The sequence below is a fragment of the Haemaphysalis longicornis genome, unplaced genomic scaffold (assembly GCF_048455015.1).
Source record: "Haemaphysalis longicornis isolate Haplotype H1 unplaced genomic scaffold, Haemaphysalis longicornis Haplotype H1 scaffold_197, whole genome shotgun sequence".
In the NCBI taxonomy this organism is placed as follows: Eukaryota; Metazoa; Arthropoda; class Arachnida; order Ixodida; family Ixodidae; genus Haemaphysalis; species Haemaphysalis longicornis.
In genome coordinates this window covers 373,276-437,116 of record NW_027526292.1, presented here as the reverse complement: position 1 = coordinate 437,116, position 63,841 = coordinate 373,276, and the positions used below count along the sequence as shown (strand labels likewise).

The 63,841-nt window shown below is 49.1% G+C and overlaps 1 protein-coding gene across 1 annotated transcript; it reads left to right on the top strand.

Annotated features, from left to right (window-relative positions):
* The first annotated feature begins 6,272 nt into the window (after window positions 1-6,272).
* LOC144166899 (cytochrome P450 3A29-like) lies at window positions 6,273-59,738 on the top strand. The gene is made up of 11 exons (XM_077696350.1): window positions 6,273-6,364; window positions 15,788-15,904; window positions 17,983-18,071; window positions 19,720-19,865; window positions 23,598-23,710; window positions 41,390-41,531; window positions 42,379-42,539; window positions 44,107-44,198; window positions 45,020-45,163; window positions 54,252-54,414; window positions 59,584-59,738. The coding sequence occupies exons 2-11, from the start codon at window positions 15,821-15,823 to the stop codon at window positions 59,671-59,673; spliced, it is 1,224 nt and encodes a 407-aa protein (XP_077552476.1). The 5' UTR covers window positions 6,273-6,364; window positions 15,788-15,820; the 3' UTR covers window positions 59,674-59,738.
* The last annotated feature ends 4,103 nt before the right edge of the window (window positions 59,739-63,841 follow it).

Genomic DNA, 63,841 nt, shown 5'->3' with positions numbered 1-63,841 from the left:
ATTTCGGGAAACCAGGAGGGAACTACATCTATGGGTACACTCGTTATTGCAGCGGCGAAGAGAGGGCGCAATGGGTGTGTTTTGGCGAACCACAAAATACACGACACCACAGCACAGAACAGGGAGGATTTTAGAGAAGCAAAGGTCTAGCTTAAGGCCCCTGTATTTTGCAAAGGTAGCGCAAACCATTGTAAAAAAAGGAGAGGAGAATCTCCTCCTCGCCATCTACGTCTCTCCTCACCCCGTCGCCCTTTTCTGCTCCCCTATTGGACCAGGCTCGACACGTGACCAATCACCTCCGATGACCCCCCCCCCCCCGCGAGTTTCCCTTTTACCGGGCAGTGACGCCATTAGGGAGCGTAGGACGACGGGCGCGCATGTGCGCTGCACGTGAAGACAGACACAGGTATACATATTTTTCAAGTTGGTCTCGGCTGCATCGCGATACCGACTTGCTGTGTCGTTGGCTGCTTCGTAGCGTTGCAAAAGGCGACCAGCTGTTGTTGTTCCAGGAGAGAAAAATGACGTTAAACGACGAGCGATATGGCTGCACTGCACCGGGAGAAAAAGCTTTTATTTTTGTTTTATGTTTTATAGTTGTTTTTTTTTATGGGGTGCTTGTTGTGAACGTACTTGTCAGTGGTGAACACAGGAGTAGGGGGGGGGGTTCATTCGCGTCTTGACCATAAGACATTATTTCCAAGTTAATGTTTCAACCGTTCCTTCGGAACAGGGTCCTCAGTAGACGTGAGCGATGCAGCATACAAAATAGCTGTGATCAAAAAAAAAAATTCTGAGGCATTGATAATAGGGAATAGCACCGGCATACGAAAATATTAGCAATTGAGCAAGGAAGAAGTTTCTGTGTAAGCTCTGCTGGGAATAAAATGTCCTATTTTTGCAACAAGAATGTCAGCTTTATTTCCCATAAAATAAGGACGATAGATAAGTCGCAAGTAAAACTACGATGCAGAATGTGCCCGCGCACACGGGAACAAAAACATTTGTTTTAAAACTGAACGGGAAATGGAACCAGGTGAGTGCATTTTCGGACCTTAAAAAATTAAAGCTGCACGTATATAGGCAATAAAATCCCTGCCATGGAACATGCATAGACTGATGCAGTTTCTTTTCGAAACGCGTCCACTAAACAGAACAACTTGCTTTGTAATATACACGGGGCAGTAACGAAAACTGTATAGGAGTGTGTTTGTGCCAGATCTATGCGGCGCCGATTCTGCTTTGAATTGAAGATTTGCGTATGCAATAAAACTACTTTCCTCCCACTGAACGGTTTCAGTATTTTTTGAGCAAATTGTACACACACGACCAGGGCCGTAGCCAGGAACTTTTTCGGGAGGTTTTAAGGGGTATTGGAAGGGAGGAGTTTTGGTGAAAGCAACACTAGGTCCTCTGTACGCGCTGCCTGAAAAAAATGTCGGAAAAAGACCTAACACCCCCCCACACCCCCCCTGTCTCCTCTTGGCCACGTCCCTGAACACAATTCTGAAAGTACACGTGCATGTTCCCACTTTTAGTACGGTTCTGCGGTTAGAACTCTGCTGGCGCTCATAAGTTTTTGACGTGCCCTTCCGCACATCTGTGAAGTGAACGAAAATGTATAAATGCTAGGTTTTTGATCTCTTAGAATGGTCCCAGATTTTAAATCTCCGGTGAGATACCAGAAAAGGAGATTGAAATCGGCCGGCACGAGCGCGCAGTTTGTTGCCCTCAAAACGCGGCATGATAGCTAAGGCACTGACCAATCACAAACTGTTCTTCCTACACATTATCTGCGAACACCGCTAAGGATTTACGTCCAGAACTGTCGCGTTTTAAGCAAGCACTTCAACGCGCCGCGCATACGAAACGAAACTGTCGGCCGGCGCGCTCCGCTGGAGTCGCTCACTAATGGCGGCCGAGAGAGACGGGTGACGAGGAAACAGCGCGGGGAAGAGAGTTTGCGCTACCTTTGAAAAATACAGGGACCTTAGTCTAGCTTTGCCTGTACTGCCAGAAAAGCGTAGTACTGCCAGAAAAACCGAGGACGCCCGCTTGATGGCGCTCTAAACAAGGCTGTGAAGTGAAAGGAACGGAGACAACGACCTGGAAAAAGAGGATGGATGCGAAGAAGTCCTTAGATATCTACAGGATCGGGAAGCAGGAGATCACAAGGGAAAAATTATTCGATAATACCAAAGGGAGTGCATTGCTTTTTGAAGCCCGGGCGGGTTGCTTTTGGACAAAAACACTTATCCGCGAGCCGGTACAGAAAGAACTATGCGCAGGCTGCGGAAATGAGCCAGAAAGCATGCGACATATTGTAACGGAGTGCAAAAGTATCCGTCCAGTCCTCACTGATGGAGCCTGCCAGCTTCCGGAAGCCCTTGGCTTTAAGATTAGCGGAAAAGTGAATTGGACAGTAGTAGAGGTTAGTAAAAGAAGGTTAGAATGTTGGTGGGAAAAGAGCAGAGAACAATGTGGGAAGACATTCGAACAAAGAAGTCAGTCTAGCACAAAAATTTCGTAAAAGTATCTTTTTATTTTGACATAACTTTTCTTATTTATTTTGATTGTATTTTTTTTGGCGAGGTGATTGTACAGTGGCGTTGCGACTAAGGCCGCTGTGCAACGCCACTCCGTTACAAAGGGGAAGCCACTAAGCATCATCAGCATCATCATCATCATCATGCAAACATGACGGATGCTTTTTGCACAGGGCGCCTGAGCTCCTTCAGTTGAAGTTGATCTTTATTAGCATCAAGTAAATACATGATGCTGGAGGTCCGCAGAAAATAGCCGACTAGATGTCAGCTTGACGGAGCCGCAGCCCCCCCCCCCTTTCCCCCACTCCCCCACAGGAAAACTGCGCTCTACAGGAGGAGTACGAGGAGGAGGAGAAAACTTTATTTAACAATGAAATCAAGCTAGTTAGTGGGCCGGGTCCTCAGTCCAGGACAAGAGAGTAAGAGTAATTTTCTTCAATTCATAGAACGCCATCATTTATAATAGGATTTGTTCGTTGCGCCTCGAAGAATTGGAAACCAATAAAGAGCTGCTTGGAAATATTCATCAGTTTCGATTCTTGTAATATATGCACGTATACTATTTATTACGCTTGTTAACGAGTATCTCGTGCCTTCGACACCGTAATCATGTTATCATTGTTCTGGGTGAGAGTCAGGTCATTATAATAACAATGGTTACGATAGAAATTCGGAGCACAAAAGCTGCCTTCGAGTACTCTGGACAACCTTGTCTGGGGCGCGATCGCGGTTGCGTAGAACAAACGTTCTCATTGTATTTGCGTGTGAATAACAACGCACGTTGCGGATATGCACCTTCTTGCACGCAGCCGTAACGAAAGCTAATTTGTGAGGAAGGGAATGTATTCCATACAACCTAGAGAAAATATCCACACTATCTTTGTGAGCCTCCCAAACATCTCCAAGCCTCCTAATAAGACGTTTGTGACGGTGCAGAAAAATTAAAGCGTTGGACACAGAAAAAAAACATTCATCTGATACAAGTCAACAACAACGACAGAAATAGAAGACAGCCGTTTTATTTCGTGCTGTGTGATGCGCGTGTGTGCTTGGTGCGTAGCATTAGACTGTTGAGTCTTCATAAGAGCATCTCAAAAGTACTGCAGGGAAGCCTACGCATTTTGAATACTTATGGGGGAGCTCTGAGCGCTGATCTTCGCGAATGAGCTAGAAAGGACGAGCTACACACGATCTTCTGACCGATGCTCTGAAGAAAGATGTTCTCTACCTCCTCGTGTGTTGCAAACTTGAGGGGGATGCAGCTTGAAATTATTTAGATGTGTCAGAGTGTGGCAAAAATAACTCAGTTACTAGAACTATGATTTTAATGCCCAAAGCAACAAAGCGGGCGATTTCTAGCACAGACACTGCTGCCCCTCACAAGCGGAGTGTAGCAGACGACAGCGGCGCGAGTCCCTAAGCCGACGTCAGAGCCAGGGGGCGCCACTCAAACATCTCACCGCCAATAACCACGCCTAAGCAGCGTGACGTGATTCCCGGTAAGCGGCTTCCTCCTCGGAAGCGCGGATCTTCTTCGGTCTCCCCATCGGTACGTCTGGCAGACCACACCGCTACGAACGAGCCTCTATACCATGTGTTGCGCAGTGACGTCACAGCTTGGCAGGCGTTTCTGGGGCTCGGCGGAGCCATGCCTAGGCGAGCGAAGAGAATGCACACAAGCGCCAGGGGTCGCTAGGCAACGCGAGGTGACATCATCGCTCCGCGAGGGTTTTTGGTGCGACGGACGGATAACGCTCGGCTTAAACAGCTCGACAGGTAAAACGACCGTCACGTTATTCTAGTTTTTTCCGAGCAAGATCGAATACGCCTTAGCCAATACTCTTCACGAACTGGTGTAATGACCTGAACCGACTTTCCTCACGTTGCTACATATATTCTACAAGAGCTCTGGAATCTCTAGAGCTGTGGGAACTTGAATACCAACGAGAACCTTTTGTACGACCTTGGATGTTTCTGAGGTGTCTTGCCTTCCCCCACGCACTCCCCCACCAACAGCTAGAGCGCTTTTGCCCCCTTTAGAATAATAAAACTATTAGTGCCAAGCAAGCAAATAGGTGACTCAGGGGGCAAGGCCAGCTCTCAACATCGTGAAGCAGCTACCCAACAATGTACAGGTGGAAGCGATCAAGTGAGCGCAACTTGAAAATGATACTGCACGAAACTGGCCTGGAGAAAAGTTGACACAGGGTTCAATAAAAAGGCATGAAGCAGTGTAAATTCCCAGCCTGCGTTCACAAACGCCCGTCGTGTAAATATTGTGCGCCTGAAGTAGCCGTCCTGAACATCCAACGTGCGCGTTGCAGGTGCGGATATTAGCCACGATGTGAGCGTTTTTGACTCTGTGGGTTTGTGTGCAGGTGAAGAACCAATATGGAGGCACACCGCCGGATCCAAGGGTTCTTCGATGTAGGCAGTTGCGAAACTCCGCCTCAAAAAACGGCCCGCACATGGACCCCCCCCCCCTGCTTTGGATCGTGCGTACCGTGGCGCCACTGCGGCCGCCGCAAGCACTCTCCAAAAATCAAAATAATTACTCAAACTGGCAAATTAACGTTAAATTTTGTTTTAAAGTGCATAATTCCTTATTTTTGTGCTTTCGTAAGTTACTAAAAGCTATCTTAACTCCGGTATTTAGACTGCGATTGTTTCTGCGTCGGCGCATCTGCCTCGACCGCACTACGGCACAACATAGGTCCGAACGGAAGTACTAAATTTTGCAGTTATCGTTTGGCCTAAAGCTCATGGTATGCCAAAACTAATCTAGTAGCTGATAAAGCGGCTCTAAATAATCAATTTCAGCTTGCCTAAAGCTGTCGAAGCTACTTATTTATTTTTTGCCGCCAGATGACCGAGTAGGACGCGCAGCAGACTACAGTGCGCAAGCGACGGTTTACCCCATGGTCGCATTTCTTTTTACTACTTTTGCTTCGTATGTATTGCATATTTGAGCACATTGGGCTCCTTTGGCATAACAAATTTACGTAAGCACTCAAATACCTTTTTTCGCCCAGGTCGTTGCGCGGCGAAGCAAGTTGTCTAGTTTATTTCGCCACAAAAAGATGGCGCCACTGTAAAACAAGATCCAAAGCAGTGGACCAATCGTAGGGCCACGTTTTGATGCATGGGGCCTATGGGGAGTTTCGCAACTACTGTATCAAGTAACTCTGCGCCGGATCATCGTGTCCGAGGTGCTTTTGTAGTTCCCGCTCTTTTCAACGGGAATTCAAGGTCCGCCATTTGTGTGTGTGTTTCGTGCTGAAGGTTGCCCCGCTAAAAGGTGGAAAGAGGATGTAGCTAGTGCCGTTATTGGTTTACGACGCCGTCCAACTCACAAATTATTATTGGGTTGCATTAGTGAAGTTTAGAATATAGAAGACATCTACAACTTCCACATAGAGGCGGTAAGAATCTGCAGACTGCATATTGCCACGACTTTGTCGCTTTTTGCATTACCAATAAAATTAACCTGCAAGCTTCGGCCAGTTGACGGGAAAAATTAGGTGACGCTGGCGCACATGTGTATATTAAACGTAGTAGATTGCCTGGACCATTTTCTGAATTCTGCTGCTAATCTGAGTTTGGCTGCGTCCTGGCAAAGTTGTGCATGCGGATCTTGTCTTTTTTTCCAATCCTGAATGATACAAGTGCTCGCGCTTGTAGAGAAAATGGAAACATGATATTGTTCTCCTTCAAATTGCAGAATCTACGAGGGAGGCAAGCCGACATTAGTGGTTGCAGATCCTGAACTTGTGAAGCAAATCTTGGTTAAAGATTTTACGGCGTTTCCTAACAAAAGGGTAAGATGAATTTTTCGTCCTGATACCGCGGCTGTGAATAAGCGGCATGTTGTGAGGCGAGGCGGCACATGTATGAATAACACATGTATGCCACATGTCTGAATGAAAGACGAGGTTTATATATATGGGCTCAAAAGTTCTAAAAAAGTTCACATATTTTCTCTAGTGATGATACAGAAAATAGCGCCTGTTTATTTATTTATTTCCATTTCCCCTCGAGGCTTGAGGTATTAAAGAGGGGAGTGGATACAATGATACAACGGAAATACAAAATTGATTACAAGAGTACAGGCTTCTTAGGTTCCTGGGTATACAATATTGGCTCAGTGCGGGGCGAAAAAGTTGGTGTTCGAAAATGGTGGATGTTTGTCCGGGAAGGTGGTTCAATTCTTATGAAGTGCGCGGCATGAAGGACTGAAGGCAAGCTCTTGTTTGGAAGGGATGAATTCCAACTTTATGAACGTGATCAACTCGTAGAGCAATGTACTTTGTTGGAAGTATGAGTTCGGTGCGAAAATGAGAATTGTCTTTGAATATTTTACGAAATTGGCATAAGCGATCAAACTGTGGATACGATGCAAGCGAAGGAAGGTGCGCTGGGTTTTTCATGAACGTTATGCGAACGGCACGATTGTAGTTATGCCGTATGAAACGAGCGGAGTTATTCGGTAGCAATTCTAAGGAGCTAATTAAGTTATCAGTACCAGAATCCCTTATAGAATAGGCGTATTCAAATTTACTACGGACTAATGTTTCATGTAACGTTAGTTTCTATGACATAGTTGCGGAAGAAAGATTACGGCGAAGATACCCTGAAGTTCTGTTAGCACTGCTGATAATCGTGTTAATATGAAGTGACCAGGTAGGCAGGAAATAATGTGAACACCAAGATAGCGGTGAGAAATCACTGACTCTAACGGGGAAGTATTAACATAGTACGTAACTGGACGAGATAAGGAGCGAGAAATTCGCTTTTCTTTACATTTGGTAGTGTTAAGGTCCATTAGCCATGTGTCACACTAGTTAGAAATTGCGTTCATGTCAGTATTCAGAATGTGAACGTCGTTTATATCATTAATCTCTGTCTAAATATTACACAGTCGTCCGCGAAAAATTCAATCTTAGAAGAAACACAAGAGGGAAGGTCGTTAATGTATATTAAAGGAGTACTGACACAACATTTCAAACCTGGGATCACTATGTAAATGCTTAATTTTTATATAGAGATGTATCCCAGCAAGTTTGAACAGGAACCGTTCAGCATACCGGATTGTAAATTCATTTTAATCTTTACTCGCACGGCGAAGCTCAGACCGGATACCCTCGGGCAATCCGCCTTTTTCATTGCGCTGTGGCGGCCTCTGGTGGCACCGCCGAGAAGCGATATGGCAGGGGTGCAATTGGGCCGCCACTGCAGCGGAAAGGGAATCATGGCTGCGTTTCCGGTGTTTATTTGTTTTACGTGAATTGTATTGGCGGTGAGATGTTTGAGTGGCGCCCCCTGGCTCTGACGGTTGCATAGGGACTCGCGCCGCTGTCGTCTGCTACACTCCCCTTGTGAGGGGCAGCAGTGCCTGTGCTAGAAATCGTCAGCCTTGATGCTTTAGTGCATTAGAAAGCGCATTTCTAGTACTTCAGGTATTCTTGGCAGTTTCTGGCACATCTCAATAATTTCAAGCTGTATCCCCCGCAAGTTTGCGACACACGAGGAGAGAGAGAACTACTTTCTTCCAAGCATCGGTCAAATGATCGTGTGTAACTCGTTTTTTTTAGCTCATTCTCGAGGTTCAGCGGTCAGAGCACCTCGATAAGTATCCAAAACGTGTAGGCTTCCCTATAGTATGGTTGAGATGCTTATGAAGACGGAACAGTCTAATTCTACGTTCCAAGCAGTGGGCACCTACACGCGCATCGCATAGCAAGAATAAAGCGGCTATCTTCTATTTCTTTTGTTGTTGTTGACTTGTATCAGATGAATATTTTTATTTTTTCCGTGCCTTACGCATTAATTTTTCTGCACCGTCACAAACGCCTTATTAGTAGGTGTGGGAATGTTTGCGAGGCCCGCAAAGATCGTGTGGGTATTTTCTTCAGGCTGTATGGCATACACTCCGTTCTTCACAAATTGGTTTTCGTTATGGCTGCGTGCAAGAAGGTGCATACTCGCAGCGTGCGTTGTTTATGCACATGCAAATACAATGAGAAAGATTGCGCTACGCCATTGCGATCGCGCCTCAGACAACGTTGTCCAGATTGTCCAGAGTACTCAAAGGGGGCTTTTGTGCTAAGAATTTCTATCGTAACCGTCGTTGTCATAAAGAACCGACTCTCAACGAGAACCATTATGGCATGATTACGTTGTTGAAGGCTTGATATATTCGCCCACGAAAGGAATAAACAGTATACGTGCGTATATTACAGGAATCAAAACCGATGAGTATTTCCAAGCAGCTGTTTAGTGTTTTCCAACCTTTCCAGATGTAAAAAACAAATCCTGGTCTACTCGGGATGGCGTTCTATGAATTTAAGGGTAATTACTCTTACTCTTTTGTCCTGGATTGGGGACCCGTCGAACTAATCAGCTCGATTTTACTTTTAAAAAATAAGGTTATCTCCTCCTGCTCGTCTCCGCCTCCTCTTGAGTGCAATGTTCCAATAACGCATATCTGAATATTGGAATATTGGGAAGATATGGCTTTAGGAAATGTACTACAATATCACCCCAGGTCTGGACAAACATAGTGTTACTGTGTCTTTAGCGTAGACGTGACTCGTTTTACTCAAAAAACCTCCATGCTGGTTAGAAGACTGGTATAAAACCACCACGCTGGTATAAAACCACCACCAGGACGCAGTGGGTTATTTAGAACTCAACCAAAAGTTTTTGCAACCCACAATGCATGTCGGCATACTCGCATATAATGACAACGCCAAGTGATATGATACCACACTTCGCGCGTTCGGCTAGGTTGCAAGCTGTTTTGCCTTACATATGATAACCGGGAATTGTAATGCCTTCTGCCAAAGCCTACAGCACCGAAGGCCTGGAATTCGTTTTGGTTTCCTATTTTCGCTGTTGTCGGTTACTAACAGCTGGCTGTCCTATTTGTTCGAAAGATTGCTTAATACAGAAGCTGACGCCTAGCTACGACTCTTCGCACTCCGCACAGGACCGGCTTCGCAAGGAATGGGACGACGCCGCCAATGTTTCATCTCTAGCTGCATCCAAAACCATACTTTAACTCGTGCCTTGAGCTACTGTATGCGATTTTAGGTCTATTATTATAATAAAAAGTTACCCACACGCAAAATCGCGCGGACAAGCATCAAAAGTCAACCGAGCGCGAACAAACAGCACGGAGAGCGAGCCCGAGCGAAGCAGGCGACAAATGCAAGTATCCCTAAGCCGACGTCCCGGAGGCGCGCTTTGCAGCGCCGCCCGTGGTCGCGCTCACCTCCAATAGCCAGCCTAATGCTGCAAAAGGACTAACTATGGTGGAAGACGTACGTTTTCCACGTGGGATACATATGAACAAGCGTGCGACGCTCGTTTCTTTTTTGCAGTGGTTCTGCAAGAGTCAGTACCGGAGGGTGGCCATCTATCTGAGGCCGTGGAAGCGATGGTCTCACGTCACTTGTTTTCCTTTTTCTTTCTGGCTCGTAAAAGAGAAAGGAGGGGGACATCGGCATCATTCAGACAGCAGCATAAACGCACGCACCTAATGTGGCATTTACAAAAATCATTGCTTGATGCTGGTATGAGGAAATTTCAGCTAAGGGGATAATTATACGTGGCTCAAATCCGTTCTTTTTTTTCTGCTATGTTTCTTATCATAACGGGCATAACTGCATGTGCAGATTACTTTTGTGAGCGTTTTGACTGAAGCAAGCGAAGTCCAAAGCAACGGACGTCCGAGTGTATCTCAGAAAATTGATTTTCGTGGTGCATTTCTATTCGTAACTATAGTTGTTCATCCTAATCACACGATTACCCTTTCTTCTTTAAAAGAACTGTCAGTTTGGAAAGTTGGCATTGGTTCATTCCTTTTAAACAGCGACAACATCACGGCCGAAAAAAAAATGGTGGTCAGGAACTACATTTCTACTGAAATCACACGCTCCTCGTCATTTGTATCAATACATTTCCCAGCATTGAAGGGCTGTATGCAGGTTACAATGAAAAAAAAAATACACCACTTTCCGCGAGCATGCCAGGACAAGAGAGAGAGAGAGAAAAAACGTTTATTGCAACAACAGGGACGGGGTAGGGGAGAAAAAGAGTTAGGAGCTTTGGGGGCCATCCTATTCCGGTACGCGGCGTGCCGCGGCTGCCATCCTCGCCCGAGAGATCAGGGCCTCCTGGTCTTCGAGCTGGCAGCTCTGCAACGCGGGACAAAAAAAAAATAATACAGCCAGCACGATTCGAACCACCCCATTCGAGCGGTGCACTGTCTGACGCGCTAGACCACTCGGCCAAATAAAACCGACCACAGGATTCGAACCACCACATCCGAGCGGTGCGCTGTCGGACGCGCTAGACCACTCTGCCACGGGGCAGCAACTGAAGCCGCTCGAATGCCACAGACACTAAGCTGAAGTTTAGCTTATATTATGTTTTGCACCTCTCCGAAAAAAGTTTTTTATAGTATGACTGGCACAGAAACTGATCATGATTGGAATAGTGCTTTTCCATTTAAAGTCTCTTGACCCCCCCGAATACTTGATACACGGAGACTGCGTGCGTTACTTATTAAGCCAGGAAATACGATCGCAAATTTGAGCTCGCCAGCAGATCGCGAGTCCACCCGTCGAAAAAATTGTGCTCTTCATACATTTGTTCTGCGCTTTACGATGAAAACATCGGTTGATTTTGATTCTTCGGTTCCCAGATTAGTTGGGTAACTCTTCGTGTGGACTTGACATGCCTTACATTTTCTACAAGCGTGCCAGCCGTGCACGCACATGCAGGTAGCGAAGTCAGAGAAGCGTCGCTAGCCACGAAATTAGGAACGCATACCTAGTATAAAGGCACTTTCGCTTCGTTGACCTTACGAAGGGAATTATGCTGTACGAGATTATAAATAGAAGCACATTCATCGCGGCCCGAATCTTGTCGGGGCCGACTGGCCGCCTTGGTCAACGAGCCTGTCATACTCCTGCAACTATCGCTCGGCCGGTGTGTTCGTATTGTGCTCGGAGTAATATGACAACCCGATCTCGGAATTTGGCGTGCCAGCAGGTTGTCGTCCCCGCTGGTGTGAATGAGTGGCATGACTGCGACGGGACGCAGAACGGGGCGTTTCTGCATGGTGCCGTGGCGGACAGCTCCTGATTTGTTCCCTCCTGTTTAGTGGTTGGCGTGTGTCCATAGAAACAAAAATTTCACCGTTCATGTTATGGTTTGTCCGACAGTTTCATTTGTAAAACGTACTGTATTTTGTTTTCTCTGTGGTTGCAAAACCCGGTCGCATGCTTTCACTACACGGGCTCAGTTACAACAGCCAACGCTGCCTGTATTAACATTGCCTGACGCGTCGCGCGCTTTTCAATGGGAAGGGTAGGTACGCTTAGTTCAGGCATTGATCCGCTATGTGGCGCGTGCCGGCGGACATCTCGCCTTACGTCACTGCTCGCGAGTCGCGAACGCTGCACCCACTTCTACGGCGTGTGTCTGTCAGCTTGCCTGTTGGGCTTCAAGGGCCGTTTCGCTTACATCTTAGCCGTGACGGGGCGCTAGTTCTGTGGCGCACTGGGGATCTCGTTCAACGTGTCGCTCGCTTCATACTTGCTGCATTTTTCCAAAGATAAAGACGGAGGCGGACTGAAATAGTCTAAGAACATACTGATTGTCGGGTAGACATATAGCTAACAGAAAACGATATTTTCGGATGGGGCAGCCATTATTTTACTGATATATTTATTTCTGGAGTATTTAGAGAAGAAAAAATTGCGTGCACGTTTTTTGTTCAGGCGCTCACTTCTACGATTACTTTCCAATAATATCACGTGCTTTTAAACTTCAGAAAATTATAGGAAACAAAAGGATAAGCAGCTGCGATCCTGCCACGCTGTCCGAGCGCTTCTACAGTACAGTCCTCAATTTTAGAAGTGCGTACCGATGCGGAGTGCGAACAGGGGGGTCAAAACAATACCTGAATGCGGAGGGGATAGAGGGGGGATGCCCCACTCAGAAAATTTCAGGGCCTGTGATGCGAGTAGATAAGCGCGCAAAGCCGGCATCAGCCTGCGGCAGCGCAAGGGATTTTGCTTCGTGACAAAGGAAGTTTTATCAGTGACAGACCAAGACAGACAGGCATGGTGAAAAACAAGAAGGCGTAAGAGCGCCGCCTCGGGAACGCTAAACAAACTTTCCACTATTTTGCATAGTTTCCGAGAAGCGGCGCTGGCTGGCGGACACGAAAGCACGCTGGAAGGCTACGGAGCGGGGAAGGGTAGGAGAGAGCAACAGGAGAGTGGCTGTTTGGCCATATTTCGCTCACGCGTTAGGCACTGTTTATACAGGCGGCGTTGCAACAGCAGACAGCAGTCGGGTCACCGCGGAGCAAACCGACCGACCCCTGCCAGACTCTTTCCGGCCTACTCCGCCAGGACCATGCGCATGCGCAGTAGCGTTGTGAAAGAGGTGGATTGGCATCAGCATGACGCTATCTGCTCCTCCTGGCCCTAAACTGTCGACGTTAGGGCCTCCGGGACGTGGCCAACGCGGTGGCTGCGGTTGGCGCGCTGTTCCGCCGTGCGTACACGTCACGGTTTTTTGACTGACGTCTTGCAGCCCGGCGCGTGGAGATAGTGCAGCCCTTGGCCGGTTTGGGTGCGCGAGCGCGCGCGCGTCCACACCGGCAGTGGTGCGAGGAGAAAGGCGACGTCGTGAGCGCTCTCCTGTCATGGCGTCCGCCTCGGCGTTCGTTTAGTCGAAACCGAAACTGACCTAAATAAACGAGGCTGTAAATGATTATTCACGCTGATATCGACCGTATAGTGTGCCATTCTATGATTAGTGGGCTGGTAGGCACCCATAGAAGTGGAAAAAGCTTAATACAAAAATTTCGTGTCAGTACTCCTTGAAGAACAAAAGCGAGCCTAGAACGGAACCCTAAGGAACGCCGGAGTGAACAGTACTAAAGGAAGAGTTGAAATTGTAAGCAGTGGCAAACTGTGTTCACTTGCAAAGAAACCGCTCAAGGCACAATAAAAGATCGCGACAAGGATTTAATTTGCTTAATTTAAAAAGTAATAGCTTGTGTGATACCTTTCGAAAAGCTTTAGGAGAATCTACAAAAATACAATCTACCAGCGAACAACGATCAAGGATGATGTTAAGTTAATGAGTAAACGAAATCAGTTGGGTTTGACAGGAGAAGGTTCAAGAGAAGCCATGTTAGGCGCTGACAAAAAGAACTTAGATTCAAGAAATTTTGGAATGTTTGAGTAAGGAATGTGCTCCAGTATTTTGCAAAGAATGCTAGATTGGACGGAAGTTGAAGGGCGAGTTTTTAGTACCTGACCTATGAATGGCCACCACCTTCCCGACCTTGCAGTCCACAGAAAGAGTGGAGCTCTCAATAGACTGCTGGAAAATGTTTGACCAAATGAGAGAATAGTACAATTTAGTACCTTTTAAAAATTTGGAGTTAAATAAATGAACACCAGGGCTCGAGGAAACGTTTAGTTCTTCAATTATTTTGTCTTACTCTATTGGGTTCGATAGTTATTGTTTATCAAAATCCGCGTTGTTATAATCGCGAATAAGTTTAGTTCTCTTTTCGGGTTTTACTACGGGCATCACTATGTCAAAAACAGAATTCGGAATCCTCTGTTCTTGCGGCAAAAATTACCTAGCCCTGCCACCTAAATTCAAGTGAAATTTGTTCAGCTAATGCCCACATAGCACAAGTTTATTTGTAAGGTGTTGTTAGGTCAATGCAAATTTCTGGTGCTGGTGTGGTTACAGCAGACCAAAAACTATTTTTGAGGACGAACAAACCTAACGTCTCCCCTAAACCTCAAACAAAGTGCTTAAAGGAACAGTACACGGTGAAAAGAATTAGGCCTGTATTGGCAGGTTACGGTGGCGAGAATCTGAGTAAACCGTTCTGGCAACTGGAAGATCAAGCAGAAAATTCCAGAAACATGAAAACAGGCGTCGACGCCAAGTATGCTATTGGGTACTACGGTTTCTGATGCAACAAAAGTTGTGAACTGCGAGAGCTCATTGGAGAACCATCTATACATGTTTTCCTAAAATAAACAGTTGCGAACTTGTTGATCACGGGAAATAAATGTAAAGCAAAGCTTTCCGTGAGCTCATGTTATTTCAAAAACACAGACTACAGTTTTTTACGTTGCGAGGCAGGGCCATTTCGAAGAAGAATTGGTCCGCAATAAGCGTAGTCAGTAACCTACGAAGGTGAACGCCCTAGATTCTGCAATCAATTTCGCCGGCGGGAAGCGGCTAAAGTTCCTTCATTAGAAGCAACAAAAGGAACAAGATGCACTGCAGGTGGTTAAGCTACCTGGCCGAGCTTCCAATCTTCCGTTCTGCGCAAGCGGATGTTGCTATCGGTAAAGCGGGCACGCGCCCGGTCAGAACCTTATCGCCCGTGAAAGGTACAGGAGGGATTAAAAGAAGTACTAACAACGGAGCACACAGCCTCCGACGCATGCCGCGTAAACTGCGTCAGTAAACTGCGCGCATGCGTAAGTCTTTCGGAGCGTTTGAGAGTGTGGCCTAGTGTGAGGGGAAATGCTTGATAAAGAAGCGACTACGGTCATTTGTGTTGCGGCGTTTTTTTATGGTCGGTCACCACTGAGCCTCCTAGGTTCCCTAGGTTAGTTCCCTACATTAGGGAACCAGTTAAGCGAGCAGGAGGCTGATTGCAGATAGCATGAGGCCTTCCAACGATCATCCTGCTCAGTGGCAACGCAGTGTGAAAAGGCGTCTCAAAATAAACGACCGGTGTCGCTTCTTGATCAATCATTTCTCATAAACGCAGGCCACACTCTCAAACTCTCTGGAATAAGTGAGCATGCGCGCAGTTTACTTACTTTGGAGCCAGATGGTGCAGCATGCGACGGAGGCTGTGCGCTCAGTCTTTCGCATTTCTTTTAATCCCCCCTGTACAGTACTTACTCCGGGTGGTTAGCTGGCCAATCGATCGATCGATCCATCAATCGATCGATCAAAACCCAATTATTGTGATGGTCGACCGCACCAAATACGTGCTTGCACTGTAAATCTTGTGCGCGTACAGTGAAGATTACCACAGTGTCATATACTTACAGAGCAGCACTTGCCCGCCGTGGCATATTAAACAAAGCTTTATTAGCAGCTATGTACGCTACTTTCGCATGGTACTGCGCGGATGGCGCTGCAAATCGCATTCCCTTTTTAATGAATTACAGCTACGTCAATTGAAGGATACCATTCTGAGCGATATGATGATTTTTGCATACGTCGATCGCTGGAGGAAAATTCGCCCGGCAGCCAGCCCTGCCTTCTCCACTGGAAAGCTTAAAAAGGTATATTTTGCGTCAATTTCTTTAAGAAATGTGCAATGCCAGTGAGCCCTTCCTTTCCTTCCGAAAGGCATTTGGTGCCCTTCTTTTAGATGCGACTGCATCTCATTCACTCGCGTTGTCCATGCAGCATCGTCGGCGTTGATGTCGGCGTCCGCCCCTCCCCCATTCTCCTCGCCGCGCGAGCTGCGCGCTTCGCCGCTCACCCCCTCTCCTTTCCAATGCCCCTCTCTCGCAAGGGGCATTGGATTGAATTAGAATGGATTGGCTTGGCTTGGCTTGGCTTGGATTGGATTGGATTAGATTAGATTAGATTGGATTGGATTGCATTGGATTGGATTTGGATTGGATTGGATTAAATTGGATTGTGTTGGATTGTGTTGCGTCATAGCAGCGACAGACACACTGGCGCCGGCGCATGTGCAGTACTCTCTCTTCAACGGTCTCCTCTCCTTCGGGCTCGCTGCGCATATAACCGGTGTGCCGCTCTCCGGCGGCCTTTCGGTCGACGGTTGCTCTCCGTTTGCGCTTGAACCCCCCTCAGCGTCGCATCACACCAGGATTCCAGCGAGGGGAGGTGGGCGTAATTTTTTTTCGCTGGGACCCCTTATTGGCGTTCGGCTCAGGGGGAATGAATGGGTAAACATTTGCGTGCTCCACGACGTGCGCACGCAAATCATGCGTATGTGATCGCTAATCCCTATTCGGGGAACGGAGGCGACACGCTGTCCTGTCACACGTTGATGCGTTGTGCAAGAGAGCTGGGGTTCAGAGGCCATCTTCTCCCAGATATGCGGACGCGGACTCGCGCCGCACCAATTGCAATGCGTTGTGCTGGCAAGCGTCCGGGCGCGTTGTCTCATGGCGGGCGACTTCGTATTGAATTTTGGCCATTCCGGCTGCGTCGAGGCTTGGACCTCACGTGATCTGGAAAACAAGCCTTTACGGCAAGTCTCCGTTCCCGTGTTTTGACTCTTGTGTCCGGGAGAGGAAATAAGCCTATATGAGCGTAGGGCGCAGTGAGTGGTCCGAAAATTGGCAGCCGACAAATTACGCCTGCCACGCGGCACGCATTGTGCGGGTTAGAAGACCTTATTAAAGAAGATAGTCTTCCTTGGGCTACTCGAACGCGAAAATTTTGGTCTGTCTGACTTTCCGTCTGTCTGGCCCGGGATTTTATCCACCCGGTCAAAAGCTTGGGGACCCGTACAGAGGGAGAGAGAGAGAGAGAGAGAGAGAGAGAGAAAGAGAGAGAGAGGAAATAATGATTGATTGGAGAGTTTAGCTCCAACCTAAAAAGGAGCTGGCTTTTTATATAATTTAAAGGATATTTTAATTAGACAGCGTTCCAATGGCTGATATTTCCCGTTTATGTTTCCGCATAACGTTGACAAGTGAAGACGGAATGATAATAATCCTAATTCCAGAACCAGTCCTGGTAATATGATGTTACTGTTACATTTAATATGTCCGATGACATAATCTACACACATATCACGGACTGTGACAGGAGCATATAACCGGTTGCAATTTTACTGCCTTGTCTCCAAATTTTAAAACCCGCTACAGTGAGAAGAGAAAGAAGGACATAGATATACGGCGGGACGATCGCTGCCTTCGAACTGAATTTCATGAGATTCTAATAAGTATAAATATTTAATACGCAACTACGTAGATTGTGCCAAGTGCGTGAACGCGTGCTGATGTGCTGGTGTGCTATCAGGGGTCCTTTGTTGTCGGTGTTTTTTCGTTGTTCCTGTTTTGTCTTTAACTTTTCCCTGGTGTTAACACGAAGAGTGCGTATTAAAATGCGTAAGGTTTCTCTTATCAAATTTAGTTGCAAGTCAGCATTCGTCCGGTCGTCTGTTTATGTCCTTTTTTTCTATTTGCGCTGTAGCTATTTTTAAATGAACTACCAGCTAGCCAAAGAGAGCAATTTGTTGTCCTCAAAGTTATGTTGCCAGTAGTACGAGGATGTGCTAGCCCCCCGTTATCAACTATCTGCAATGATATCGAAGGCAAGGGAACAGCAGATAGTTCTGGCGTTTTTGAGGTAGTTAACCTCTAGTTGGTTTTCGCAGATGAATGGCCTAATTCAAGACTGCGCGAAAGTGACGTGCGACCACCTCAAACTTGCCGCCGAAAAAGAAGCCAACATTGATATCAAGCAGTGAGTATCAGCCGTCGTGCTGGAGATTTGAAGAGGCTAGTGGCAGTTACGGCTTCTCTGGAAATTATTGGCTGCATTGGTTATTGCTCGCACTTTTGGTCCTGTCGCGCCGGCTTAAGGCCCCAAATAGGCCTCAAACCGTATGTCGATAAATGTGTCATTGTATTCTTAGGCCCATGTCGTAGCCATAAGCCGGTATTATACACGGCGAGTGGCTTTTCGGAAGTCTTACAAAAAAAACCTCTTTACGTTGTTCGGTTGTCGTTTCCAGTCTATAGAATAGCAAGCTCGTGGAAAGTAGTTCCGACTGCGCAGCCACTGAAAGCGTTGGTACCGACATTCACTACAAAAACGAGTAGAAAGTGCCCGTTCACGATTCGTGCATAACAAAATTCATATTCATATAAACCTGATACTGCAATGGGCCTAACTCGCGCAAACAAGACCAAATCGCTATAACCATGCCCAAGTAGTGAAAGCTGACATTTATCTCTCTGATCGCTTTCTTAATGCCTTCTTCCCAAACGGTAACAGAATAAAACAGAGTTAATACTTTGGCTGCTAACTTCAAGTTAGGAGAAGAATTTCTGGCAGTGGTTGAAAAGCGCTCCTTGAAACAAAAAACAATGCGTAAATACTAGTGTATGTTTTATAGAATACGGCGCGGAAGAAAGCTGGAATTTCAAAATCGTTGGAATTTGAAAGTAAGCTTGCTATTGATATATCCTATTTTAATTCTCCACTTCAAGGTACCATGAACAGAAAATAGAGGTCTGGTTCATCCGCATGACTTACTTGTCTCAATAACAATAACAATGTCAACGCAAACTTCCAACAACTGATATGCATATTACGGAAAAAATGTGATGCAGTGAGACTCCCGCGCAACTGTCTCGCCAGCCTCATGACGTCATTGGCAATCACTCGTGCGATTGGCGGCCGCTGACCAACGAGCAAATCCACCGCCATGAAGCGATTAAAGTGGTGCTTCTAGCTCTGGTTGATCGTACCACTTGAACCTTAACATAGATGCCACTGATAACTATGTTTCTGGTAGTTCTCCTCTTACGCCAGTGCTTACGTTTGTAGCGTGAACTTGTAAAGTTTTTGATATACTTTATCGTTTTATTCGGCGATAACGTGTTTCAGGGTGGCAATAGAAATGCTTGAGTTACTAAAGGCCACTTCGTTTAAAGTTCTATCTTAGTGGTCGCTTTAAACGCACTTGTTCATATGCAGTGTTGCGTGGAGAGTTGCCCCAGAAGTGTTGCTATTGTTTCGTAAAGGAGAACATTTCTCGCTTGATGGGCAATTTTAGTTCACCTTCTTCTTTCGTTTACTTTACTTGGCTTATTCCTTCTCCTTTTTTTCCCCTTGCCGCTCACCGATAGCTGTGATTTTAAATTACCATGTTCAACTTCTCTTTTCCTGTACAACCGTAAAAACAAACGGTTTCTAACTATGCATTCAAAATCAGTATGTCAGCCCACACTGCGAGCCGTAATTCTAAAAAGGAATGACGGTGGTATGGTGAAATAAATAAAAAACTAAATAAAATATCCAAGATGGAGCATGACAGCACAACCTGATTTCCCTCCATGTTGTTTGTATAAGCGATGAGCTGCTCGAAGAGGCCAAATATTTTCAGGTTTTACGGTCACTACTCCCTGGACGTGATCGCGAGATGCGCTTTTGGCACAACACTCGATTCACACACGGACGCCACCAACGAATTCGTGACTGAGGCTCGAAAGGCATTCTCCATTTCCGTCACACCAAAGATTCTTTTCGCAAGTACGTCTTTCTTGATACCATTTTGCTCAGAAGCCACTTATATACTGCACGGATCTTCTTCGTAAAGCAGGGCCACTGAACAACATGGCCAGAACAAAACAAAAACGGACGGGTTATATGATTGTGAATGCATGTGACTTAGCATAATGAATTCGTCAGAGTGTACATTCCCAAGCCACTATCACCGCAACACGTTTTTATTAAAGAAAAACGCGATAGTGCTGACATCTACACCTTGTTAACACAGGCAATGATTTCTGTGATTAGGCCCAATTGTTTTGTGTTCACCCCTGAGTTTTTTCTTTGCGGCTCTGAAAAACGTTCAAAAGCCCCCTGGCCTTTACTAAGCCAGACACGCATTGAGATGGGAGCAGCGTCGATATAAAATCTATGCAATGAAACCTTTGTGAAAAGTTGGCCCGCTGCAGCACTTTGGCTGAAAGTGAATTCGAACATCGCGTTTTCTTATGCCTCCACTGTTGCGTGATAGCAAAGCAGATTATTGAACGTGCGACCGTGGCGTTGCAGCAGAAACGGCACACTTCGGTTCCACAAAAACAAAATTACAGCGCTCTGCACAATCCTACAGTAAGTATAGTGTTATTACAGAAATGGCTGAATTTAGAAAGAAGGGCAAGGTTAAAGTGCAGCCCCCCTGACGAGTGCCGGTGGGTTTTACAGTGCAGAGTGATTTCAGAGGGCAGAAGAACTTTGTAACGAGTATGAACGTTTTAGCGAAAACGCATGTTATGGGACCAACGTTCGTTGAACGTAAATACACCAGTCCGTGCGTTCATGGAGGCTATATAAACTGCCCGTAGTGATGTGTCGCATTGGAGGAGCGCAGACAACGAGCTGCCACATCAAAGGCCCCGCAAGAAGGCTGCAAGCTCAGTTACGACAACAGCTGAGGGAAATCTTATATACGCGGTACAACAACCGGAATTGACTTTGACAGTATTATCATGACTAGGAATGGTGTTATAGACGTATAGGGGGCGCATTAGGCTATGTTAAAGATGGTGAGTGGCGGAACCGCGGATATCTGCCCCTATACATAGGCTGTGTCCAACCATGGTGGTGTTTTAAAAGATGGAGCGTTGAAAGCAGTAATGTAGCCGTCTGAGCTTTCGTCCGGGTTGCTGGTCTATCAGACAGAGGGCTCTACAACCTTGCTGAGCATGAGTTAATAGCCGACAGTGTACACGCTCTTCTTTTCTATGTGCCGTACGGTATTTATGCCGTACGCTACGCGTTAAGCGCTTCGCTACGAGGCACACCGTGTATTGGAGAGCTAATGAGTAGTTTATACGACAAGGGGATCTTCCTCCTTTGTCGCAATCTCACCGAACAGGTAGTTTCGTTTTTCGCCTTCATCAGAAAAACGGCCAGCGGGAACGAAGATCGAACTTACGTTCCTCTGCTAAGCAGCGAACGGCCTAATCTCGGAGCCATCCGGGTGGGTCACACTTGCCAAGTATCGACACTTCGGGAGTGTGGTCTTTTAAGCGGTAATGAAATGCAAGAAGTAGGTGCGATTGGTCTGTGAGCCTTTGGAGTTGAGAAGTGCAGAAGTATTGCAGCCTTATTGCACCAGGCTTATCGCAGCGAGGGAAAGGCAAAGTCGATGTTCACACCGACTGCCGGCTGGCGGGAGGTTTCCTCCTAGCTGCTCATCCCACGCGAACAGCCTGCGTCATACTACGGTAGAATCTCGACAAACAAAAATCGCTTAAACGGAATTGCCGCTTAAACAGAACAGTAGCGTGTGAGTTGGTTGGTATTGTGTTCATATAACGTAAAAAAACCCTCGGTAATCGGAACTGCAATTTCCGCGTCACTGCATAAAGGGAACCAGAAATGGAACTTTTTGTGAAATCCATTGGCATGAGAATCAGTTTTTTACGGTTCCGGATGTTTCGTTTTTGTTTTTTTTTCTTCCTCCGTGTTTTTTTAGCCTCGTTGGCCTCGTAGTGGTCAGCCGTGTTAGCGTAACGAATGCAACGTCGCAGTTCTTGTTCCCGTCGTTCGGTCTAGATTCAAGACCCCGAGGTTACAGGGTTCAGCTCCTGCAGCCTCGTTTGTGCCATCGTCGTGCTATCCGCGCTTCATTACCGCTTTTCCGTCTTTTGAATTCGGTGGCTCGTAAGCACGCGCGAAGTTGAGGCTTTTAGCTTCCGTGAACATGCAGTTGTAAGGACCCAAACAAAAACAATGGATGCATTCAGTAGTACACGACTACTCATTACTGCCAATCAACTTTGTGAATGATGTGCCTAAACCTCTTGTACTTTCCTTGTTTTCTGAAAAACCATCCGATACATTCGCCCTCTAGTGCTTAGAGTTCCATGAAATGGTGTTAAAGAGTGTCTACGCATATAAATTTGCATTTCCACACATCTATCTCAGTAAACGGAACTCCTGTTAAACAGAACCAATTTTTTAGGTCCCTTGAAGTTTCGTTTATCGAGAGTCTGCTGTACTGCGAAATATTGGCGCCATCCCTTTTTCCTCGTTGTTAGAAAGCCGTCATTTCTTCTGTCTGTTCTGTTCAGCTCAAAAAAGTAACCGGTCAAGTTCTGGTTCAGGTGCGGCAAAATCACCGGTTCTGTTCCGGGTTTCTGTTATTGTTCAGCTACAGTTGGATCTCCTTGTTAAAGGGCGACCTAAATACGCGCAAAGAAACATGTCTGTGCCCAACGATATATGGCATCGCTTGATAGAACACTTCTTTTTTTTTTGTCCAGCGTTTGTATATGAACCAGAAAGCAATCAGTACATTACCGCACAGCACAAAGCTTGTATAACAAAATTGGCTACGCAACTGGCTGCGTAATTACTGTTCCATCCGATAAAAAGGCCGCACTAACCTTATGAAAGCGATAACTTCCAAGTAATCTTGAAATGGCTAAACAAAGGCGCCATTTAACTAAAGTGCAATAGCATGCGACGTACTACAGTAACGCTCTTGTGACCAGCCACATGCACTCGCGCAACACGCTCACGTGTGTCTAGGTCTGCCCACTGCCCGGACTCAATGGGTGATACGATGAAACAGTAATCCATGCAACCAGTGCAGATATACTAGATAAAACGGCCTGTCCAATAATACACCTCTAGGTAAATACAATATGCCAGAGCTCGTAGTTGTTCCTTGGCGCGTGTTAGTCTTCAGCGCCACGCGAAAGTAACAGCGCTCGCACTATGGTCCAACACCTTCATAGGGACACTCTCGAATTACTAGTCAACAAGATGCGGGATTGTTTAGCAAGATAGGTTTACTTACAATACAGGTTTATTTAGTTAACAAGATATGGCTGGCGGTACACTTTCGTAGTGCCTAGAGAGAGGCGATTGCACCGGCGGTACGCGAAGTGCCTTTATTACCCGCAAATCATTGGCTGATTGCTCGCTTATGAGTTTTTTGTGACTGGTTTAAACAAAAACCAACACGAATATAAGAATATTTCACGTTATTGAATACAATAGCTTTCCGAGCACCCTTTACTACTTTCAGGTAGGTGTCCATAAATGCACGACCGACTAGTTCAATTGGAGCTTTCTCTCAAACGTGCTTTTATTCTTACGCAACACTAAGTATCCGTATTGTTTGACTTGAAAAAAGCACATCAATATACTTGGCATTACGAATTTGTACGTGGCTAAGATCTTACGAACGTTCTTGCTGTTTTCAAAGTGAACGGGTAAAGCTTGTTTATTTTTTGCTCGCAGTGTTGTTTCCTGGTGTGGTGAGAGCGTTGCAGCTCAAAGTACTGAACGATGACTCCTTCATCTACTTCAAAAAGGTCTGCCAGAAAATTATTGGAGAAAGACAAGGACAACAGGTCGGTTTTTTCAATTAGCCTGTTTCTGCTACGAAACTTAATTATTGTTTTTTCGATGCGCACAACGTGCCCTGAGGCATTTTTAAGCCACACCGGCGCATGACCGGCGTTATGGATAGCGACCTGCCCATCGCAGCAGGCGACAATGGGAGCCAGCGTGCCAAAAAATCGCCGTGTAGGGACGGCGCGCTCCGTCAGGTGGCTCTAAGTTCAATCCCCACACTTGCCAGCTTAGCTTCGCTCGCAGTGGGCCCTGCGACTTCTCGCATAAAGAGGAGCGGTCGTACGAATAAATGCCGATTGTACCGATCACTACCTATAATACCGGCCAGCAGCGAGGATTCACGGTTAAGTCTAGAACCGTTTCTTAGCGATGCAAACATCAACAAACACTACTAAACCACACTGCTACCAGAAGCCCCTGCTCGAGTGGCGTTCTTTAGTTTCGAGCTTTTTTTGTTTATTTAGACATGCGGAAACTTCGTCCACTTTCGCTCTACGTCGAGGAGCTTTATTCCCGACGGGAAACACGTCTAAGCACGTTCAAAAATTTACGGGGAAGACTGGAAGTTGTATAAACACGACAACAGGGCCATTCTGTGCGTAGAAGCGCAGTCATTCTTGCGGGAAAACATAACGTTGCTCCAGCGAAGGAAGGAGTAGTCCACGGCAACTTTTTCAGCGACTGCGGCGTTTTCCCCGTAACTTGGGCTTCACGATTGTAGGAGCTCCGTCGGGACGCCTTACAAGCCCAACAAATCGCAAACTTGGATATGGCAACCATTTCCGTCGATGCTTGCTGTGAAAACCGCAGTTATCTTCGGGATGTCTTTTGGAGCCACTCTCTCCGCACCGAAGCGATGGGACCTGGTGCGCGGCCGCTTGGTAACACCCCGTCTCCCCTCCCTCCTGGGAGATCGAGTGGCGGTGCCTGGTGGAAACTAATTGCCTCTACCGTGCACCTGCCGGGCTTGCTCAGCTGTACGCAACAAATACAATCGCCGAGGATATCTGAAAGTACGCTAAAAATATTGGAAGATTTTTCCGCATATTCTTTCGCGAACGCGTTTTTTTTTTTGGCTAGGTTTGTTGCCCAGCCTGCTGCCTAAGTCGACTATACCCTGCAGCCACGTTTTGAGGAATCACTTTTAGTGCTGCTGCTATATGTCCTCCACGTACGCTGAAGGCCAACCAAGAGTGCGGGAGAAATTTCTGACGTAGGCTGTTTTTTTTTCTTCTTGTTATACCCGTGCTATGCCTTGTAAGGCAATGGGAATTGGCCGCGCGCTGGGTGTTTCTTTGTTTTTCCTTTGTCGCTTGATGCACTATATGAAACAGTACGCGCAAGGTCCTTCTTCCTGCTTATTTCTTCTGTTCCCTGCTATAGAATAAAACGTTCTGAGTATTTTTCGGTGCGTTTAATTCTTTCGGATGTACGTGCGCTATCAAAGGCGTGGACCGCCATGGAACACGTTACCCAAGAGTTAGCAGCTGTGGACAGTTTTTTGCAGGCCACATTTGGGTGGGTGCGCGTTCAGGTCACGCCGGCCGCGTGCGTGGTTTCATCAGCCTAGACAAGTAACAATTTCGCGTAAAAAAAGTCTTATTTGTGCACACCATGGAGCCCACAGAAGGTGGGCTCTTCCCTTAATGTGAATCGGCAAAGACTGACCACAACAGACCAAGAGAAAGACAAAATAACAACGATGGCAGGCTGAGCAATCGCGTACACAGCGGAAAAATGGGAATGAAACGCAGCGCCGGCCGGTGCAGTGGCGCCGGAAAGAACTAAAAAAGCAATAAAAAATTCGGCACGCGGAATCCACGCGCATGGGCAAGTCGCTATCTATAAAGCCGGTCGTGCACCGGCGTTGTAAGTGTCAGGTGTCATAAGCGTTCATGTTCGCCTAAGATTGAAGCTAACCTGAGTGCACTGGGACGTGATACATGAATGTGGGCTGCAGATGTAAAAAGAAGCAAGAGGTGCCGAAAATACCCCTGAATGCAGCATTACTCTGTTGAGAATCTTGTGGTACGTGAAACAGTCTATGGGTCTTTCACACGCAGCTTGAAACATGTGTTAAACTGAGGAGCTCGATTCCCTCCCACAGTGGGAGCCCGACCCAGGTTAACTAAACGGGTTCGCTCCCTTTTAAGTGCAGAGAACTTTAGGCGCTCTCCTTGTCATCCTAGCTCGCTCACTGGAACCAAGCATATCACCACGGCGTTACAGTGTAGCCTGCCACGGTCCCTTCGCCGCGGCGTAACCCAGAGGCTTCGAAATTCAAGCGGCTATGCCAGGATATACGCTTCGAGCGCTGCCTGTAGGGGCGCCACTGAAATCCCCCTAGCGGCCCATTCCGTAAGCAGCCGCGGGAGTCACCGTCCCGCTCCTCACTGTCACCGTTGCTTTTGCGGCACGTTCACGACTAAGATTTGCCGTTTGTGGGCGCTGGAAATCCATGTTTATGTGGAGCAGTCACTCTGTTCGCAAATGGGGCGTGCTTGCGAGAGTGTAAATGTTTCTGACGCGATCTTAGTGTGGTGCATTCGGCCTGCATAAGCGCCAAGTGTGTTTCAGAGGACAGCGTCGCGGAACCGACGTATGCATGGAGCTGATTGTAGTTACACTGCCCCGACATTTACTAACAGTGTCTCCGTAGCCAGCATTTCCTCATATGTTTATGCTACGGCTATACACTATGATGTAAATCGGTTTTGTGCGCTTACATAATCTAGCCGAGCACTCATACCTGAAAACACGCCAGTTACGTTTGCCAATATCATACCTCATATATTGAACACAACTATTTACAAGCCAATGTGTCTTAATTTATAGAACATTCAACGAAAGTACGATGGATAATTAAGAATTATACTCGGGGCTTCACCTTGCGACAAGACGAAGGATCGTCTTTTTTTTTTGTCGCAAGGTGAGCGCCCGTAAACATTCATCTTTTACATATATTCTCCGGGAGCAGCGCTGAAACAGGGTTTAGAATATAATCCGCGTTCGCGACTAAACGCTTCTTCGAAATATCGTCATATGGCACAGGGAACCTGCAGAATAGAGCACAAACTGAAATCAAAGGGGCTTATCAGATACCACACCATTCCAATGGCACATTTCATCGCTTGTGAACTGCCTACTCTGTGTGCTTCCAAAAATGCGTCCGCCGAACGGTCAGCTATTCGTTGAAATCGAAAAACAAAAGGACAGTGAACGCGAGACTTGTGTGTGTGATTACTAAAACGTTCATTGCTTGATTTCGCTCCGCATTTGTACATGTACAACGTCCTCTTCCCTTCCCGCGCCCATGTCTCGCGAAATAGCAGTGCATTTGGCGTCTAGTTGGTCTGGGGAGTACAACCTGGCTTAAGTTTCGACGAACGTCTTCAGCATATCGGAAGCTGCACTGGGTTTTTTCATTCCCGTTAAAGCTATTCTGTTTCTTCCGGAATTCCACAGCATTCATTTTCCCGTAATTTCATTAACTTTCCTTGGTTCTTGCTATAAGGCGTGAGTGGGCACACATTTAACGAAGCACAGTTTTGTTATATTCTGTGGGCCTCACCTGTCCAATGCAGTGCAGCCTCCCAAGGTGCCCACCATGGGTTCGAGCGAGCGAAGCCGTAAACGGTCGTGGCGGCCCTCGCCACGCGTGCGCAGTCACTCCGCGAAGACGAAGTAGCTCCTCAGAACTTGGTTCAATTCCGGGTAATCCATGGTACAGCCACCAGCCCTGGTATTACACTCCTAGCCCTGGGCCAGAGAGGGGGGGCACCCGTCGACCGTACGCTTCAAGCCACAGAGCCCGACGCGCAGGGAGGGCAATCGGCAGCTGTTGATGTAGTGGCTTAAGCCACCGAAGCGCTGCGGGTGATGGGCCCGGCTAGGACCGGAACCGACCACCAGACTGACTGAGAAATCCAACTCCCGGTACTTTCGCCGACCTCACGGAAGTGAGAGAGAGAGAGAATAACTTTAATTTGAATCCACTTCGAAAGGAGGATGTACAACTTCTCCTCTTCCTCAGGTGGCGGCCAAGAGCCCGTGGGCCCCAGCGGCACCCTCGGCCAGCTGGATCATTTTCTTCTGGATCTGGGGGTCCGTACTGAGCAGCGCGGTCTCCCAACTCAGCGGTCCCGTTATGCCTAGCGATGATAGGATATTTTGTCGCTCCTTATATTGTTCTACCATTGTATTCGCGTCGTCTTTCCCTGAGTGTGGGGGATCAGCTTGTGCTATGTCATTTGACACCCTGTTATTGTCGGTTGGGCCCGAGCAGGCCCAGAGCATATGTGCGAGATCCGCCTTGGCTTCTTTACACCATTTACAATGTGCATCATACATTCCGGGGTAGCACCGGTTGTACAAAGCCGGATTTGGATACCTGTTCGCCTGAAGGAGTCGCCATGCCACCGCCTGCCCCCTTTCTAGTATTTTGTCCGCCGGCGGGTATTTGAGCCGGGAGCTTCTGTAATGGTCCAAGATTTCCCTATACGTTACCAATCGACCGCTCGCGGAAGGCCAGGGGTTCGAGGGCAGATTGACTCCGCCGTCAGCCTGTCCGGTTCCCTCCGACTCAGTCGGCGACGAAGGCGCCTTTGTTCTGCCGTCTCCGTGTGCACCGATACACGCGGACTCACAGACGCGAGCTCGGATTGTTAATGCTCGAGCTGCTTCGTGAGCGCGTTCGTTGCCCGGGAGGCCAGAGTGTGCCGGCGCCCATAGCAAAGTAATGGGATTCTTGTTCAGTCTACTGATTGTGCTCTCCGATAGAGAGACGAGTACCTTTGTAGCCTCAAGCGACACGCGGCCTTTGGCGAAGTTCCTAATCGCCGCTTTCGAGTCACTGACAATCACGACCCTGTCTATGCGAGCTGTGACAGCCTTCTCCCCTATTGACAATGCTGGAGCACTGGTGGTGGCCGTCTCGAGGGTGAGTTGCACTGGTGTGTGGTCCTCGAGATGCCCGTCGGCGACTGCAGCTCCGATTGCCAGGGCGATTGCCACCTCCTCCCCCACCTCGGGGCTCGTCATCCAGACCGAGCCGGAAGCGACCAGGTTTCCCTCATGATCCGCCACCGCAGCAGCCATTGCGCCGTATCTGATCGGCGATCTTCGCGTTATTTGATAGTCCGCAGCATCCACGTAGTAAATTCTGTTTACATTTGTCGTGCCCGCGTTGGGCTCGAGCTGCCTCTTAAGAGCTGCCGCTCTGGCCGCTCTCCTTGCCACGTCCCTCCGCGGGTGCATGTTTGCCGGGAGAGGGGGAATCTTCAGCACGCCTCTCGTAGCAATCGGGAGAGAGTGTTTCTCTCCAAACTGCGACTCGTAGCGGATACCGAGAGAAGCCAAAATGCGTCTGCCCGTCCGGCTCCTCGAGAGCCTCTCCGCTTGCGCTATGCGTTGCGCTTCTATCAATTCGTCAACCGAGTTGTGCAGCCCCATGGCCGCGAAAGTTTCGGTCGATGTCGTGATTGGTATGCCCAAGGCCTGTTTGTAGGCTCTTCCCATCAGCCTATCTACTTTCTCTTTCTCACTTGTGAGCATATTGAGGAATGGCACCACGTACACCACGCGACTCACGACGAAGGCTTGTACGAGCCTAAGAAGATTCTCCTCCTTCATTCCCCGAAGCCGATTGGCTATGCGAGAGATGAGTCGGGTCGTCTGGTGCACGCTACCCTCCAGCGCTTTGATAGCCTCCATGTTGTGCCCGTTCGCTTGGATCCTGAGCCCCAGAACCCTGATGGTGTGGACCACGGGAATCCTTAGTCCCTCGGCCCAGAGCTCAATCGGAGGACTTCGCTTAGCTGCTTCCATCGCGCTCTTTGTTTGCCTCCTAGGATTATATAATAGAAGCTCGGACTTGTGCGGCGAGCAGCGCAGACCCTTCGGGGCAGCGTATTCTACCACCGCGACCACGGCTCTCTGCAGTCGCTCCTGAATCTCTCCATCGCTACCGCCTCCGGACGACCAGATGGTAATGTCGTCTGCATACAGGCTGTGTTCCAGCCCCTCTATGGAATCTAAAATTCTCGGGAGCCCGATCATAACTGCATTGAAGAGAAACGGGGACAGGACGGAGCCCTGAGGCGTGCCCCTGCTCCCTATCTCTATGACATCCGATTCTACTCCGCCCACGACCAGGCGTGCCGTTCTGTTGGACAGAAAGTCCCTAACGTAGTTGTAAGTCCTGGTGCCACCCCCCAGGCCCTCGAGACTCTTCATAATTGCCTCGTGCTTGACACTATCAAATGCCTTCGTCAGGTCCAGGCCAAGAATGGCTCTGGTGTCTAACGGCGAGCACCCTTCTCCGTCAAGGATTTTATGCTTGAGTCTCAACATCACGTCTTGAGTGGACAAGCCCGGTCTAAAGCCGATCATGGTATGGGGGAATAGATCTCTTTGGTCCATGAGCGCGTGAAGTCTGTTTAGGACTACGTATTCTAACCATTTGCCCATACACGACGTTAGTGAAATGGGTCTTAGATTCTCTAGGTGAAGTTTTTTTCCAGGCTTCGGAATCATTAGAATCTTTCCGTCTTTCCACTGTGCGGGTATCTCGCCGCGTTCCCAACACCAGTTCAAGTACCGAGTCAGCGCTTCTATCGAGTCGTCGTCCAGGTTCCGGAGCATCTTGTTTGTCACTCCGTCGGGACCCGGAGCCGACTTTGTACGCAGCGCCTGAATGGCTCCGCGCACCTCGGTGAGCGTTATGGGTTCATTTAACTTAGGGTTCGAAGGTCCCTCGTAATCCTTGAGTTTCACGCGGGGGTCATTGCCCACGTATCTGTTTCGGATCTCTCTTACGAGCTCCTCGTCTGAGCCTTCGAATTTGTGAATGATTTTGCTTAGATTCTGCTTCTGAGTTGTTTTGCTCATTTGGGGGTCTAGCAGATATCTGAGTGTATTCCAGGTCTTTGGTAGCCCCATTTGCCTGTCCATCTCGTCACATCTGTTGTGCCACGTCTGTTGTGCCAAGTGATTAGCGTAGTCTTCAATTTCTTTGTTGAGTCTGGCTAGCCGCCTGCGGAGGCTGCGATTGTATTTTTGCTTGGCCAGTCGTCTTTTCAGACCCTCTTTGGCTTCCCACATATGCAGGAGCCTGGCGTCGGTCTGCTCGAGTCCCGCTTCCTCCGGGATTGTCTTAGTCGACGCTTTAACGTCACCGTGCAGCTGCGTGACCCACGCTCGCAAGTCTTTTATGTCGCGGGTAGCTCCTACCGACTCTTCGTTGCCATCAGCGGTTTCGCAACGCCTCCGGAGCCTAAAGGAATCCCAGTCCACTAGCCTCAGTTGATTACCACACCCAGCCTTCGTTGGGCCAGCCACAAAATCGGTGGCCACGATAAAGTGGTCGATGCCCAAATTTTCTTTAAGGTTCGTCCACCGTACGGTGCTTTCCCCGACATTTTTTACAAATGTAAGGTCAGGAGTGGTGTCTACGCTCACGCTGTTTCCCGTGCGCGTGGGGCACCCGGGATCCGTCACGAGAGTGAGGGCCTCTTGTTGACAGTCCAGCCAAAGATTTCTCCCTTTGATCAAATCCTTCTTGTACCCCCACGCCGGGTGCGGTGCAATAAAGTCTCCCACTATTACAAGCGGCTGCTTACCCGCAATATCTAGGACTTTGCGGAAAAGTGTCTTGAATCTATGCCTCTTCTGAGGACTACTGTAGACGTTCAGTACGAAGACACTTCCCTGCCCTCGTTTTTGAGCGGAGATAATCTCCACGAGTACGTGGTCTACGGTCCCTATGCCCGTTTCGCGTCGCATCGCCGGAACGTTGCGCCTAACCAGGGTCGTGACCGGGGTCCGCTTGTCGTCCGAGTGCTCCTCGTCAAAATAAGACGTGTATCCCGATAATTTTGCCTGCCCTCCCGTTTCCTGTAGGGCAATGACGTCTGGCACTCCCCCAGCGCTTTTAGAGTCTATGAATTGTTGGAGGTTACCACGCTTGCGTCGATACCCACGACAATTCCACTGCCAAATGATGTACCTGTTGCTGTTTTTGCGATCGTCCCTAGCCATGATTATTCGGTTGAGTTTCGATTTGCTACCGTTGTATCAACCAAGGCAGATCTCAAACCCTCTGCTGCCGGTCTCGAGTACGGCTTTGTGGATTTGATTGGACCTACTCCCCTACCCTGCTGCTGCTGTCTGGCTTCGGTCTGTGCACTTTCTAGTGCGGACACTCTCATGTTGAAAGGGTCAAGCTGCTTGGTTACGTTTTCCGCAAACGAGTTGAACATAGCCCTTATCTCTTCGAGTTTCGCGTTCATTTTCGCCTCGAAAGCGTTACTGAATTCCTGAAATTTCATTTCTGTGTTTTCCTGTATCCTCGTTTGTTTCTTGGCCTTGCGCTTGACTCCTGATCTGCCGGTGTTGCGGCCTACCCTTCGCTTTTGCGGAGGGGACTCAATCTCCAGGTCTAAGTCTCCCTCTAAATCGGGTGCCTCTACCGCTGGCGGCTTTTCCTCTATCTCCGTCGTCACGGGAGAAACCGATGGCCCCGATGTCGGCTGCAGGGGGAGACTCGGCTTCGTCCCCACCCCTTCACCTTTGTCAGCGGGTGCCATCACCAGCATCTCCTCGCTTTCATTAGCGGAAGCCTGATCCCCCCCTGCGCTCGGCGCGGCGGTCTTTTCTCCAGCGGATTCTAACTTCGCTATTTTCTCCTTTAAGAAGCGATTTTCTGCAATGAGAATCTCTAGCATCTGTCTAACCTTGGTTAGCTCGGACTGCTCTGTTGCGGCTCGTGCATATTTATCTTTGTTTTCCTGCGAGTTGGTTCTACCCTGCCCCTTAGGTTGGGAGACCGCGCTCGCCCAGCTTACCCTGGTTTCGACCGAGGATGCCGCCGCTGTCAGCGCTTCCCTGGTCTTGTTCGAGTTCTGTCCCTTGTCTTGCAGCGCCGGTTTCCCCTCGCTGCTGCCTTTTCTTCCCAGTCCTCCTCTCGAGGTGGAGGCGCTTTGTTGTCGTCTCGGTCTCGACGGCGATCTGGAGGCCCGTCGCCCTCCTCTGCGTCTGCTTGCAGACCTGGATTTGGATTTTCTGCTAGAGTTGCCGGTGCGAGACGATGTGGAACTCTCGGAACGTCGGTGGCTCGAACGGGACGCACTCCGAGGCTCGTGGCCGCCCTGGCGCTGGTTCTCTACGTCATTTTGCGGCGGGAGACGAGGAAAGGACTCGGAACGATCCCTGCAGTTCTTGAGGATTCCTCCATGGCCTTGAGTACTTGGGCGCCCCTGGTTGTTGTTGGAGGTGTTTCCTCCACTGCGTTTCTTCTGTTGCCTCTCCTGCCTTCTCTTCTTAAGTAGGTACGGAACTTGGTACCGCTGAGGACACTTTTTGTCTGCTGTCTTGTGTCCCTTGCCGCACAAGGCACACTTTGGTTCGCACAAGTGATGATCCTGCGGTTCCGTGGCACCGCATGTCCCACACACTTTCTTTGCCGACACGGTAGCCATCGTCACTGGGCACACGTCGACTCTGTGACCGAGGCGTCCGCACCTCTCGCACACTTCGTTTTTTTTCCTGTGAAGGTAACAGCGGTATTCCGCCCCTCGATAGTAAACAAAGTAGGGGACTTGTCCCCCCTCGAAGACGATAATGGCCGCATTCGATTTCCCCAGGCGTCTCGCTTGGAGCACAGTCGGGTTTCGGCGATTGACTAGGCTTTTCGAGATGTTCTCCTCGCTGTCCGTGGCCGGAATGTTGTAGATTACGCCCTTTGCGCAATCCTCCGGCGGCGTAACATATGCAACCACTCCGTAGGTTTTGTCTCCTATCGTGAGCGACTCGGTCTTGCCGTACGTGGCGGCTCGCTCCAAGCTGGGCGTGCTCACTACCACGATGTTACTGAGGGTATTAACGCGAAGCGTATCTTCGTCCACCTCTTCGGCTTTGAAATTTGCGGCGCGGAGAAAGCCGTCCTTCAGCAGCGCCTGGCTGCAGAGCGCCAGGTCGAGACCGTCACGTGGTCTCAAAACAATTTTTACGTCCTCCTTGGGGAGGTCTGGGGCCCGTGGCGCCCTCTGTTGCCTGCGCCGTGACGAGGAGGAGCGGCCGCGCTGGTGTTGCGCTATTGTCATTTGACCTTTGACCCCGGCGCTCTTGGGGAGGCCGGCGTCGTCTTGTTCGAGCGATTGGCTTAGCTTTTCTAGGGCTTTCACCCCCTTCCTGCGATGGCTAGTTATCCAACCCGCTCCTCTACTAAAGTCCTCGGGTGAAATGGACTCACCCTCGACCTCCACGACGTCCATGGCACAAGCACACACCTACGGGGGGCCCCGCGAAGGCGTACGGGACGGCCCAAGACGGCCGCCGCGTCGTGCTCCCTCGATGGCTGGCGGACTCCTCGTGAGGCTTAGCAGATGGGGGTGCCACCTCGAACAGAAAAGGCTCGTGACCTCCGGGCCGGCCGTTGCACGACCATACAATTGTACACACTCGTGCCGGACACCTTTGGACATACGTTGGGTTGGTGGTTGACCCGATTTCAGATGTTAGCTGCCGCCAGTTAAATAAAAAAGACGGAGCCGTAGTAGAGGCGTCCGCTCTCCATGGCCCACGGAAGTGAGAAAACGGCGGTCGCTCAGGCCGAAGCGAGCGAGCAGCGTGCGAGCACGAAGTACCTGTCGGAGTCGGCACCCAGCCAATCTATCCTGGGTCCGACCGACGCGCGCGCCCACCGCCGCGAGCCCTTCGGCCGGGTCACTACGTCATGCCCCACGTGGCCCACGGACCAGCGCGCATTGGTCAGCCCGTACCCCATTGCAGGGAGAGGGCGCGAGGGGCTATCCTCGCGCCTCTGGGAGAGGGGATCGCGGGCTAGCGTGCTCGCGTAATTGAGAGTAGCCCCAATTAAGATCCCCACAATACTTAACATTTTCACATGGCTTATATTTTTATAAAAGGCATACGTTATTGTCTGGAGTTAGGTCATCACATCCCCGAAACATATTTTTCTTCGACGTACATATTCGAAACGAAACCGCATTCGCTGTCCGCGCAGCAAAATGAAACCAACCTCTCACTGTGCCAATATCAGGTGTAAACGACGCGAATGTAGAATATCCTTGTGCCTGACGTATTCGGAGGTAACAGTGGTGATATGCTGCGGCCGTCGCCGACGCCCGGAAGAGCGGCGACAAGCGCGCAGCACCGCTTCCCCGGGTAGCTCTTGTTGGCGTTCGAGTACTCCACGAAGGCCCAAATGCTTTCTAAGTGACCTAAACGTACAGAGGGCAACACACTTGTCTATAATACAGGTTTCCTACTTATAGTCTTATCTTGCCTCGTTCGAAATGCATTTGAAGAAAACTATTGTGTCTTTCTGAAGATTTAACCTCATATTTTGACCTCGATGTTTTTTGTGAAAAATTCGAGTCCGCATTTTTGAGAGGTAACTAGTTGAAGTTCAACTCTGTTATAGACAAGGGTGTCGGGCACAGTACTCTTTGCTCATAGACGTCACCATAACAAGTTTTCAAGGGAGCGGAAATGTGAAAGCAAGCGAAACCGAACCGGAACACTGCACGAACCCATATCAGCCACACAGCGCAAGTCCCGTAAACGCCGCTTAGAAGCGGCGGCAGGCGGCGCAGTGATCGCGAAACTCGAGGCATATACCTAGCGTGAGCTAAGCAAGGTTCAACCGGTTATTCTTAGCATTCCTGGTTGTCTAGGATTAGCTGATTACCATGCTCACTGCTGCTTATCACCCAATCCAAATCCAATCCAAATCCAATCCCAATCCCAATCCAATCCCAATCCAATCCAAATCCAATCCAAGCCAAGTCAAGCCAATGCAATGCAATGCAAGGCAATCCTATCCAATCCTCGCGCTTGCGCAGCACGGCTGTCCAGGCGCTACGCGAAACTGGTCAACCTCAGCTAGTGTAGCCAATCCAATCCAAGTAACGCTGTTGTTCGCTGCGTACCCCAAAGGCCTCGAAAGCCAAGCGGTTTATATAGTCATAAGCGTTCTAAAGTCGTGAAACGCTGCAGCTTGTCATGCATGTTCCCATTGTTTAGCGCAAAGAAAACTATAGGTACCTTTGAGGAATACTATACGTAATTAACCGGCAGCGCCCGCGTTCCTTTAGTTAAGGACGTCCCTTGGGTTGTTTTTTACGATAAACGCAAAATGTGGCAGTGCAACACCGGCACGTGCGGGCAGAAAAGCACAAAGAGAACAGAACTCCCGCTGGCGTAGTTTCAGGCAGGGGGCACGAGAGCACTGCGAAGGCGGAAACTTTGAATTGCATGGGGTGGTAGCCGTAAGCGGATAACGGCGGTACAGCCCATTATGGCGAATCACTGCTCTGCTCTTCCGACAGCTTTCACATTGCGTTGAACGGCTTTAATTTTATTTGGGGGACGTTGACGGAGCGCTCTCTGTGCGCACGAACCTTTGAGGCCGTACGCGTGAGTTAGAAGGGCACCGACGTCCGGTACAATGACGCTTCTTACGGTCCCGTCACGACCAGACACGCACACACATGCGCACACGCACACACACACACACACACACACACGTGTGCGTGCGTGCGTGTATACGTACTATTATGAACAATCTGAAAGGGAACACAGGAACGCGTAGAAAATACCCCCAGACCCAGCTATGAGCGGTACGCAGCGGCAGCCGACGGGAACAAAGTGGGAAGGGGGAGGCTGTTCTAACAACTGTTCGCATTCTCGCCGTGCGTCTTATCGGCTGTCCGACTATACCATATTATCGGCAAAATGACGTAAGCTGCTGCTTTGTAGAAATGCCAGCGCGGTGGGAGTGCCAACAGTTGTGGAAGAGCGCCCTCCTTTCCCCCGTTGGTTTTCACAGCGCCATCCGTTATTGCTCCGAGTCTGTTTCGAGGCTGTTTGCCACGCGTTCCTGTGTTCCCTTTCATATTGCTCGTAATAATACGTGCATACGTACATTTTTATACGTACATACGTACAGCAGTGAGCTCGCTTAGGGTGAACACGAGAACGCGTGGCCGCCGGTACTACCAGAGCAGCCTACTGTGGGATGCGTGAAGCAGCACGCATGCGCTGTGTGTGTCGAGCGAGGCTATGCTTTCAGATCGCGCATTGCGTCATCGGAGCGTCTGAACGTCGTCTGCTAACTTCATCTTGCATGTAGCCGTGGAGCAATTGCCGCTGTATAAATAACTGGAGACTGGAATGCCCAAGAAAAATATTTTTCAGGGAGCTGTTATTGCTTCATTAGTTTGATGCAATGCAATCAGTTAGTCACATCGCAACTCGCCAGTTTGCTTCTAGCAGACTCGATAAAAAGATGACGCTCATTTTAACAGCACTTTATTGTCCGTAAGTGATTGCCACGGAAACCGAAGGAACGCATAAGCGTGATGTTTATCGGAAATAAAATGAGAGCTTGTAGGCGGCCGATGAGGCGGTGCGGCTAAGCCCACGTTTATTGGGGTTGCGCTGGCTGTGCCATGGTCAGGACAAGGCGCGTAGAACGAGGGTGCCGTTCCCGAGGTGTGCCGGGTGCCGAGTGTCTTCCGTGCCAGCTGGCCAATCTGCTGCTGATGATGGTGGCGCTTAAGAAGATGATGATGGTGGCGCTACAGGGCTCCCCCCCTGGCGTGAAGCGCGGGAAAGTGACAAACGTAAATGACAATGCACGAAAATGGGCTATGCGCTATGTACAGGTATGTACAATTTGTCCGTTGTCAAAGAGTCCGTGGGCAGTCACTGGTCAAGTGGTAGGGGTTGACTAACGGCACGGTCCTGGTCATCGGCGAGGAACCGTCCGGGATGTGGGGAAACCTCTGGTGGACGAGGCTGGGAGTGGAGGATGGGACGAGTTGGTGTAGGGTGTAGCAGCCCCGGAGAAAAAGTGGCGTGATCCGCGGCCATGGTGTAGACGAAATGGCAATACTCAGAGAATAGGCGCTGCACAAGCAGGCTCTGGCGATGCGTGCACATCGTCGTTCGGCAGCCGGTTCGACGAGGCTGACGTCCTTGACGTGGAATTGTCGAGCGCGGTTTCGGGCGGAGCATCGTTGCGGGGGTTCGTAGTGCGTCCGTGGTATGACGACTCCGCTGCGCTGAGCGCGACAACATCAAGACACCCGAGTGCCGGAGCGCCGACGAGTATTTCCACGAATCCGAAGTCGCCGTCGACCGGACACGAGCCAAGGGCGTTGGGCAAGGCGCCAGTGACGGCTTGGGGGCGTGCACTGATGGAGCCCCTGCGACGAAACTCGCTTTGACGACTGTTGCTTAGGACGTCGGTGGCGACGTCGGCAGCGCCGCATAACAGACTTTGTCTGGTCGGGCGATTGTGCGGCCACGGTCTGGTCATCCTGCACGTCGCGGTTTACGGGGTGCTCTTGGGGCACCTGATGTAGAGCAGTGGCCGCGGCTGTGTTGTTGGTGTCCGCGGACAGGGCCAAAATGTACGATTCACCCGAGTCAGGCTGCGATTGCAGTGGAGCTGGAGTAGACGCGTCCGCCACCTCGCAGATGGTCGGCATGCGGGGAGAAGCGGCGTCTTCGACTGATGCCTCCAGCTGTGTCGGCGAAAATGGTGCAGTGGTTGCTGAAATTGCATTTGGGTCAACGGGAGCCGCTTGCATGAAAGGTGGTAAATGTGGTTGCCTCAAACGCCACCCTGGTGGTTCAGCAGGGCGTGGAGGCAGCGCAGCTGCGGTGGCAGACAGACTGTTGCAGGGGTGGGGTTGTGCAGCAAACGCAACAACGTGTGGGACTGCGCCATCGTGTTGCGTCGAGGTGACTGATTTAAACACCAACTCGGAAGTGCCGCAAGTCGCAGTCGGGGCTCGCGTTTGTTGGTCAGGCGAGAGTGGACCGGCCAGCGACGTGCAATCCACGGATGCTGTTGGAAGGCGTGGTGGTGTGGACAAAGGCGTTCCTATACCGTAGTGGTTTAGGACGGCAGCCTTCAGATCATCGTATGCACGTGGGCCTGGGGCCGGCATCTTGATGCGCTCAGTGAGGTCCGCAGGTAACTTCTCTAGAGTGACGAGGTACCTGGTTTCCGGCGACTTGATGCCGTGAACATAAAAATGGCTCTCCGGGATGACGAACCATGCAGCGTGGTTTCTGATGGCGTCAAACGGAATCAGCAAGGGAAGGTCTGGGAGGGCGATGAACGTTCGTCGCGTGGCGTTGTCCGCATTGTGGCTGGGAAGCAGCGGTGTAATGCCATGGCGAAGCCGCTAGTCTGGGTCACCAAATTGTAGGCGGTCGATGAGGCGGTGCGGCCGAGCCCACGTTTATTGGGGTTGCGCTGGCTGTGCCATGGTCAGGACAAGATGCGTAGAACGAGGGTGCCGTTCCCGAGGTGTGCCGGGTGCCGAGTGGCTTCCGTGCCAGCTGGCCAATCTGCTGATGATGATGGTGGCGCTTAAGAAGATGATGATGGTGGCGCTACAAGCTTAAAGTGAGCTTGGGCACTACATCCTCCATTCAATTTACGATGGAAAAGCACGTTTGGGGTGTTTATTAGGCATGTTCATACAAGGACTGAGGATTCTAGGATCAAAGCGAAACACCATTAGCAGACGATGCGCAACATAGCAGAACACGAGAAGACACTCGGAAGACGCGATGCGCGCGTTGAAAGTATATTCTGGCTCGACACGCACAGCGCATGAGTGATGCTTCGCGCAGCCCACAGTAGGCGGCTCTGATATACCGGCGGCCACGCGTTCCCGTGTTCACCCTAAGCGAGCTCACCACTGTACATACACACATACATACATACATAAATACATACGTACGCACGTACATACATAGATACGGACATACATACATACATACATACGTACATGCGTACATACATATATACGTACATACATGCGTGCATACATACATACATACATGCGTGCATACATACACACATACACACATACATACATACATACATACATACATACATACATACATACATACATACATACATACATACATACAGCGAATCAGAAAATGGGAGATGAGGGGCTCCGTGAAATAAGACAGAAAATAAGGGTTGGCAGTCAAGAAAACCTCCGAAAGCAAAGGGCAGGTTGTGGTAGGTCATAGAAAGAGAATTTTTTTAGTCGAAAAGAAAGTGGTGAAAAAATGCCCGCCGGGTGGGATCCGAACCCACGACCTCCAGAATACCGGTCTGGTGCGATAACCACTACGCTACCGGCGGGGCTGTTTCCCCAGCACTTTCTCGGGTATTTATGTTAAGGTATTTTTGTTTCCTGCACTTGGGGGTGGTAGCCAGCGCCACTCGGACTACTCGGGGTGAAGGGCACCTTCTTTTTAACCCCCGGGCCGTGACTCGAGTGTCTACGACATGTCGAGAGTGGTCGACCAGCGTTGAACCCTCTTAAGCTCCCTTTGGCACCAAGACTGCCAGAACAGAGGCCCTCGCTAAGCATGTAGCGAATCAGAAAATGGGAGATGAGGGGCTCCGTTAAATAAGACAGAAAATAAGGGTAGGCAGTCAAGAAAACCTCGGAAAGCAAAGGGCAGGTTGTGGTTGTCGCACCAGACTGGTATTCTGGAGGTCGTGGGTTCGGATCCCACCCGGCGGGCATTTTTTCACCACTTTCTTTTCGACTAAAAAAATTCTTCATCTCTTTCTATGACCTACCACAACCTGCCCTTTGCTTTCCGAGGTTTTCTTGACTGCCAACCCTAATTTTCTGTTTTACATACATACATACATACATACATACATACATACATACATGCGTACATGCGTACATACGTACATACATACATGCGTGCATACATACTTACATACATACGTGCATACATACATACATACATACATACATACATACATACATACATACATACATACATACATACATACATACATACATACATACATACATACATACATACATACATACATACATACATGCGTACATACATAAGTACATACGTACATACGTACGTACATACATAGATACGTACGTACGTACATACATACATAGATACATGCATGCATGCATACCTACATACATACGCTAGGCAACAGGACATCGAAAATAAATATGTAAACATTCCGTGTTGTAGCACACGTTTGACTCGCGAAATCAAAGCCGACCGTTTCATGGTCTAAGTGTTTAGCTCCACAGGTTTTTCCTAATGGCACGAACATGATGAAGTGGATGCAACATGGTGCAATGATGCACGCCAGACTGCCATCAATTTCGGTGTGCACATTTAGATCATATGGTGTTTCGAAGCCGCAAATTGTGCGAGGGTCACCGGAGGGACACATTCAGCTGTGCTTTCAGTTTGAACTTGGTACTTTTCCTAGTTCCGGGGTATTTACGAGCAAGAACTTAGACTTATGACTCTAAGCACACTAATTTTAAGTAGGACGTAAAGCTGAATGAGCCTTATGACTATCGATTACAAATTGTTGGCATAGTCACTACTTTTTCTTGTTGGGATCACATTGTTCACCTTGCGAGCACGATGAACGACATCGCACTTAGGTGAGGACACCAACGTGTTGTTTTTTTAACTAGAAATCTTCTTCTAGGCGCCAAAAAGTGCAGCCATTGGCGGCAAAAAAAGAACTAGGAATTGTGCAGACGGTTTGGCGGAGGAAATGCGTGCGGATGATTGTGTAAATTCGGTTGTATCGCCTTTTTCCCCTCCAGCGCCAAGAGGACTTCCTTCAGCTGATGATGGAAGCGCAGAAGGGTGGCATCGTGCCAAGCACAGAAGTTTCCAACGAAATGGAGAGTCAGCTGTTTGACATTGGTTCTGTGGAAAAGCCGGATGCGACGCCCTGTACTAGAGGTAAGAGGTGAAGTGGAGCAGTAATAAAAGAAACTTTTATTAATCCTACAATACCTGGGCCTGTGACGTGCGTTTGGAGGAAAAGAATGGAAAAAATTCCGCCATCTCCACGAAGTGAATGATGAGAAGGGCGAAGCAAAAATGCTTATGGGTAAAACAGTGAAACATTCGCCCGCACATCATATAAAGACTCGACACGTCAAGCTTTCCACCGCTCCGTTGACAAGCCCGTCGACGACGTCGATGTTTGTGGTGGTTATGTAGGGGTCGTTTTGGACGATGAGAATCTCCATGGTGCATTCGGTGTGTGGCATTTTAGCCACCTTGGCCGTCGCCTCCAGCAGAGCGTCTTGTGTCGTGCAGCCCCGGTACGTGTCTTGAGCTCGCAGGCGACGAACGACAACCTCTTCTTCTTCATTTTCTCCTTGTTGGGTAGCAACGAACGCGTTGAACGTTTTGTCCTCTTCGGCCAATCTTTGGTTGGCCAATCCCTAAGGGCATCCTGCCACAATAATAATGTGCCGTGCCGTACACAGCAGCAACGAGGGACGGGACAGGGTCCGAGCAAGAGGAGCTTCGCCCCTAAAAATGGGAGTTGCTAGCGGCCTCCTCCATTGTCAGTGTGTCCACTCGCTTCGCCGAACTTTTGCACTTCCTTTCCACTCTTTTCTTCTACCTGCCGTAGCTTACTCTCCGATTCCCAGTGGGTAAGTAACGCAAAAGAGAACAGACTAACCAGTAATGGGCTTGGATGAATCGAGGGACAGAGGGCCTAAATACTCCTGTATAAGAAAAGCTGCAGCGTTTCTTTATTGCGTACTCGATGTCGTACTGCCGGCGTGCGCAGGACTGACCGAAGACGAGGCCCTGGCGCAGTGCGTGCTGTTCTTTCTGGCCGGTCAAGACACCACTTCGTCGACAGTGTCCTTCGCAGCCTACGAGCTCGCTGTGAATCCCGACGTGCAGGACACGCTCCGGAAAGAGGTCGACGAGTGCGTCGCTGCTCATGTAAGGAAAATCTCTCTTCCTACAACTACGGACACTTGGGAAAAGAAGTTAAAAACGAATGAAAAAAAGCTTCCAACATAATTCGAGATTTATTTGTGCGTGATAGCAGTGAAGAGGGAGAGAGATGAGGTGGCGGAAATAGGGTAATACAGTTTATTAGAAGTAAAACAATGAAATCATTGAGCTCTTCGAAATCAATTTTGTAACACTATGAATCCGCAAAAATACTAAAATTGCTTTGCTCAGAAACCGCGCTGATTTCCTTTTCACACCGCACTTTCCTAACGGACCCCTTCCCCGAAATACAGCATCGTTTAAGCCATTTCTTCGAGGTAACGGCCTCTTGTCTACCCTCCGCCATTGACGTCGTTACTGCCAGTGATGCAATTTAAGTTACCCGCCCTCCGTTTTACACTTCTTTCCAGTCCTTTTAGTCCTACACTACTCTTCCTTTTCTGCCCAATAACCCTGTCCCCCTCAAGCTCGGCCTCTTCCTTCCTCCCTACCTTTCTTTCTGACCCATCCCATTTTCTTCTACTCTACCTCGCCCCTACTTTTCCTCTCCGCAAATTTTCATCTATCTTTCTGACACCCAACATCTTCCACCTTTCCTCCTCCTCATTTCTTTCAACTACTATTCCTGTAGCCCTCAACCTGTTCGTTTTTCTTTCCCCCCCCGCCCCCCTTGCGTTGTCTTGTGCTCCTTTTTCACCCACTTCTCCCTCCTCCAATCGCCTTCACCATCGCCCGCTCTCCTCTTCTGCCCTCACCCCCATCTACTCCCGCGCTACATAATATAAAATTGTTCATGCCCACTTGCCCATTTCCAAACCACGATTTCCTCCTAGACGTCACCCCTTCCGTTGTAGCTTTTTCATCCTCATCCAATTTCTTATTCCGCAATTTTCATATCCCCATCTAATATATTTAGTTCCATCGTCTACAATTTCCCCCTCCCTTTCTCCCCCCACCACTTTATTGCCTCCTCACTCATTTCATACTAACCTGTTTTTCCCACCTCACTCCGTCTCCCGACCCCACCTTCTTTCGTGGCACCTCTTTCATCTTCTGTTACCGTCCCCGTTGCCTTCTCCACGTATCCTACTCTTTTTTCCCTTCTGCTACAGTTCCTGTACTCTCTCCTTCCTATCTTCAATTTTCTCATGATTCCCCTTTCCAATCTTCTTCGCCATGATCTTGGAAGTGCGCTCATCCCAGCTCCTTCCAGCTGCCCTCAATTTCCCATTTTCTGCCTCTCTCCTCTATTTCTCACCCTCTCTGCATTCCACTTCCTATTCTGCTCTCCACCACTACACTTCTCTTTCGCTCACTCGCCAACAATTCTCAGTGGCTAAGTTGGTATTCCATCATAGACGTGTAAAAAAGAAACAAACGATTTTTTTTGTGTGCTTCACACGTCTTCTCAGTGGGTCGGAAACCTACTAGTGACCAGACTGACCTGATTTTCTGGCTGATTCGAGTGGAAGAGAGACTCACTGAGCGAAATAGTTGCGCTCACGCACCCCAAAAATGGCTATCATTGTTAATAGAACTTTACAATGTGCAGGGCCCAGAGCCCAGCCTCGACATCATCTCTAAGCTGAAGTACCTACACTGCGTCGTCTCGGAAACTCTGCGGCTCTACCCTCCAGCAACGAGGTACGTCTAGCCACCGCGGTAACTCAGTGGCTAAGGCGTCGTGCTGCTAAGCCCAAGGACGCGGGTTCGGTACCGACCTCAGTGCACGGCCGCTTTGCTCATGGAGGCGGAAAGAGAAAACGTCCGTGTGTCTAGATTACGGCGCATCCTGAAGAGCCCCAGGTGGTCGAAATTAGTCCGGAGGCTTGGCACTACAGCGCGCCTCATAGCCCAGTTGTAGCTTCGGCGCGTCAATCAATCAATCAATCAATCAATCAATCAATCAATCAATCAATCAATCAATCAATCAAGCATTAATTAATTAATTAATTAATTAATTAATTAATTAATTAATTATAATTATTTAATTAATTAATTACATAATTAAATAATACTTAATTTAAATTAATTATTTAATAAATTATTTTAATTAAATAATTGCTTAATTAATTACTTTATTAATTGTTTTAAGTTATATAACTAATCAACCGATTATTTCATTGCCCAATCAATCAGGTGATTACTTAATTGCTCCATTGATCACTTAGTTAATTATTTAGGTAATTGATTCATAGATGCTTAATTAATTAATCAGTCAATCGATCGATAATTAGGGAACAAATAATTAGCGGGTAATTATTTATGAGCAATTATTTAGTGGATGATTAAAAATAAGCAATAATTAGTGATTCATTTAATTATTTATTGAATGATTTGGAGTTTAACGCGCCGACTTTCAAGTGACAATTGCCTACATCGCTTCCTCTTGGGTCCACCGCTTTTTGTAAGATGGGACGTTCTTGTTGGCCTGACTGCTTGTTGCGTGCTGTGTTGTTCAACAGGGTTGAGCGATCGGCAGTTGAAGATTACGTACTCGACGAAAGAGGAATCAAGGTTCCCAAGGGCTGCGTTGTCATCGTCCCTGTGTACGCCATGCACCGGGACCCGGAATTTTTCCCTGAGCCAGAGACCTTCAAACCGGAAAGGTAACGTTTATTTGGTTAAGCTGAGATTAAACACTGTGAACAGACTAAAGAAAAGAAACTGAGTGATTTGATCTCATTGCTTCTTCGACACAAGAATCGCGTTAGTCCGAGCTTCTTAGCAGATGAGCAGGCAAATATACGCAAACAACTGTACCATGGATAATCTGAACGGTTGTTGCTTACTCAAGCCACTTTCAGCATACAGTTAAATGAGGATTCACGAAATGGTTAATCCCCCAAGTGCCTCGCCCGGGCCGCGTTACACGAGCGACTGCTTCGTCTAAAATGTGCCCTCTATGTTTGAGAGTAGCAAATATAGAGCGCATATTTGTCGTGAAGTACAGACGGTCGCAAACTAAACCGACCCAAGCGACAGGTACGCGAAAACTATCGGTGCGACCCCTCGCGGCCTCACGCCTGCTGTCGAGATAGCCGAGTGGGCATGCAGGCCCTTCACAAGGCAATCAATTTTCTCGATTTCGGCGTCAGCCCCTCGTTGCTGTGTGACATTCAAGGAGCACGGTGGCGCGCTAAGGGGACGGGGGGATATTCTGGAGTGGTCGACAGACTGCAGCATTCGCGGAAGCACTTTGCATCTTCGGTATAATTGCGCGTAAGGATACATACATATGTTTCCATTTTGTTGCCTCTGCAGAAGATTGGCGCTGGAGCAAGTCTTATGTGGGACTTAATGTTTTATGTGGGACTTAGTTTCATGTGGGACATAAAGTTTCACGTGGGAACTTGTGTTTGCCGGTGGGTATACATGATTTAAGTACAACTGAACCTTGGTAATACGGAACCCAGACTTACGACGACCCGCTTCTTACGACGAATCACCACGCTCCCGGCAAACTCCCCATAGCAACAATGCATTAAAAACTCCGTTGATATTGCCGCGAACCACGTATGGGTTTATTTATTGTTTGTTTTTACTGCCCGGCCACGCCCGGCTCTGTTATCTGTGTCCCAAGCGAAGCGCGTCTTTCATTCTTTATTTTTTATGCCGCAAGGGCTCTCATTCAGATAAGCAGACTGTTTCATCTAATCGTCACTAGCCCAGAAAAATCTTCAGTGATCTACAATGTTGTGGATGTAAAAAACGACGGTTCTAGAAACACTCGCGCCGAAAGATAAAAGCCTGCCGAGCAGACGTCGCGGCGTTCCTTTCGACGATCCTCGCCTGCGCAAGTCCATTTGTTGACCGCTGCTTCGCCGCCTCTGAATCTGTATTCTTTTGAATTGTTAGGATAGCCCAAGTTCGCTCCACTAAACGTGTTTTCCTTGAAGACAACTGCGTCGTCTTTGGCCACGTGACAATATGACGGTCGAATGCACGCGGTCAGCTTCATAGTACGACCAACGCCTCCTGTATAAACAGTGCCTAACGCGTGAGCGAAAAATGGCCAAACAGCCACTCTCCTGTTGCTCTCTCCTACCCTTGCCCGCTCCGTAGCCTTCCAGCGTGCTTTCGTGTCCGCCAGCCAGCGAAGGTTCTCGGAAACTATGCAAAATAGTTGAAAGTTTGTTTAGCGTTCCCGAGGCGGCGCTCCTACGCCTTCTTGTTTACACCATGCCTGTCTGTCTTGGTCTGCCACTGATAAAACTTCCTTTGTCACGAAGCAAAATTCCCTTGCGCTGCCGCAGGCTGATGCCGGCTTTGCGCGCTTATCTACTCGGATCACAGGCCCTGAAATTTTCTGAGTGGGGCATCCCACTTCTATCCCCTCCGCATTTAGGTATTGTTTTGACCCCGCTGTTCGCACTCCGCCTCGGTACGCACTTCTAAAATTGAGGACTGTACTGTAGAAGCGCCCGGACAGCGTGGCGGGATCCCAGCTGCTTATCCTTTTGTTTCCTATAATTTTCTGAAGTTTACAAGTACGTGATATTATTGGAAAGTAATCGTAGAAGTGAGCGCATGAACAAAAAACGTGCACGCAATTTTTTCTTCTCTAAATACTCCAGAAAGAAAAATATCAGTAAAATATGGCTGCCCCATCCGAAAATATCGTTTTTCTGTTAGCTATATGTCTACCCGACAATCAGTATGTTCTTACACTATTTGAGTCTGCCTCCGTCTTTATCGTTGGAAAAATGCAGCAGGTATGAAGCGAGCGACACGTTGAACGAGATCCCCAGTGCGCCACAGAACTAGCGCCCCGTCGCGGCTAAGATGTAAGCGAAACGGCCCTTGAAGCCCAACAGGCAAGCTGACATACACACGTCGTAGAAGTGGGTGCAGCGTTCGCGACTCGCGAGCAGTGACGTAAGGCGAGATGTCCGCCGGCACGCGCCACATAGCGGATCAGTGCCTGAATTAAGCGTCCCTACCCTTCCCATTGAAGAGCGCGCGACGCGTCAGGCAATGTTAATACAGGCGGCGTTGGTACGACGGACCCTGGACCGGATATACCGGCGTCTTTCCAATATTTTACACCGCCGCCTCGTCCCGACCTTTCTTAACTCTGAACCCCCGTTTGACGCTGCTTGATGTGTTCAGGTCCGTAGGCGGGCCAGACCACTTGCTGAACAGACGCAAGCACGCATGCGGCTACTCTTGAGCAGGAGTTAACCTTCGACGCCTCCACGCGGCAGCAGTACGCCAACGCGCCGAGCGCCAGAAGTTGAAGTTCAGGTGGCAGGCGGACCGTGAACTTGAAGCTCCCATCGAGCCACCCACAAACGTGAAAACACATGCGACGGAACCCCACGGCGGTTACCCGCTTCCCCCACCTGCTCCAGCCAAGTTTCTTCTTTTCAAGATGCTCTCTCTCCCTATATGTCTGCTCTTTGCTTACCACTGCCTTTCAAAGACGCGTTGTCACTCCGCTCCTTTCTTTAGTACAGTGTGTCAATTTATTCACAAGCCTCCGACGCAACGGTGGAGACACGTATACGTTGGTACCGCGATTTTAGGTCAATCGCTGGGCGCCGCAGCAAGACCGCGCTATTATTTTCGCCGCAATACTGTTTACTCTCGAAGTTTGAATCCTCTATAATTTTCGCTGCAATACGGTTTGCTCTCGAAGTTTCAATCATTTATTTCGCTTTGCTGGATCTTGAGGGAAACGAAAACAGCTATGTAATGAGCACTTTGACCCAAAGGCGACGCCACGGGACCGTGCAAAGGGTGTCTCCACCATGTACGGGAATGCCGTTTTCTCTTATTTTCATCTCCGCCTTCTTCAATCTTTCGTTTAGCTTGGCCTTGGCAGTTTCACACTCACCTTTTCCCTCTCAATTTGCTCCCCGACGTCGGCCTCATCTCGCGCGCGCAAGGCGCTTGGTGTTGCGAAGCGTGGCCTGCAAGCACTGGCGTGGCTTGCGGGGTAGCTCGGACGCGTGGAGGAAGGGGGAGTAAATTTCAGGTCTCCGTATCCAGGAATGCGCCGCTGTGTCTCGTATCGCCGTGAGGGACGAGGCAGACGCTGATATCCAAACTATGTACAGTTTACGTACAAGAATATTTACAGGACATATACATGGGAGCTAAGCGGAGCCCGCGGTGGGGCTTAGAAGCTTGCCGGGGTCTAGCCGGCGCAGGCAGGACTATCCCCACGACCTGCAGCAAGTTCAAAGAGCTAAAGACTCCCTTTCTCTCGCCGGGCTCGACATAAATACCCTCGGTGAGGGAAGGGGAAAGGTTAAAGAAAACAATAAACGGCAAGGCATGCATTGCGCGTCACCCACCCAAGGTGGTGAAAGCACGCCGTGTCCTTTTGTCCCCGTAAGGGCGCCGTCTAGACAGCGCTTCCGCGGTGGCCCTCTGCATCCTGCGGCCAAATTGCCAGCGGCCCGCTTTGGAGGATAACGACTGCTGCCACAATCGGTGTCGCGACGGGTGCACGCAGTGCGGCGGCGTCTGCACTCGAACCCCGCCGAAGGGGTTTGTCCATGCGCCGCCCAGCCTGCTCCCGGGCGCACCTTGCATACAGGTGCCCTAATTGGTGGCGGCCCGTCGTCGGATGTGCTCCGGGGGAAGGAGGGTGGCGCTGCTGTTCACTGACCTCCGCGGTCGAACCTTACAGGGTGGGGTGCAACATAAACCTTGCTTTTGTCTAAACGTTAGATTTCAGATAAAGGTTCGCAAATCGCGCCAGAACGCGCAAAATATAGTAGTTTAAGTACGTTCTTACCCACCTGTCGCTTGCGATCGTCCACTAGGCCGGCATTTACCCGCACCGCGGTCGTACGACACCCCCGTCACACGACGCTCTCTCGCGGTCCGTTGAAGGTCGTATTGTCGGGGTTCCACTGTATTACTGCGCCGCTTCTCTTCAATATGGGTGTTCGTCTTAAGCGGAATCATGCACATATAGAATATTATAACCAATAAACTTGTAAACCTGGCTAATCGCATATTTCCGTGCAAATGCATTGGTATACGCTGTTTGTGTATTTTTGTACCTTCTTATAACAGTTTCGGTTTCTTTCTTTGGGGGGCTTGTTATACTTGTCTTCGTTGCGCTTTTGCGGGTTATAAAAGCGGTGGTTTTGGTTATATTTCTTTTCGTTTGACAACTATTTCCCCTGCTTCGAGTTTCTAGTTTTTCCTTCCGACTATCTGTATAACAGTATTATAATAAATAAATGCGTTACATGCGGCGCTCCTACCCGCCGCGTTAGCTCAGTGGCAATGGCGTTGTGCTGCTTAGCACGAGGACGCGGGTTCGCTTCCCGGCCGCGGCGGCCACTTTTCTGATGGAAGCAAAAGCGAAAAGCAAAAACGCCCGTGTGTACGATATTTCGGTACACGTTAAAGATCCTCGGGTGGTCAAAATTATTCCGGAGCCCTCCGCTACGGCGCGCCTCATCGCCTGCGTTGCGTCGATGCGTTAAACCCTACAGTCAATCAACCTGCGACGTTCCCGTATTTTTGTGAGATGCAGGGCGCGGTGAGCCACTCGCTAAGAATGATGGTGCATTAAATGAATATACCCATGTCAGAGCTGAACGGGGCCGTTACTAGGCTCCAGCGCAGGCCGCAAGCTGCTCGGAATCCTCCCGGCGCTCGTCCTGCTGCGTACGGCGCCGCCTTGTGCTAGTTTCAATAGAAACGAAAAGCTACGGTGGAAATCTAGAAAAGTGGTACGCATTCTCTACTATAGTGAAGGACCCACATGCGCAGTCAGCCATGTCGACAGCAGGCGCCGGGCCGGAAGGAGCCGTGCCAATAGTTTTATTTTTTGGCAACGTGTGCATCTAATTGTTTCATTACGGGAATGAATATTTTTATGAGGAATAATGCAGCAGAGTGTCGTACGAGGCATATTGTTTGACTCCGATGCGTTTAATGTCGCCGACGTCCGCATATGTGCCCGTGTTGATATTATTGTAAAATTATATACTACATTCCTTGGCCTGGAAACTGAATTGAGCAGTTCGCTGAATTCTTATATAATTACCGATTTGTGGCTACAATCTTGCGCCTAGGTTGTCCTGCGTTTTCGCGCACAGAGGCTACACCGGGCTGGTGATGCGTACCGTAGTGAAAGGTGCGGCTTTATTTACACCTCCGAAAGACATTTAATACGTGGACTTGGGGAATTTGTCTCCCGCTGCAACAAAAAGTAGCCGATGTGGTTGGGAAGCGAAACCGAAGCAAGGCTGTTTGTCCTTTAGAACTACTCTGGAAGTAATGCCATTTCTTCTACGTAATAAATACGCAATTTCGTATAAACGTAATAAACAGAAGTGTCTGCTGCAGCAGCGTGGGACCAGGAAGTTCATTGCAAGGCCATTAGCTTTTTAGTCACTGGTTATAAGCGGGCTCTTTTCCGGTTGTCTACAATACACGCCAGGCGAAAATTTGTAACAATAAATTGTAGTGAAAAATGAACGCGTTCCCCCATACTATAAGAAAGTTCCACTGAAGGCCATATGGAAAGTGGGGGGGGGGAGCAAGGTATGGAGAAGCTGGAAAATACAGATGTCCGTGCGATTGGCCCTCTGTTCGTCATATGCAGTGCTAGAGGTTGTGCACCTCTACGTAATGGCTGCCCAGAGCATGCTGAAGAACGGACTGATATGCGCAGTGATTTGAAAGTTGGCATCTTTAAACACCACTCTGGACCACATCGTCTTCCCAAGGGGACATTGGACGCGGGGAAGTGTCGCTCCTTCTTAGCTTCCCTCAGGAGACGAAACAGGCGGACTCGTGGTGAAATGACTCCAAGAACAGGTGGAGCTCGGGCGGAGCGATTGCTAGCAATTCTTGCCAAGCTAACACTGCCTGATCCAACAATACCACCACCACCACTGCCCCCTTCGTTCATTAAATTTGCCATACTTATAGCGCCGCAGAAGTGAATTTGTCGGGGACCCACGTGCGTCTGTATTTCGTAGTTTTATCCCCATAACTCATTGTTTCACCGTGTAGCGAAGGTACACCTTCAGTACACAGTGAAACAATACTTAGACAAGGAAGAAGACAGGACGGAGTGCTCCGTGCTGTCTTGTTCCTTGTCCAAGAATTATTCGCGCTTTTCCCAACATCAAGGTGTACAAATGCTGACTCTGCGGGTGCAGATATTTTCAATCAACATGCCCGCATGTCAGCGCCGATCTCAGACTGCGTTGGCCGCGGCGCGGAGGCAGCGCCAAGAGCAGTGGGGCTCTCCGATTTACAGTGTTGGTGTGATGATGTCAGGGTTCGGTGTTAATGAACAACGAGACAATGCACACTTGACAAGCAAAGGACGAGAGGCAACACGGGCCCCAAAAGAAACTAGACACGTGTATGATAAGGCTCAACCAACTGAATACGCGGAGAATGCAGGAAAGGTAGCGACACTACACACACACTCTACAAAAAGGAAAGGTAAATGGAATGGTCCTGATGCTAAGAACAATAGTTCTAGCACCCACTAAATGTCACTATTAGGAACAAAAAGAACTAGCTCACAGTAGTTCTTCAGGTGCGTCGTACGGCGCATCCATTGTAGGAACGTAAACTTGCCCGACGGCTTCACGTTCTGGAGTGTCCAGTGGCCGTGGCGTAGCGTTCGGGTCTTTTTGGCGCCGCTGCCTTGCCTGGCAGGAACGGTAGATCCACCTTGGACTGTAGTGGCCCGATGACTTGGCGCGAGCCAAGGCTCCCCGGCGCAAGGCACGGGTACCTCGGTATGTGGGAGCAGCAGGTGGTCCGCCCTACGGCGTGGCGGCCCTCGCAGGAGGGAACGATGACCAGGCTACCCGGCGCAAAGCTCGAGTGCCTGGAGATGGACGGGCGTCCGGCCCTACGGCGTGGGCCCCGCTGTGCCGGCGGAGCTGGCGATGTCCCAGCACTCCTGCATGGTCGTCGCCCTCGGGTGAATGTCGCCTTTCTTGAGGGCACCCGAACTCCAGCCGGTCTTGCGCTCGTCATCCGACGTTTTCCTCTTCTTGCACGCACTTCTGGCACGCTGTGCCCTTCTGGCACATACCCGCGTGCGGGTGATTGACCTTGTTTTCCACTTGGTCGTCGTCAACTTTTAAATGCAGAGCATTTCAGTAACTCACGATGTCACCCGCGTTGGCGTCCGTAGTCCGCACGCTCACTGCGCATGCGCGTCGAGTCGAGGCGATAGCGAACACTCTCTCGCGAGGGGCATTGGATTGGATTCGAACACTCTCTCGCGAGGGGCATTGGATTGGATTGGATTGGATTGGATTGCATTGGATTGGATTGGATTGGCTTGGATTGGCTTGGCTTGACTTGGATTTGATTTGGATTGGATAGGATTAAAGTGGATTTTGTTGGATTGTGTTGGGTCATAGTCGCGGCACGTTGGGTCATAGCCGCGGCAGAGGCGCTGGGGCCGGCGCATGTGCAGTACTCTCTCTTCCGCGGCTTCCTCTCCTTCGGGCGCGCTGCGCATATAACCAGTGTGCCGTTCTCCGGCGAAGCAACATCCGCGCTTGGCTCAAACACCTAGAGTCCACGCCGCTTTACAAGTACGCCAACGTCGTCGACTGGGACCGGCTTACGCAGTCCCCTCAACGTATATAAGCGGCGGAGCGCGCGTTCGGAATTCAGTCAAGGGCGTCTTTGCTTGGCTTTCGCTTGACGTGACGCTTTGCTTGACTCGAGTAGATGCGACGCATTTACTCGAGTTCCCCCCGTGGGAAGATGCGGGTGGCTTTTTTTGGTATCATCACACTTGGGCTCTCCACGGACTGCCCGAGGAGCAGTTCGACATTTGTTTTTCACGTGCAGTTCTATGGAGTGAGGTATTCTTGGACCACGCGCTGAGTATCCGCGGTGAGTCCAAGGATGTAAATCGAAGAGGCCCACGGTCGCCTTGTCCTGATTGGTTGTCGAGGTACCGCGTTGCTAGCAACTGCTGAAGTCGGGCTACGCTTCCCTCCTCGTCTCCCTGCTTATCGTACCCTCTGCCTGTTTATTCATGGAGCGATGGCAGTTACATGTTCTAACACAACATGGCCTTGATATTACGAATGTAACTACCATCTAAATATGGCAATGTTGCACAATACGGCGAGCCGTTGTTAGTAGGCTACTACTTAAAACAATTTGGCGAAAATGCTGCATTGAAAGATTCAGTGTTTTCACGGTATTATCAGGAATGGTATTTCTCATGAATGCTTCATTTCGTACGCCGGGACAAACATGCTTCCGTCAGGTGAAAGATGTGATAACGCACCGACGGACAGGTGACTGGTTAAAATCCGAACACCGCGGTTCATCACTTCCGAATCAGCCTGCACATATCTAATGGTCTCCCGCACTCCGCTATTGGCCCCTGCCCCCCTGTCATGTTCCCTCAAGGATAACGGAGAGCGGACGGCTAGCGCGGCGCCATCGACATGCTAATTGCACCCGTCTCGCCCTGGTGCCTCTTGCGCCGCGGACACCACCACCTCCATTGCGTGGGTATCAAACTGCTGGCGCCGTACAACGGCATACGCAGTCGTATAGAAGGGGCTGATTTCATCGTTGTCTTACGCTTCCCAGTGGCAAACTGTAGCATCGTTGACTGCACGGGGTAGCTCCTTCGAGCACAGATTTGAGAAACCGAAGTCGTTGCGGCGATGTTTGTTGTCTCTCGTGTGACTCATTCTTAACGCGTACAACTCTGCGCAGGTTCAACGAGAGCAACATGGGCTCCATACGGCCGTACACCTACCTTCCTTTCGGAGCCGGGCCGAGGAACTGCGTCGGAATGCGCCTTGCTTTGCAGGCAGTCAAGCTGTGCCTGTTCCACTCAGTGCGGAGCGTCCGTTTTGTACGCACAGAAAAAACACAGGTATACATACTATAGTTGAGCTTTCGTATGCCTGTTTAGTTTAGTTACACCACGCCACAGCAGCGGTAAGACAAAATGAATGGTGGTTTATAACGACAAATTTGTCGTGGCTAGTTCCTACTAGTAGCTCATACTAGTAGCTAGTTCAGGCGCTAGCAGCGCCTGTCCGTGTCTTCTTTCTTGTGTGTTGAGTATTTCCGCCACTCAGTATGTTTGTAGTTCATACTAAGCCTACCTGGCTATTGATACTAAGCTAGTTCATGCTAAGCTGAAACATGCAAAACATGAAGACCAGATGCGCTGGGGTGGATGTTTTTGCGCAGAGATCTGACGCCACAATCAGTCAATGCAAATTCTCGGGGGTTCACGCAGAAAGGCCTCGAGTGAGTGGCACTGCAGGATTTTCAAGCGAACAAGGAATGCAGAGGCAAAACTTTTTCCCGGCGACGCCGGCGTGCCACAGCTGTGCTATCGTCGTCTACGTAGACGGTACAAAGAGGTCAGACCAACGGGAAAAAGATAACGACATCGTCTTTTCTTTAAACTAGATTTCAGAAAACTAAGGGAGTTTCCTTTTCGTGCAGAGGAAATGGAAGCAGAGAATGGGATAGATTTTTTTTCGAGCGAAGGAAGATCTAGTTTGTTGTTATATCTGTGGGCGTAGAGTATAAATATACATTATTTTTATCTCTATCTTTATCTTTACGTTATTTTATCTTTATTTTTATTTTAAGCTCGGTTATACCCACCGCAGGACGAAGGCCTCTCACAAATATCTGCAGCCACGTCTATCGAGTGCCTGAAGTCCGAAAGTGTGTTTGTGCAAGCATTGGGAGGTTTTTAGTAAATGTACTCAACCAGGGTTGCTAAATCCTTGTCTGGTGAGGAAATGCTGTTTGTGTCCAGGGAGCTTGAACCTCTTTAGTACAGCCTCCCGTGGTATCCGGCACCGTTATATACCAGACTTGGCAGCATTACAAACCTGGTACAACGCTCTACAGGCATAGCATGGAAGGCGCATACAGCGCGCAAGGAAGGTGGCAACGCGTCTTTCCGCGATTTCTTCTGCCCCGGCTTCCCGGGAAGATAAAGATAAAATATGCATTATCAGTTACCCTAAATTGACATCGATTTCTGCTACTATAACATGGGCATGAATAAACCTTTATAAATAGCAGGAAATTCACTGCAAGGCCAAAATTGGTCCGGGAACCCACTTAGGTTAAAGCGTGCTTGTGCCATTAAGGTACTCAACATACTTTTTTGTGCCCGCTTGTACCTTTGTACAGACTGTAAACGTACTTGACAAAAACACATGCTTTTTTTTAGTTTGACTGCTGAGCAAACGTTATGCCCCAACACATGCATTTTGTGCAGTACTGGGGGTAATAGTAAACAGCATGCACGTGTTGTCCAGGTGGGCTTAAGAGGGAGTGATGACTGAAGCCCTGTTATGCATCGACGCTGGAGCCTATTCCGCCAGGAAGCACGGATAACAGTGAATTCGCTCCTTACTTTAGATTAAGGCCAAACAGTGCAATGTATGCGTTTTGGTCAGTTCTTTGCAGTTAAAACCGCTCTCATGGTAAGAAAACATTGCGAGGCACGTCTTGAAGCGCAAGTAACAGATTCGGAAAAGGAATTAGCAGTGGCTTAGCTCGGCTATGCCACGATATACGTCGCGTGAGCTAAGGTTCAGCTGGGTATTCTTAGCTTTCCTTGTTGTCTAGGATTAGCTTGATTATCATGCTTCCTGTTGCTTCAATGAAACGCACACGGTATACGCATTATGTGACACATGTATATTTATCAGGCGTCACCAATCGCCCCAGGGCTAAGCTGGTTCCACAGGCGCACGCCGGTGTTGCTACGACGCACGAGCCATCGGTTCCGCACCCGGCCACCCTTCGCATGATCGTGAAGTGGACCGTGCCGCCACGTGCGGAACGGAGGTCGGCGAAGACGCTGGGCGCGGAGCAGAGAGCAATGTTCTGTGCGCCATGTGACGTCACTGTTCCTCGCGAATGCGGAGCACAGCTTTCCAGGAGCCTCGCGAAACTGCTCAACCTCGGTCAGTGTACCTCACGCTACAAAACGTTGAAGTGACAGCGCGGAAAGAAGACTGTTTCTGCCGGCTTGGGGCTTTCTTTTATCCTGAGGCGTAAACGTTCGCTCTTTATATAGTGCGTGACATGAATACTGCGTAAGTTTGCGTTCTTAATACCAAAACACGTTATAACGCGAATGCAACCAAAGACGACAGCACTAAGAAAATTTTTCGCAAGCTGTGCTTCACTACTGCTTTGACGGCTGTATGTCGAGAGCGTTTTTTGTTCATATTGACTTGTCTGGCACACTTGTGCCATCCAGTTGTATTGAGGGTAAGTCAAGTTGCACTATGAACATTTCTCACGGCATTCTTCTGATAACTTAATGCAGAATGAAGTGACAATGCCTGCTTAATACGTAGGCTGGCCTTAATAGATTTTTACATAAAGCAGTACAGGTGCCTTCAACAGAATTCCAAAAAAATCACAAAATAAAATGATGTCGTCTCCAGCTGCCGATAAAACACCAGAAGGTAATAGAGAGCATGAAGGGCGAAAATGAACCGTCCTACCGAAAGACCAACGCAATCAAGCAAGCAAGCAAGCCAGTAAGCAAGGGAAAAGCAAGTGGGCGGCGTCTTCAGGGCCCCTAGCATTCCTCCTGGATGTCTATAAGCTGACTACTGAGCTACCAGAATGGGGTCGATTGTGCGGATGTGAGATGGACCAGTACAAAAGAAACACTTGTATTATTATTCTTCCGTTAGAAAGGTAGACTAAAGGTTCAGTAAGTTCTAGAGCAACAGGTAAACGAAGTGAGGGCGTCTACATTGTCTTGGGCATCGCCGTGTCACTTGCAAAAGTACACAGGGTCATCGCAGTCTTTTTTTGGAGAGCCCGGCACAGACGAGGCGATGCCCACTCCTGGAGGGCCTAGATGTTCGGCGGGAGATGGGCTCTTCTCTCCGTTGCGAGCCCCGAGCACTCACACAGGCTGTGGTGCGTTGTGGGCCTCGTCAGTGAGTGACATGAGGAACGCGTCGCGATGGTGGGCTATGTGGGGTTCTCGGGTGGTTCGCCCAGTGGTCTTGAGCGGTGGGGAACCACCGCTCAAGGCCGTCTTCAGCCGCTCCTTACGCGCACGCAACACCATGGCTCATCTTGGCTGCCCCGTGCAGCAGCTCTATGGCGCCAGCTCCCATCTGACTACACTGGAACATTCCCGCCCGACGACGACGACCCCAGGACTATAATGAGGGCTGCCCAACGGACTGCGTAGTGCAGCACTGGAGTAGTCTGTGGTGGGACTGCGTAGTGCAGCACTGCTGTAGTCTGTGGTGAATAGCTATGAACATTGGGACCCAGGCTGGGCCCGCAGGGTTATTGGTATGGGCACACTGCCTTCTGCGGCCCTTGCAGGCTTGGGTCTCCCAGAATATATGTATGCTAATAAAGTATTATTATTATTATTAGGCACTCTGCGAGCACTTTGCGCTTACGCTCCCGCCACTTTTCGAGCACGTGCTCAGTAGAGCAGCCGCGGCTCTTACGTGCCTGGGTTTTGGCGTCCCTGGGATGTCCTCCTGGCAGTTCTATTGGCAAGTGGGGTGTTGCGCCGCGAAAATGGGCCTTGCTTTCTTCCTTGGAAGCGGCGCTGCGTCAACCGGGTCGATGCGATAGGTGGGAGCGGATACTTTTCCGACCCTCGCGCACGCGTTGGCGGCCTCGTTAACGAAGTCACCTGCGTGTCCCGGCACCCAGCCCAGCCGCACCGTATGTTTCTTGTGTGAAGCCTCTTCGCGATCGTTAGAATGAGGTGGCTTGCCGAGCCGCTTATTTCCTTGCTGCCTTTCTAAATGGGAAGGCTTATGTGACAGTTCATCTGCTCGACGATTTTCTCAGGAAAGGTTCGGTTATTTTCTATTCTACCTTGCAAAGCTTTTGCGCCTGGAAGAACTTCATTTCCTTTTAACAAGAAAGAAGTTTAATGATGTATCTGTAAATAATTTTGGGTATAACAAAATTAAACTTAGAGGCCTTCAATGGAAATATATTTAATTCTGAGAAAAATGAGCACACACAAGCGATTACAGCGTGACTTTGGGCTGGTGTGTCATTGAATGCTGTCTGCAAGTTAATGACGTGACTGGTATTACGAGCGGTATTAACAAGTCACATTCCTCTCTAAAACTGGCTCGTACTGGTTGACAAGGCACGCGTCGGCATATTCAAGTGCGAAAAAGGACAAAAGTGAATGGCGCAAGCAACTTCCTTTCTCAGCGAGCTTGGCCACCTGTTAACGGACTTCGAGATTGTTTCAGAAGTGAAAATAACGTTCACGCACAGAATACGTGCGTCCCAACCGCATGCCAGCCCAGATTTTGTTGCTCATCCGTTGCCCCATATAAAGTTATCGAGGCCGGCGCACACGCCATCCGGAGCGAACTATTATGCAACGCGAGCTCAGCGACCTACATCTGTTCCGGCGGTTCCTGGCAGTGTGGCATCAACTCTGTATGTATAAACGAACCGCTGTTGAGTTATGAGTACCTTCCGCTCGCGAAAGTTTCACGCAACTACTACGAAGGAGAAATTAATTTATGTTACTGCTTCGGTGGTGAAGGCGCTTTTTTATTATACTTGAAATTAAAATAAATGTTTGTAGTACGCGCCATTACTCAAATTATTAGTCAGAACTGCCTGCCGCATCTACCGCGTGCATGTGCAAGCAAACCTATTCAAAACAATGCCAGTGAGAACGTGACGTTATGCAAAGAAACGAGGTGTGCACAGACGGCCACTGGAGATTGTTTTTTCTATTTCTAATTGAGGACTTATACAAAAAAGTGCCGTCGTTTGCAGACACCAGGTGCTCAATTTACCTTCAGCCCGAAGCGCATTTCTGCGACGCTACGCCTGAACGACAAAATATCAATAATGTTACCTAAAACTATCAAGCGCTGCTGCCATTAACACCGTAGATAGCTAGAACTGCTCTATATTGTTTTCTTTGAACGAAATAAGTTGCTGGAAACTTCCGGTGTTGTGCCTAACGCCCCCCTCCACCCCCCTTTCGGTACTCCTTTCGAAATACAATTGTCTACTCTTACCTCATCAACAGGTTCCGTTGAAGATCGCCAAAGGGTTTGGTGTGTTGAGCGTTGAAGACATCACCATCGGGATACGCAAGCGGGAAGACCACTCGTCCTGAAATGTCTCCAGAAGAGGAACAATGTAACAATATTGTTTCCGTTAAAGGAATTAAAATGGTGTCATAAATTTCGACGAAAGGCTTGTAACATTTGGCTTAGTCGTATATGTTATAAATGCACTGAATATTTCTACAATGTCTCTGCTGATAACTGATTTCAGCACAGGTATCGGGAAAAGGGAGGCACCGAGTCCCGGCGTATTGCAGTGGCGGGTTCCTACACACGTCGTAAAATGTCTATCGCTATCATCCTGACCGACTCCCCGCCGCCGTATTACAGCCGTGTGTGATAACACGATCCCGCCGTATATACTCAGGGACCCTGCGCCTCATCACCGCGGCCAGGTGTTACTCCGCGCTGCGCAAAAAGTGCCTTATGCGAGTATTTTTAACCTGATACGAGCCGTCTGCATAATTTTTCGCACTAAATATGCTTATAAATTTCTGCAGCGATGACAAAAGAACTAAGCGTGGAAAAAGACCTAGAGGGTGTTGCGTGGCGGCACGAGCGCTGTACGAAAAGTGTGGGGTGGGGAATAGGGGGAGGGCAGTACGCTGTGCCTGCACGAGATGGGCGTCTGCGTGACGCTGGAAAAAAGAAAAATGGCTAGGATGAGGTAAATGCGCCGAATTTCTGGCGCTTTACGTTTGCATTTATTTATCTCGATCGTAGATGGGGCGACGACGTTTCTCGCTTCCGACGGCACGTTTCGACGAGCGGCGTGCGGCACCACCGCTCACCACCCGTTTCAATTTGGCGCCGCGGCGTCCTGGAAGCAGACGACGCGCCTCCGTTGCTATAGCGACGGGGCGCATGCGCAGAGAGCACTGGAAGTGCGATCAAGTGCGAAACATCCCCCTCGCGAGGGGCACGATCAAATGCAGAGCATTTCCGGGGGCGCACGATGTTAAGTAGTTTGCGTTACGTTAATGTTGTTGCACTTGTGGCAACTGCTGACGAGAGAGCGCTCGTCAGCAGTAATTTGAATGAGTCAACGATATAAGGCGCGTTGGTAGCGTCCCATTCTGTGTCGGCCTTGTGGCGCATTGGGTAGAGCACCATGTACATTGCGTTCCGCCCGCAGGGTCGAGGGATCGAAACCTGGCGCCGGATAGTATTTTCCTTTATATAGTGTAGGGGGAGGGGTGCGGACTACGGCTACGGACGTCAACGCGGGTGACATCGTGAGTTACTGAAATGCTGTGCATTTAAAATACGATGTTGAAATCTAAGGTTCGACGAAATCTCGTCTGGTCGGGTAAAAGATTCATAGTTGAAGAAAGTTGTGATGGCTGAATGCACTGTGCATCGAGCAGTTGAATGCTTACTGTGCATCAATATGAACTGGTGCATCAACGTTAGACACTGGATTGCACGCGCCGTAGCATTGCGTAAATCCGACTCAAACCAGAGGCGCTCCCAAACCGGCTGTGCGAACGAAAGCAAACGGGTTGTCAGCGAATCGTTTGGTGAACACACGGCCCGCTGCAGCAAAAGGAGCAGCGGACCGTGCCACGAGCGCGATATTCGCAAGTCCCGTCGATCTCACTCCGTGGTCGTTGCCTTACAGGCTTCTCCGCAAGTTACGCTGCGCGTCCCCCCCACACGTAAGCGCTGGCATCGATGCGCCAACTGTCGGCGCTCATTAGCGTCATGATGCACTACTTCGTTTCGCCTCTCCTAGCAGCATCTGAAAAGAGGGATATAACGCGCGTTTGTCGTCCTTTGTACGCGACTGTCCATAGCGCAGTCGGGAGCGCGTTTCGTACCTCCCGTTGCGGCGAAAGAGTTCGTGGTTCAAATCCCGGCGCAGCCGCGTCAGTCAAAGTTTCCTGGCGATGTCATTTACGTGACGGATATGACGTCAGTCAGATTTTGGTGGACCCCCGTATAAAACACTTTCATGTTAAGAGGTAAAAAAGACGTTTAGGCTACCATACAGAAGCCTTGTTCACTGAGCGGAAAGGCGCGAAGCTCGAAGCTCTTAAGAAGTGAGTCGAAGTACTCGTCCCAGGCATCTTGCATACGTAGGCGGGAGATTCCCTGCATTGTGGTTCAGGGTTTTTTCGGTAGTTTGAATCATCAGGGACTAAAAATACCGGGGTGACAGCCATTTCCTTTCTCTGGCGATAACTGACGCTTCGTTCCAGCCTATTTGGTGTGCCGTGGCTTCCACGTGTTCCGCAAGCGCATTCTACGCCATCTTCTTGTTTTTTACGGCAACCTTGTGTTCGCGCAATCTTCTTTCGAAGTCGCCGCTCTCGCCAATGTAAGAATAGTCGCAGTCTACGCTGGGAATTTCGTACACCCTGAATGAACCCTCAACCCTGAACCCTGAACCACAATGCAGGCAATCTCCCGCCTACGTATGCAAGATGCCTGGGGCGATTGCTTCGACGCACTTCTTAAAAGCTTCGAGCTTCGCGCCTTTCCGCTCAGTGAAGAAGGCTTCCGTACGGAAGCCGAAACGTCTTTTTTACCTTTTTAAATCAACCTTTGGCCGGTGGTCACCACTTGATGAAAAAGACGATGGTACGCATTAAGCGCAATCTTGTTTCAAAACGGGCGCGCTCTTTGATATCCGGGTCCGCCACTTCGGCGGAGCGATACACAACATCAGATATTGCCGTTCCTAACTTGTACCCGAGTATAGAGACAACACATGCTTGTCGTCCCGCTCTTTATTGAAGCGGCCATAGAGACGTAATACCGGTTTGTTTAATCGAGAAGCCGCTCTGTTCCGACATCAGTGAGTCAAATTTAATCACAAACTTCGAGTAAATAATCTAAATATACCAAGGAAAACTGATTAGGCAGCGGCGGCTCTTCAGCCACTTTCCGGCGATATCTGTATGACGTCACATAATCTTGTTGGTGCGACTGGGGGCCGCCTACATGAGCACCCTACAAAAAAAGTGACTCGGCGATTGTAGTGCGGCGTCTATAGGTAAGCTTGATAAGTCAAACCCGATTATAAGGAACCCGGGTACAGCGAATTATGCTATATACCGAACAAAACCAAATCCGTTAGGAAAATGCATGCTAAACCTATTCCTTATTACGAAGATATATCGAACTCGGCGCGCCTACAATTGCACCCGAAATGCATGGTATCTCGGAGCGGCGATTGAGATGTTGAGACTCGCATGGAGCGACGTGACGCACGACACCTTCCGTAACTGTTTCCGACGCGCGGTATTCACGACGGAGCCCATCCGGTCAGCCAATATTGCTTCGATAATGACGGACATGGACCTGAAGTGGTGCTAACGATGTTTCCGCCAAAAAGAAAGTGAAAACGAAAATCACCGCTCTTTTGCGATGTAGGCCGTTAAGGTGGAAAGTAGGTTTATGGCATGCAATAAATGGATTGTTTTGTGTAAGATAATGGCAAACTTTATGTGTTCGTTTCTCTATGTGAGATTGGCAGCTGGGGTGTGTGTATTGCGAACTCGTAACAAAAAAAAATTCCTTATAGACGGGTTCGGCTATCGAACTATTGGATATATCGAACTAATCGCGACACATATTAGAGTTCGCTATAACTGGGTTTGACTGTTATCACTTGAACACTAACGTCTACTTAGCACACGGTTAGCTGTGTTTTAGTGCTGTCCAATATTACGTCACTCCCGCTCATATTAACTCGCTGTTTGAAAGTTCTTCTATATTAACTGCATTTTTCCCGTTGAAGAAACGTCTTTCGGGGCTGTAATGGAGCTGAGTGAACTACCCGAGGCTATTTCTTTCAAACCGAACAAAGGTGCATTTTGTCTTTATGGCCCCGTTAAGCAAATAGCTCGTCTGCGTTCCGCCCAAGCAGCAGCTGCGCAACATCGCAATTGGAGCCCGCATGCGTTGCCGCCGGTGGCCGCACATCGTTCGCGCGGCCCAGTTTCGAGACTCGGGGTAGTAAACTCGTGAAGAGCGGAACACTGTCACCGAGGCAGTTTGGCGAGAGGAAATACCTTACACGCGGGTCCTTGAATTACAGCATGGGATTACACCAATTAGCGAACATCGTCACACCGAGAGAACTGAGCAGCGGGTAAGCCCGCTTGAAACAGGTTTTTTTTCTTTTAAAAATAACGGAAATTTTAAAACTCGTATTACCTATAGTGTGTAACACCTTAATTCTTACACCGGGGGTTGGGGCTACAAGAAAAG

Bases quoted from the DNA above. Each gene is read 5' to 3' on its own strand.
- LOC144166899 (XM_077696350.1), top strand. From the start codon at position 15,821: ATGATGATTTTTGCATACGTCGATCGCTGGAGGAAAATTCGCCCGGCA. The intron at 19,866-23,597 runs GTACGTCTTTCT...TTTTGCTCGCAG, and splicing joins ACCAAAGATTCTTTTCGCAA to TGTTGTTTCCTGGTGTGGTG. The intron at 54,415-59,583 runs GTATACATACTA...CCTCATCAACAG, and splicing joins TACGCACAGAAAAAACACAG to GTTCCGTTGAAGATCGCCAA.